This window comes from Adiantum capillus-veneris, chromosome 8 (assembly GCF_014529385.1).
Source record: "Adiantum capillus-veneris isolate H3 chromosome 8, ASM1452938v2, whole genome shotgun sequence".
Lineage (NCBI taxonomy): Eukaryota > Viridiplantae > Streptophyta > Polypodiopsida > Polypodiales > Pteridaceae > Adiantum > Adiantum capillus-veneris.
The window spans coordinates 112,124,229-112,196,317 of NC_140938.1; the positions used below are offsets into that span (position 1 = coordinate 112,124,229).

General features: G+C 41.1%; 1 protein-coding gene across 1 annotated transcript; it reads left to right on the forward strand.

Annotated features, from left to right (window-relative positions):
• The first annotated feature begins 13,109 nt into the window (after window positions 1-13,109).
• LOC147452781 (3-dehydrosphinganine reductase TSC10A-like) lies at window positions 13,110-14,935 on the forward strand. The gene is made up of 4 exons (XM_086519017.1): window positions 13,110-13,485; window positions 13,585-13,848; window positions 14,102-14,249; window positions 14,435-14,935. The coding sequence occupies exons 1-4, from the start codon at window positions 13,204-13,206 to the stop codon at window positions 14,743-14,745; spliced, it is 1,005 nt and encodes a 334-aa protein (XP_086375143.1). The 5' UTR covers window positions 13,110-13,203; the 3' UTR covers window positions 14,746-14,935.
• The last annotated feature ends 57,154 nt before the right edge of the window (window positions 14,936-72,089 follow it).

Sequence of the window (72,089 nt, forward strand, 5' to 3'; positions counted from 1 at the left end):
ACATTCGCACACTTTCAACACACACAAGCAAGCCAAAAATAGCATATTTTACCGAAAATGCCAATTATGACAAAATCATCAAACCGGTCTTGAAAATAGCAAAACACACTAAACTCAACCAATGAAGGCACAAAAGGTTTCAAAATCATGCCATCAATAGCACACAAGAGAGCTTGTCAAGAGCGCATTTTATCAAATTATTACGGAATTAATTAGAAATTAATACAAAAATTAGCAAAAGGATTATAAAAATTAGCTAAAAGTACTCGAATTTTTTAAAAGAATTCTCCATACATAGATGAATGGTGTAGCCAAATCAAAACTCAATAATCACATGTTTCAATTTGCGAATTAATTTTGCCAATAAAAATCAAAACTAGGTAATTAAACCGACAAAATTAGGTCAAATATTGACGCAATCCAAGTGTGCAAATCCCTATTTTGAGCTCAAAAATGTAGCACTGAACCATTACACACATCAAAATTTCAATCAAAAATCAAATTAATCAGGTACATTAATTAACTTTTAAGCACACAGACTAATAATTTACAATTTTTTACCAATTTTTAGGTGGGCACATACATATTAATCATGTTAAAATTGCAAATTGAACACATGAATCTCTAATTGGGTACGACCACATCACAAATTAATTATCACATTTGCAAAATGCTTATGTACGCATTGATTTCTAGAAGCACACAGAAGGGCAAAATACTGCACACATACCTAAAATTAGGCGTACGTACACTCAATTAAAATGCACACACTTGATTTTAGTGAACAAAATTGCAATTGACCATTCAAGCATGCAATTAGCAAATTAAAAATGTACATTAGCACATGAAATCATCAATTTACACACATTTGATTCTAGGAAAATTTCGGCATTATGACGACATGCATACACACAAAATCAAAAGCTCAAAATTACCAAATTGACAATGGCCAAGCATATCACACAAATGTTGAATCCAATGGCATCGTCCAATTTACCCAATGTGTAGGACGATTTCATCGAAGCTCCAAAGCCCTAATCTTGTGTTAGTGAGTCGCCCTGCAAGAGACATTTGTAGCATAGCTTTTTGGTACTAACATAATGTCAATACTTAGGGAAAGTGATTTGGATGGGGCATGGAGACTCTTTGAGATTGTCAATCTCAAGAAGTGAACTTTAACAAGCAAACACAACAACTCTACAAGCAAACCAACACTCAAACATCAGGGAAATCTGCCTATGTCCTTTCTTACAGCTCACGCCATTTCGGCACACGAACAGATTCGAAATGCAACGAAACTTTAGGAGAAGGTCTAGGACACCTAGGGGCACTATCCTAGCAAGTCTGGTTGCAATCCGACAAGGTACCAAAATCACGATCCATCATGAAAAAGGTCCTGAAAACTGCAACAGAACATGCCAGAAATGTCGTCTTATGGTCTAAGAACTATGGTCAAAACGACTAAAAACAGTGATTTAAGCACTCAAATCTGCAATTAAGGCTCACTAACACATAGTTGCAAACCACAGCAAAAATGACAATGCTTACACTAGAATAAAAGAGCAAAGATAGAGGAACACAATGCAAGTTTCGGAATTGAAATCTGATTACCCATTCATTAACTGCGATGATTACAAGTTGGAGCAGCTCGTAGCTTGAGCGTACGTTTTCAAAGCTCCCTTCTTCTTCTCTAAAGATAAGCCTTCTTTCACATTAAGGTTATTGACATTTATACCTAGGGAATTCTAAATGGCCAGTGGCCGGTTCACATGGAGCTTTACAATTGTCATGACAGAATTATAACTCAGGGAATTGACCTGCTACTCTAGAATCAGGATTTACACAGAGTATTACTACACTAGTTCAAAAAACTTATAGAGTACAAATGTGGTGTCCAGCTACGTGTCCGACCAATTGGGCGCCCGTTCGGTTTGTCCTCAAGAAGTGAACCTAACAAGCTAACATAACAACTCTACAAGCAAATCAATCAATAAATGATCAGGGAAATCTGCCTATGTCCTTTCTCACAGCTCTAGGTCATCAAGCCATGTCGGCACTCGAACGGACTCGAAATGCAACGAAACTTTAGGAGGAGGTCTAGGACACCTAGGGGCAGTATCCTACCACGTCTGGTCGCAATCCGACAAGGTACCAAAATCATGATCCATCATGAAAAAGGTCCTAAAAACTACAACAGAACATACCAAAAACGTCGCTCTATGGTCTAATAATACTTTCCTATGGTCAAAATGACTAAAAATAGTGTTTTAAGCACTCAATCTATAATTAAGGCTCACTAACACGTAGTCGCAAACCACAACAAAACTGACAATGCTTACACTTAATTGAAAGAGCAAAGAGAGAGGAACACAATGCAAGTTTTGGATTTGAAAATGGATTACCGAATCATTAGAAAAGTCGATTACAAGTTGGAGCAGTTTTGTAGCTCGAGCATACGTACAACAGAGCTCCCCTCTTCTCGAAAGTTAAGCCTTCTTTCACATTAAGGTTATTGACATTTATACCTAAGGCATTCTAAATGGCCAGTTGCCGGTTCACGTGGACCTTTACAATTTTCATGACAGAATTACAACTTAGGGAATTGACCTGCTACTTTGGAATCAAGATTTACACAGAATATTACTACACTAGCTCGGAAAACTAATAGAGTACAAATGTGGTTTCCGGCTACGTGTCCGACCAATTGGGAGCCCGTTCGGTTTGCATTCCAAAATCAACAAATTATTAGGTGATTAACACAAACCGACATTATTAGAATGCAATCCAAGCCTCTAATTAGACAAATGTCAAAGCATAAGCACATAATGTTAGTCCAATTAGAAGAAAATCAGTATGTAAGCTAGCAAAAATAGTGAAATTAGCAAGGGGTTAGTGTGAAATTAGAGTGTGTAGGCACACAATTATCAAGATTTGGTAACAAATTAGGGAAAATTGAACACATTTCCATATGTACACACATCCAAAATTCACAAAACAACAAACACACAAGTGAAATTATTGAAAACATTAGTGAGGAAACCTATCCGATTATTCCATATTTACACTAGCATAGGCCATCGCTCCCCAAAAACGGTGGGTACCATTGCAGCATAGCTTCATGACCAACAATAATTGTCAATACGGAGTGATGGGCTACCCGGCCAGGGCATGGAAACACTCACCCGATTAGTGAGCTAGACATGGAAGCACGAACGGTGACTCTATGAGGTCGCTGGCACTAATCGTGGTCCATGGTCAGCATTGTCCGCAGTACAAGGAATATAGTTTTTATCGCAACGACCACGGTTCACCTTGGTTAGCCAACTTACCTTCATCCTTGGATAGTTAGCTTACCTTCGTCCACCCAACATTGTCTTGAGTTTGGATTGGACCTATCCTCCGTTCATATGCTATCGAGCAGTGAATGATGCGACCCATCAACTTGGGTAGGAGTTTTAAATAAGAGAGAGAGAGAGAGAGAGAGAGAGAGAGAGAGAGAGAGAGAGAGAGAGAGAGAGAGAGAGAGAGAGAGAGAGAGAGAGAAGTTATAGTTGGGATCTCTCCTTTGTGGTACTTAGGTTAGATCTCGAGTCATCTCTACCACAACTCCTAAACCCATGGAGGAGACTTACAAGCCTTTGCATGCCGAAGCAATGATGAGGAGTAGTTGTCATGCCAAGGTCACCGAAAATGGAAAAGGGCCAGATATAGTCGGGGGCGGCGAGGGCCGAAGAGGTAACCCAAAAGTTTTTGGGGGTCGCCAGAATGGCATTCTGAGGATGAATAAAGAGGAGTTGAAAGGGCAAAAATTCCAGATTGAGAAAGAACTGGCAGAGATCATGAGTGCACTATCTCTAAAAAATGGACGCTGGAAAAAATTGGTACATCTACCGGGTCTCAAGATGCTTCCATGGGGGATAGGGTCCATCAAGCTTTGAAAAGAACGCTCTCACAAAGTGTGGAAGTAGAGGAAGCACTCATCATTGCAGTTCCTCTTGCTTTAATTAAGAAACATCTTGCCGAGCTTGCATTGGTCTTCGGTTTCATAGGCAGGGTGCTTGTCAGAGTGGAGCTTATCAATTGGCTCCACAGTTGCAATGTCTTAAGTTAGGGAGGCTGTGTCTCTAATGCTCAATACCTAGCAAAATTCTTCTTTTCAGTACAATTCAATGATGAGGCAGCAATGGCCAAAGTCTTAGCTAAAAGCGCATTGTTCTTGAATCGGTCATTAGTATGCGTGCTTCCTTGGGATCCATCCTTTGACTCCCCTTATGCATTCCAATACATGTGTCTAGTCTTGGTGGAATTTGCTAACCTCCCAATATGGCTAAGAAGCAATTTGAAAGATTTACTGGTAGCCCTAGGTACCCCAATTTTTGTACAATCTAACAGAGCTGTGGGAACTGCTGCCACCAATAAGGTGTGTGTCTGGTGGGATCTCAAAAAACCCCAGCCCAAGAATCTCGTAGTGAACATAAGGGCTGGTCTCAAGGTCATTCCACTGAATTTTGGCACTTTCTTTGGGGCATGTTTCAAGTGTAACAAATTTGGGCATTTTGCTAGGTCATGTCCAACTGCTCTAGAAATGACCCGGTCCAATAGAAGGTGAAAAAATCATGCTTTCAATGGGACAAATGGATACTAAAGAGGAGACTCCACCAAGGATATTAAGAAGACACATGTAGATATTGAAATTAGGGTTGCAAAAAAACACACACAGCTTGGAGAAGACGAAGGAAGCTCAAGGAACACAATAGAGATTGTATTACTTAGTGTGCAATGGAAAGATAGATAGCCCTAGAGTGATGAGTGTATATACAATGCACAGGGGGGGAAAAACCTCCTAAAGAGGGAAAAGATGCGCCGATGGTCCTAGTGTGTTCACGCACATCACTACCACATGTATATGGTAACAAATCCCCCCTAGACTGATGTGGTTGAACGAGAGCTGGCACACGAGTAAAGGGAAGTGCCATGCCCTGAGGACATGATCAGTCCACAAAGGGGAGCAAGCCCAAAGCTTTGCGGAAAGATTTGAGCTTCTCATGAGACAATACCTTTGTGAAAGAATCTGCAAGGCTGTCCTGTGTTGGCACATTTGCCAAGGTGATCTCTTCTGCTCAGAGCCTCTCCCTCACATAGTGGTAATGCACCTCAATGTGCTTTGTGCGAGCATAAAAAATTGGGTTCCTCGCAACTGCCAATGCGCTCTGACTATCAGTGTAGATAGTGTTGGTAGTGTCCTGTCCAACACCCAAATCAGTCATAAGGGATCTGAGCCATACACACTCACTCAACCATAGCTGTGAAGACTGCCCTGTACTCAGCCTCACAACTAGAAGTGGCCACAGTAGTTTGCTTCATGCTCAACCATGATATACATGAACTGCCAAGCATGAAACAAAAATCACTTGTGGACACTCGGGTGTCAAAACAACTAGCCCAATATGAGTTCGAAAAAGCATGTAAGTCTGGCTGCAATGATGCCCCCTTGGGATAATACAATCCAAGATGTAAAGTGCCACTAAGGTAGCCAAAAATCCTCTTGACAGCCTGCCAATCCTTAGGCCCTGGGCTATGCATAAATCTGCTGACCTGTGAAACTGCAAACTGAGTATTTGGCCTCGTGCTACATACATAAATGAGGCAGTCAACAGTAGTTTGGTAAAGAGTGACATCAACAAGATCACCAGCATCATGTAGACTCAACTTCAAACCTGTTTCCATGGGAGTGGCAATAGGTTTGCAATCCTCAAGCCCAAACTTACATAATAATGTCTCTATGTAACTTTTCTGACACAAGGCAATACCACCCTCACACTGCTTAAATTGTATACCCAAGTAATGATGCAATAGCCCCAAATATTTAATCTTGAAATTAAAATTCAAATCAGCCTTAAATTTAGCAATGTGTGCCTCATTGGGACCCGTGATCAACAAATCATCCACATATAGAACAACAATGAGAAGTACATCACCCTCACGCTTTACATACAATGTGCTTTCTATTGGAATGTTACAGAAGCCTCGTTTGACCAAATGAGTGTCAGCTTTCTCATACCAAGCACGAGGAGATTGCTTCAACCCATACAAAGCCTTCTTACATCTGCACACTTTGTCCTATTGTCCTTTCTTGACAAAACCACAAGGTTGTGTTACATAAACTTCCTCAAATATGTCACCATTCAAGAAAGTAGTAACAATGTCTGATTGATGTACATCCCAACCAAAATGACTCTGCGAATGCACATAGAAAATGCACAATAGTCATACGAAAAGTGGGAGCAAAAGTCTCTTCATCATCTATGCCTTTTTGTTGTGAATAACCCTTTGCAACAAGTCGAACCTTATGGTGATCAATCATACCATCCAAGAAAAGATAACTATCAAGTTGCCCCAATCTTCTGGTTTGGAGACTTCACAAAAATCAAGAAAAGATGGACTCCACCAAAGGCTTGGAGCACTTCTTACTAATTTTGGCTTGAAGATTTACTTTGGTTTGGATAGTTTTTTAAATCACAAGGTTGGGCCCTCTCAAGGAAGACTCGCCAATTCTTCAAAAGTGGCCTTAGATGCTAGAAAGACATCTTCAAAGATGGATTGGCTCTATCACCAGAGGATCTTATGCTCAAATTCAACATCTCCCAAGGATGTGCAGTTTTAGCTTATGAAAGAAGTAAACTTCTCTCAACTAGGCTGCAACAATGTTTCAAGAGCAATCATCTAACTATGTCAAAGATGTGTCTTCAAGTGTATCTCAATAACAATGGACCTAATAGGATGGCCTTAGACCTGGTGAAAAACCTTAACACAAGGTGGTGACTTCAGTGGCAAGGCAAACAATGGGAATACATATTTAAATGTCTATGGGTCTACCCTTTGGTGATTAAACACAGTTGCCTCATGTGGTTAGTGTTACCATATACATGTGGTAGTGATGTGTGTGAACACATCACTACCACACATCAGTACCACATCCTAGTGTGTGAACACACTAGGACCGCCAGGGCATTTTTTCCCTCTTTAGGAGGTTTTTTCCCCCGAGCATTGTATATACGCCCATCACTCTAGGGCTATCTATCTTTCCATTGCATACTAAGTAACACACTCTCTATTGTGTGCCTTGAGCTTCCTTCATCTTCTCCAAGCTGTGTGCGTTTCTCTACAACCCTAATTCCAACAATTGGTATCAGAGCAGGTTGCATCCTCCCGGGCTTAGTCGCCAGCTGCTCTAGCATACGCCTGCTCACTTTCTCCGATTTCAGTGAGCTTTGGCAAGTGTTTGCAGGTCGACAAAAATTTCGGGCGAGCTCGTAGAGCTCAATATGCTCATATTTTTTATTCGGGCTCATTTCAGCCTCCGTTTCCACTACAGGTAGTACTGCACAGGCTACTTCGTCATTTTGTGCAGAATTTTTATCAGTGCCGTTTTCTACATAACAGGTGCCTCATAGTCCTCTACGGTTTGTGCTATATAGCACGTGTTGTTCCCGCTCCATTTCTCCTATTTTCGAGCAGTTTTCACATCAGGTGCAACATTTACCATGGCTGACAACAACACAGATGTGTTCAAGATGTTTGCTATTGAGGACAGGTTGGATGGGGACAACTACCCTATGTGGCCTTATATGATGCAACATGTTCTTGTGTCAAAGAGCGTCTGGAAAATTGTGCAGGGCATTGATGTACGTCCTGGTTCTGAGGATGTACGCAATGTTGAGAATGTTGTAGGTCTTGCTGCAATGATTGCTGCTATTAGAGTTATTTTGCCTACGACAGAACAAGCTCATTGGGATGTAAAGGATGCGCAGGCTCATGCATTGATTGCATTGTCTGAGAAGCGCACCATTGTTCCTCACATTCGTTTAGCAAAATCTACAAAATAGGCTTGAGATATTTTAGCAGGTCTTTATGCAAGTCGCAATGAAGCTAAAATTGCTTTGCTGCGTAAAGAGCTGGAGTCAAAGATTATGCATGAGGAAGATGATATGGACACTTTCCTTGCTGGTGTCAAGGATATCAATGAGCAACGTATTTCTGCAGGTGAAGTCGTTTCAAACAGTTCCCTTGTGCAAACTGTTCTTGATGCCTTACCAGATTCCTACCAGACTTTTGCTAGTACTTGGAGACTGATGACCCAAGGAAATCCTGAAGTTGTCAAGTTTGATGCATTATGTACATTGCTGTTGCAAGAGTCACTTTCCAGAAAAAACAGAACTAGGCAGTGTGCAGTTGAACAGTCTTCTATTTCTTCTCAAAGAAAGGGTGGTAATAGCAATGCGGCCACTTCTTATGGTTCTGATGTGAGTGGCAAAAATTCTGTTCCTAATGCTTCTGCTGGCAGCAATTCGTCTGGAAATTCTGGTGATAAGGGCAAAAAGAAGATGCGTTGCCATTATTGTAAAGCTACTGATCACTTGATCAAGTCGTGTCCTAAGTTAAAGGCCAGAGAGGCTAAGAAGAAAGAGGGTGGTTCCACTGCAAATGCTGGTTCCACTACAAATGCAGCCATTGTTGAGTCTTCTGTGAAAGGAGACTATGTTGCTGATGTTGATGCAGAATGGGCTTTTAGCGCAGAGTGCACTTACAATCCTGCTATCCATGATGCATGCTTGTCAGTTGGTGCAGATTCACATGTGTGGTATTTCGACAGTGGTGCTACAAAGCACATTACCTCACATCGTGAATTGTTTACCTCTCTCGAGTCTGTCCCTCATGAGAATTCAGTCACTTGTGCCAACAATGCCTCTTATCCGGTTCAAGGAGTTGGAAAGATTGTGTTTACTGCTGCAAATGGCAGTTCCTTCACACTTGTTGATGCACTTTATGTACCTGGGATCAAGAAGAATCTCTTGTCTGTATCCACACTTGCTAGACTTGGACTTGTAGTCAAATTTGTGGATGACAGATGTATAATTCATGATCTCAGTTTTGGTGATGAAATTGTTGCATCTGGCCTTTTGTGCCGTGGGCTGTAAAAGATCACTTTGTATGACAAGTGTGGGCAAAATTTTGCAAATGTTGTTGCAGATTCAAGGGCTATTTCAGATGCAAAACTTTGGCATGCACGTTTTGGTCATCTGAATTTTGTCAATTTGCTGCGTTTGCAGAAATCTGATATGGTTGCTTCTTTGCCACCTCTTGAAGCACCTGTCAAACATGTTTGTGAAGGCTGTATTTTGGGTAAGATATAACGTTCTAAGTTTCCAAAGGATGGTTCAGTTCGGGCCACATGCAGGTTGCAGCTTGTGCATAGTGATGATTGTGGGCCCATGCAAACTCTGTCCTTGGGCAATTACCTTTACTTCGTGACTTTCATTGATGATTACTCCAGGCATGCATGGGTATTTCCCCTTAAAGCGAAGTCCGAAGTTTTTATGTGCTTCAATTAATTTCTGGCTATGGCTGAAAATTTCTCGAAATGTACTATGGGCACCCTCCATTCCAATCGAGGGGGGGAGTATATGTCTCATGAATTTAATGCATTTCTGGCTAGTTGTGGGATCAAACACCAATGTACAGTGCCGTATACACCTCAGCAAAATGGTGTTGCTGAGAGGAAAAACAGGTCATTGACGGAAATGGCACGATGTATGGTCAAGCGTCAAGCTTTGCTGCATTATTTTTGGCTTGAGGCCATCATGTGTGCCAGTTATGTACTTAACACGTGTCCTACGAAAGCTTTGCAGTCTATTGCTCCATATGAAGCATGGCATGATAGAAAGCTTTCTATTGAGCACATGTGTGTTTTTGGTTGTTTGCCATATGCTTTGGTGCCACAAACAGAGGGCAAAAAATTGGATGATAAGGCTGTCAAATGTATTTTTGTTGGTTATAGTGCTGAAAGCAAAGGTTACAGGTTATATCATCCACAAACAAAGAGTATTCTGGTTCACGGGATGTAGTGTTTGTGGAAGATTCTATTCAGCCCTTACTGTGGAAGATTCTATTCAGCCCTTGTTGTCATTTACTAGAGACAGTAATGTAAGCTCACATGACATTTATGACACTTTGTTGTCTCTTTTCAGTGGTGGAAATACGAATGTAATTTCCAATGAGGAAAATGTACAGCCTATGGGGGTTTCTGAAAATGTTACAGATTAGCCTATTACTGATGTAGATGTACATGATATACTTGATGAGGAAAGGACTGAAAATGAGCAGGCTAGAGGTATGCCAAAATGGCTGGTGCACACTTTGCGTGACAGTAAATTGGATGCACCTTTGTCTAGTCGTACTCGTTCAGGCTCTTGCCATGCATCTTATGCATGAGATTGTTATGATTTGGCTGTGTCTAGCTTACATGATAATGAGGAGCCTCTGTCTTTTGATGAAGCACATAATTCAAAAAATTGGATGGCTGCCATGCAATCAGAATATGATGCACTTATAGAAAATGACACATGGACTTTACGTGATTTGCCTCCTGGCAAAAAGGCCATTGGTACGAAGTGGGTTTACAAGTTGAAAAGCAAGCCGGATAGTGAGATCGATCACCATAACGCTCGACTTGTTGCAAAGGGTTATGCACAGCAAAAAGGCATAGATTATGAAGAGACTTTTACTCCCACTTGTCGTATGACTACTGTGCGTTTTCTATGTGCATTGGCAACTCATTTTGGTTGGGATGTACATCAATCAGACATTGTTACTGCTTTCTTGAATTGTGACATCTTTGAGGAAGTTTATGTAACGCAGCCTCGCGGTTTTGTCATAAAAGGACAAGAGGACAAAGTGTGTAGATGTAAGAAGGCTTTGGATGGGTTGAAGCAATCTCCTCGTGCTTGGTATGAGAAAGCTGACACTCATTTGGTTAAACGAGGCTTTCGTAACAGTCCAACAGAAAGCACATTGTATGTAAAGCGTGAGGGTGATGTACTTCTCATTGTGGTTCTTTACGTCGATGATTTGCTGATCACTGGACCAAATGAGAGACATATTGCTGAATTTAAGGCTGATTTGAATGCTACTTTCAAGATGAAAGATTTGGGGCTGTTGCATCATTACTTGGGTATACAGTTTAAGCAATGTGATGGTGGTATTGCCTTGTGTCAGAAAAGTTAGATATAGACATTGCTATGTAAGTTTGGACTTGAGGATTGTAAACCTATTGCCACTCCCATGGAAACAGGTTTGAAGTTGAGTCTACATGATGCTAGCGATCCTGCTGATGTCACTCTTTACCAAACTGCTATTGGCTGCCTCATTTATGTATGCAACACGAGGCCACATATTCAGTTTGCAGTCTCACAGTTCAACAGATTTATGCATAGCCCAGGGTCTAAGCATTGGTAGGCTGTCAAGAGGATTTTCCGCTACCTTAATGGCACTACATCTTGGTTTGTTTTATCCCAAGGGGGGATCATTGCCGCCAGATTTACATGCTTTTTCGGACTCAGATTGGGCTGGTTGTTTTGACACGCGAGTGTCCACAAGTGGTTTTTGTTTCATGCTTGGCAGTTCATGTATATCATGGTTGAGCAAGAAGCAACCTACTGTGGCCACTTTGAGTTGTGAGACTGAGTACAAGGCAGTCTTCACAGCTACGGTTGAGTGTGTATGGCTCAGACGCTTGATGGCTGATTTGGGTGTTGGACAGGACACTGCCAACATTATCTACACTGACAGTCAGAGCACATTGGCAGTTGCGAGGAACCCAATTTTTCATGCTCGCACAAAGCACATTGAGGTGCATTACCACTATGTCAGGGAGAGGCTCTCAGTGGGAGAGATCAGCATGGCTTATGTGCCAACACATGACAACCTTGCAGATCTTTTCACAAAGGCATTGTCTCGTGAGAAGCTTGAAGCTTTCCGCAAAGCTTTGGGCTTACTCCCCTTTGTGGACTGATCACGTCCTCAGGGCATGGCACTTCCCTTTACTCATGTGCCAGCTCTCGTTCACCGCATCACTCCAAGGGGGATTTGTTACCATATACATGTGGTAGTGATGTGTGTGAACACACTAGGACCGCCGGGGCATTTTTTCCCTCTTTAGGAGGTTTTTTCCCCTGAGCATTGTATATACGCGCATCACTCTAGGGCTATCTATCTTTCCATTGCATAGTAAGTAACACACTCTCTATTGTGTGCCTCTAGCTTCCTTCGTCTTCTCCAAGCTGTGTGTGTTTCTCTGCAACCCTAATTCCAACAGTTAGTGTTACACCAAGGGCTTTGGACAAGTTCTAAAGCCAAGAAGCTGGGGATCTCAGATGGCATGTGCGCAAGATGTAAAAGGCATGAAGAGATCGTTATCCATCTTTTTGTATCTTGTGATTCTAATTTCCTTTTCAAAGCTGAGATTCAAAAAGCAAACCATAAGGAAGGGATTATTCTCAGTTGGAGAACCAATCTTCTTGGTGTTGTGCAGTTTTATGGATATACCACTATGGACTACCCTCAAGGATGCATTTTTATGGCAAATTTGGCTGAAGAGATGTAAAGCTACTTTTGGTCCTAACCATTCTACATCCCGATTACCCTTGTCTTTTAGTTTCAGAGAAATTATGTTGGACTGAATTAATCTGGTCAAGGATGCCTCACCTATTGAGGTCAAGGCTATTTAGAAAGTTGTTAGATGACAAAGGTGGAGGCACCTGTGTTTTCCTGTATGATTCTTCTAGACTTTGCCTTGCTCAGAGATACCTTCATTTGTAGATGACCCTTTCCCTCCCGAGGGGCTTTTGTGCTTCTCCTTTTTCCATAATTCTCCTCTTTTCTAACCAGGGGGGAAAAAAAAAAACTTCTTTATGCGATGTAAGAGCGAAAATGCCAGTATTGTGTAAAATTTCAGAAATTTAGTTCGTTTCCGGGCCCTCGAACTTGTCTGGTCGTGAAGGTCACAGCCTCACAGGGCAGGACCGTCATGAAGTTTCTTCTCTACCAATGAAGCGAGCTGCGGCATAAAGATAGGTCCTACGGTTCTCTCTCTCTATCTCTCTCTCTCTCTCTCTCCCCCCCCCCCCCCAAACACACAACGCATTTTTTGTCACTTATTATTACGCTGAACACCTGCGCTGGAAGCCTGCAACTCTTGTTGGTTTTCAAAAAAAAGTTGTGTCTTCCGGGGTGCACACGATCCCTATCCGGTAGGCAAAGGCCCAGAGCGGTCACATAAACGGTAAGCGTTAAGGCACATAAAGCCAGTGTTCTAGAAGAGAGAGAGAGAGAGAGAGAGAGAGAGAGAGGGGAAGAGAGGGAGCAATGGAGTGCTGGCCCTGGCGGGTGGTCGTAGTGCTTGGGGTGCTGGCGGGGATTTGCTGGGCGGACGCCAGGAGGCGGCGGTTCAAGCACATAGCTTCTTTGCGAGGGAAGCACGTGGTGATAACGGGTGGCTCCAGCGGCATCGGGCTGTCCATCGCCCAGCAGTGCGCGGCTGAGGGCGCCTATCTGACGCTCATAGCGCGAACCCTCCCTAAGCTGGAGGACGCCCGGCGCCACATAATCGCCTCCCTCAACCTCCCCACCGACAGCATCCGCCTGAAGGTGACGCCCTCCGTAATTAAACAGCACATCCCGCCATCCAATTTGGCATCTCTTTTCTGCTATGCTCAAAGCTAAGGTCTAATGTTGTTGCTGCTACAGTCGGTGGATGTGGGCAATGCAGAGGCTGTGGCTGTGGCCATTCGTGACAGCTTCGAGTGGCGCCCCATCGATGTGTTGGTGTGCAGTGCCGGTATTCTGCAGCCTAACTTCGTGGAGGACATGAAGCCCAGCCGGCTGGAGGAGGTCACACGCACCAACATTCTGGGCGTCATGTTCCCCATTCAGTCCACCATTCCCCTCATGAAGACCCGCAGCGCCCACCACCCATCGTCCATCGTCATCGTCGGCTCCCTCTCCGCATGTGTAAGCGCAGCTTCTCTTTCCTCTTTTGAATGCTCCATAGGCGACATGCAGTATCCGCTGCGCGCCGAGTGCTTCTCCACTCCGTGACCAGCGGGACCAATCCTTTACTGCCTGCTGTCATCCACGTGAGCAAGCGCACCTGCTGCTCAAGGTTGGGCAGCCCGTGCAAAATCAGTCTCAGCTACCTGAGAAACTTCTACAATATCCTATGTGCCTATTTAATGCAAATGCTTTATTAATTGAGTTTTTGCAGGTCTTCTTATACGGCACAAACATCTACTCGCCAACCAAATGTGCTTTAAAGGGGCTTGCCGAACTATTGAAGTTTGAGTTACTACCATACAAGATCGGGGTGACCCTTTCTTGCCCTTCCTTCACACAAACGCCTATGCTTGCAGAAGGTTATAGCCCGTCCCCACACCTACCCACACATGCATACTATTTTGGCATGATAAAACATGCCCTACAAGAAAAGGGATATTGTGCACTTTGTGTGTTCTCTTTGCATTGTATTAGACTTGTTGCATTTGGAAATGTTGCCACACTTTGCATACAATGACTTACCCATAATCTCTTTGGCTAGCAGCTTTTGACGAGGCTGAAGAGTTTGTAGCAATGGGCGAGAAGATCTATCTCGTTGCTATTAAAGAGTTACCTGACGACGTCGCACGGTTCACTATTGAGGGCTTCAAGCGAAATGAGTTTTTTGTGAGCACCACATACCAAGGCGTTCTGGTGAGGACATTAGGTCGAGGTTTTGTACCCCCAGACTCTTTTCTCACCCTCTTGGTGGAAGTCCTCCTCATTGTGCCCCTTAGGATTTTGACATTCATGTGGGGAATCTACGCCAAGCATGTCTTGCTCACAAATGAAGTGCCCATCAAGAGGAAAGTCTAAACTTCCCATTCATTGAAATATGCCACATGCTTTAGCATGTGCTTCCCTTTCTGTCTAATTTTGTATTTCTACAACATTGAGAACAATGATGCTCGAATTATGGAATCATTTCTTCACTTTTGGGCAAGGACGTGGGGGAACAATGATATTGAAACAATACACTTCAATGGTACTGACATTGAAAAGAAAATGGTATGTAGAAGAATATTCTCTCTCTCTCTCTCTCTCTCATACATACATGATATGGGTTGCGTATTCTTCAAGTATGTCATCCAAAATGAGAATATTCTCTCTCTCTCTCTCTCTCTCTCTCATACATACATGATATGGGTTGTGTATTCTCTCTCTCTCTCTCTCTCTCTCTCTCTCTCACACACACACACACACACACACACACACACACATCTCCTAAAGAAAATCAGATGGGTAGCACATGCCAACTCCAAAGCCAACAATTCATTGATCTACTTTATTGTTTAATTCTTGCACACAAAATGGTGGGTTCTTTGTAAGCAAAGAGTTTAAGAGGCTTCAGGTTTCGCCCAGTGTCTTCCATGGCTTTGCCTTGAGAAAGCTTCACAAAATAGTGTACGAGATATCTTGCCTAAGAAATCAACACATTCTAGATGTTACCATCTTACATGTACTCCCCTTCAAGCAATCATGACCGTAGTATTTGGAAAGGTTTCAAGTTTACAACCATGCTAGCAAGTAGATTAGAAATAACACAAAATTCTCTCTCTCTCTCTCTCTCACACACACACACACACACACACACACACAGTTTGATAGACAAACACACCAAAACAAATATAGTGTAGAAAGAAATAATAAAACATAACATACATCTCTGAACTTATTGGTTCCCTACCTATGATACTACATTGAATGGGATTATGTGAAAAGTCGTTTGATGCAAAAAGAAGAGATGTTTTGAGTATTGTAAGAGTGTCTACACATAGGCCTTCCAAACTGGATGGCCTTCCAAATTGGAAGGCTCACCTTTTTGAAGGTTGTGCATTCCCATAGGTGATCTTCTAGCAAGTAGATAGGTGGGGTCCCATTAGAGCTGCCAAATGAGGACAAAAAGAAAACTTTTGATAGGAGGTAAAAGGATCTAGTTGACCTGCTCTATCAGGTCATTTCCAATTCAGAAGGCCTTCCAAAATGTGGAGGGTGGTTCAAGGACCCTCTATAATAGAGGTGCTTCCAAGATGTGCACCGTATTTAATGTGGTGGTGGTGAATGCCTATGTTACTGCATTTTTAAACTTTAAAGGCCCTCTAGAAACACCACTATCGGGTCTATGTGAAGGTGCTCTTAATCTTGGTAGTGCCATTGAAGATCTCTATCCATTGTTGTCACACCTTCTTCAATTCATCACACCTATTGTGACATGCTACAACAATGTAGGTGGGAAGGGCCTACCTTTGGGGAGAGAGGTGCACGCATCTTGATCCAAAAATGAAGAATGGTTGACATGAAGGAGTTGATGGTAGAGGCTCTTTGAGAAATCTTTTTGAGTCCTTTAGTTAATGAGGAATAGGATAGGTATGAATCTTGGTGGATGGTCGCTTGTAGCTGCCATTGATGCTTCATTGATGGTAATTCTTCGTGCATGCCCAATATCTTCTTTATCCCTTTTGCATTCTCTAATCTTGTGCATCATTGTGCATTTGGAAGGAAGACGAAGTTGTGTTATATCTGATGAGTCGGTAAGCATAGATTTTGCTAGCTCTGAACTTTGATGTAGATTAGATATACCCTTCGATGGCGGCCTCTCTCTCTCTCTCTCTCTCTCTCTCTCTCTCTCACACACACACACACACACACACACACACACACACACACACACACACACACACACACACACACACACAATCTCGTTGTATAGACGTGCTGCTAGTGAATAATGCATGATGCTGGTTGGACGTAGGAAATGCTACCACGTGGGGCTATCGAAATCCCTCGCCCCTTTGCAAAACTAAAGGGTTGTGAAGAGCTTTGGCCCTCTTGCTAGTCATCGGTTATTAACAATGACTACCTACAAACTCTTAAAGTATAGCCAAGCTTACATGGGCAATGCCAAATCTAACATGTTTGTCAATGTTGGCCATCTCAACACTATTTTAGTGCACCTTTCTCCCAGCTAAAGAAGCATACATGTCTTCCTTTGAGCAATAAAACATGCTAGTACATGGGAGTGCATGAGCCCCCGCAATGCAGAAATAAGGAAAGAAAGAACTTTTTATCCAAGTTGTACAATCAAGAGGATTACCATCCATCCTCAATAGAGCCAAATAAAGAAAATGCCTATACAACAGGCAGTCAAATGTCCCCCAAACTTTCCAATGCAAAGATCTTTGGGAGTCACGACCCAAAGTGTTGCAAATATAAGCATTAGTGCCAACAGTTAGGGTAGTGCTCAAAAGAAAACCATTCTGCAACGTTACAACTTGACGGCTAGCATCAGCTTCCCTCGAACACGTCTTGTGGTTGCTTCGATCAAAAATAAAAAATCATGAATTTCAAGAAAATGTTGGAGTATGGCTTGCCTTTGTTGGATGAATGCAAAGATGTGACACAAAGGAGGTAGCAAACAATTTACAATCTGATGGCTACAAAAGCTCATCTTAAGGAAGCATAAGACAAAACCAGTAAGGGAGCCCACAACCTCCATCAAGGTAGAAAGTTTGCAATTGAATTTGTCTTGCATATAAAACAATTGATGGAAGGTCAAGGGAATGCATGCATGCTTTGTTCCCCTACGTCTTTCTCCTAGTTGAAGAAGCATACATGTCTTCCTTTGAGCCATAAAACATGCCAATGATGCCACACACTTTAAAATCCATGGGAGTGCATGAGCGCTCTCAATGTAGAAATAAGGGAAGAATGATCGTTTTTATCCAAGTTGTAAACTTGTAGGGACAACTAATCATCCTCAACAGAGGCAGATAAATAAAATGCAGGTACAACAAGCACTCGAATGTCCCCCAAACATGCCAATGTGAATATCTTTATAAGTCATCACCCAAAGTGTTGAAAATATAAACATTAGTGCCAACAAAAAGTGCAGTGCTTAAAAGCTCCATAGCTATAAGATCAAAAGTAGACCATTCTACAACGTTGAAACTTGACAGCTAGCATCGGGTCCATTAGAACACATCTTCTGACTAATTCGATAAAAAACAAAAGATCATAATTTCAAGTAATTATTGGAGGATGACTTGCCTTTATTGACTGAATGAAAAGATATAATAGAAAAGAAGGTGGCAAACAATTTACACTATGGGTGTATGCATGAATAGGTGGTACACTACCTACCAAACTTTAGGGGTAGGAGCTAGGAGATAGCTCAGTTGGTAAAAGAGGATGCTCATTGCCGAGGAAAAGCAAAAATTCTGTGCGGGATTACCTGAAGAGATGACTGAGTACGTCAACTCTCAATGGTCTAGTTCTATCATCGAAGTAATCCACCATACCATGGTTGCTTCGCGCATCAATTACCAACAAGGGGCTAGACAAAATGTCAAGCCCATGGAAAACAAAGACAAGAGTGATGCAAAGGGGAAAACTAATGCCCAAAATTCTTCCCAAGGAAATTCCAACAACAACAATCGGTCCAAGGAGAAGGGAGTTTACAAAGGTAAAAACAAACTCTCTCTTGAAGAGCTTGAAGCTTTTCCCAAGGACCATAAGTGTTTCAAGTGTGGGGAGCAAGGACATGGCTATCGTTCTTGCCCCCAAAAAGAATGCTCGCAGTGAGACTCCTAGAGCTTCCACCATCGAAGCTCCAAAAGAGGATGCTTTATTGCAAAGGATCACCTCTCTCCTACGCTTGGGGAAAGGTAAGGGAGTATGATGCCTTCATCTTGTTTGACCTTGGCTCTACTCACAACTTCATATCAACGGAGTTGGCCACCAAGTTGGGCATACAAGATTTCGAGATGGGAGATACTGTAACTACCGATACAGATTTCAAGAGACAGCAAGCCTCCGTTACTCCCTTGATTGGAAAGTTGCGGCTTCATGTCCAAAGCTACGTCGACAAAGAAGACTTTTTCATCTCACGTCTCCAACATGAGGATGTTATCCTAGGGGCACCATGGTTCAACCGCATGGCTTCCAACATGAAGTTCCCTGAAAGGCAAATCTACTTCACCTATGTGGGCTTACGTGATGCAACATGTTCTTGTGTCAAAGGGTGTTTGGAATATTGTGCAGGGCATTGATGTATATGCTGGTTCTGAGGATGTAGGAGATGTTGAGGATGTTTCAGGTCTTGCTGCAATGATTGCTGTTGTTAGAGTTGTTTTGCCTACGGTAGAACAAGCTCGTTGGGATGTTAAGGATGCACACACTCATGTGTTAATTGTGTTGTGTGTGAAGCGCTCCATTACTCCTTACATTCGTTCAGTGAAATTTGCAAAATAGGCTTGGGATATTCTTGTTGGTCTTTATGCAAGCCGCAATGAGGCAAAAAATACATTGCTGCAGAAAGAGCTGGAGTCAAAGATTATGCATCAGGAAGATTATATGGACACTTTCTTTGTCAAGGATATCAATGGGCAACTTATTTCTGCAGATGAAGTCATTTCAGACAATTCCCTTGTGTAGACTGTTCTTGATGCCTTGCTAGAGTCTTACCAGACTTTTGCTAGTACTTGGAGACTTATGACCCAAGAAAATTCTGAAGTTGTCAAGTTTGATGCATTGTGCACATTGATGTTGCAAGAGTCACTTTTCAAAAAAATGAGGACTAGACAGCGTGCAGTTGACCAAGCTTTTATTGTTGCTCAAAGAAATGGTGGTAACAGCAATGTAGCCACTTCTTATGGTTCTTCTGCGAGTGGAAAATTACCTGCTCCTAATGCTTCTACTGGGAGAAATTCGTCTAGAAATTCTGGTGATAAGGGAAAAAAGAAGATGTGTTGCCATTATTGTAAAGCTAATGATCACTTGATCAAGCAGTGTCCAAAGTTGAAGAAAGAGGGTGGTTCCAATGCAAATGTTGGTTCCACTACAAATGCAGCTATTAATATGTCTTCTTTGAAAGGAGACTATGATGCTGATGTTGATGCAGAATGGGCTTTTAGTGTAGAGTGTACCTATAATCCTGTTGTCCATGATGCATGCATGTCAGTTGCTACAGATTCACATGTGTGGTATTTTGATAGTGGTGCTACAAAGCACATTACCTCACATCGTGATTTGTTCACCTCTCTTGAGCCTCTCCCTCATGGGAATTCAGTTACTTGTGCCAACAATGCCTCGTATCTGGTTCAAGGAGTTGGAAATATTGTGCTTACTGCTACAAATGGCAGTTCTTTCACACTTGTTGATGCACTTTATGTACCTGGGATCAAGAAGAATCTGTTGTTTGTATCTACACTTGGTAGGCTTGTTCTTGTAGTCAAATTTGTGGATGAAAGATGTACTATACATGATCTTAGTTTTGGTGATGAGATTGTTGCATCTAGCATTTTATGGATGGGCTGTATAAGCTCACTTTGTATGACAAGTATGGGCTGAATTTTGCAAATGTAGTTGTGGATTCTAAGGCTATTTCAGATGCAAAACTTTGGGATGCATGTTTTGGACATCTGAATTTTGCTAGTTTGCTGTGTTTGTAGAAATTTGATATGGTTGCTTCTTTGCTGCCTCTTGAAGCACCTGTCAAAAATGTTTGTGAAGGCTGTATTTTGGGTAAGATGCAGCATTCAAAGTTTCGAGAGGATGGTTCAATTAGAGCCACATGCAAGTTGCAGCTTTTTCATAGTGATGTTTGTGGGCCCATGCAAACTCCGTCCTTGGGAAACTACCTTCATTTCATGACTTGGACGTCCTAAGTTTTTATGTGCTTCAAACAATTTCTGGCTATGGCTGAAAATGTCTTGAAATATACTATGGGCACCAAAATGGTGTTGCTGAGAGGAAAAACAGGTCACTTACGGAAATGGAACGATGTATGGTCAAAAGTCAAGCTTTGCCGCATTCATTTTGGCTTGAGGCCATCATGTGTGCCACTTATGTATTAAATAGGTGTCCTACGAAAGCTTTGCAGTCTATTACTCCTTATAAAGCATGGCATGATAAAAAGCCTTCTATTGAGTACATGCGTGTTCTTGGTTGTTTGGCATATGCTTTGGTGCCACAAACACAACGCAAAAAATTGGATGATAAGGCTATCAAATGTACTTTTGTTGGTTATAGTAATGAAAGCAAAGGTTACAGGTTATACCATCCACAAACAAAGCGTATTCTAGTTTCTCAAGATGTTGTATTTGTGGAAGATCTGTTCCGTCCTTGCTGTCATGTACTAGAGACAATAATGTAAGCTCACAAGACATTTATGACACTTTGTTGCCTCTTTTTAGTGGTGGAAGTGCGAATGTAAATTCCAATGAGGAAAATGTACAACCTATGGGGGTTTCTGAAAATGTTACAGATCGACCTATTACTGATGCAGATGTACATGATGTACTTGATGAGGAAAGGGCTAAGAATGAGCAGGCTAGAGGTATGCCTAAATGTCTAATGCATACTTTACGTGATAGAAAATTGGATGCACCTTTTTCTAGTCACACTTGTTTAGGTTCTCGCCATGCATCTTATGCATGAGATTGTCATGCTTTGGTTGTGTCTAGCTTACATGATGTTGAGGAACCTCTATCTTTTGAGGAAGCAAAGAATTTAGAAAATTGGATGGCTACCATGCAATCAAAATATGATGTATTTATAGAAAATGACACATGGAATTTATGTGATTTGCTTCCTGGAAAAAAGGCCATTGGTACGAAGTGGGTTTACAACCCTAGACGCAAGGCGGATGGTGAGATTGATCACTATAAGGCTCGACTTGTTGCAAAGGGTTATGCACAACAAAAAGGCATAGACTATGAAGAGACTTTTGCTCCCACTTGTCGTATGACTACTGTGCACTTTCTATGTGCATTAGCAACTCATTTTGGTTGGGATGTACATCAGTCAGACATTGTTACTACTTTCTTGAATGGTGACAAATTTGAGGAAGTTTATGTAACGCAGTCTCACGGTTTTGTCAAGAAATGACAAGAGGATAAGGTGTGCAAATGTAACAAATCTTTGTATAGGTTGAAGCAATCTCCTCGTGCTTGGTATGAGAAGGTTGACACTCATTTGGTCTAACAAGGCTTTTGTAATAGTCCAGCAGAAAGCACATTGTATGTAAAGCGTGAGGGTGATGTACTTCTCATTGTGGTTCTTTATGTAGATGATTTGCTAATCACTCGACCAAGTGAGAGACATATTGCTGAATTTAAGGCTGATTTGAATGCTACTTTCAAGATGAAATATTTGGGGTTGTTGCATCATTACTTAGGTATACAGTTTAATCATATATATATATATATATATATATATATATATATATATATATATATATATATATATATATATATATATATATATATAAAGAGAGAGAGAGAGAGAGAGAGAGAGAGAGAGAGAGAGAGAGAGAGAGAAGCTCACAATACATACTTGTTTTGATGAGAGTCGATTGAGGATGTGGATGCAAATGGAAAGCAAAAGACCAAAGGAAGGGGACACTTAATTGCTTTTTGGAGTGTTTCTTTTGCCTAATATTTTCTCCAAGAAGATGTCAGCCCTTCATGAACTGTTGGTGGAAAGAAGAGCAAGCTTTGGGGTAGTCATCATCTTAGATGCCCTCAGGAATCTCCACCTACTCAAAGGTGTGGCTGGATACTTTCATAGTCCAAGTTCTAAATGTTCTACTGCCCCACACAATCACCACAAATCCCATTTTGCTATGTAATCCACAAAACATGCCAAGCTTGAATAGGGTCAACTATGGGGTGAGAGCATAGAATGTTGTTTATATACTTGGTGTCCCTGGACACCAAACATGATGTTATGCATGTGTTTGGAGGTCATAACAACATATAAGTGCCCACCTAGCCAAGGCGTTCGTTGGGTCAGTCGGCCAAAGTTTTGATGTGGTCACATTATTTTCCAATGTTTAATACATCAAACCCTGTAAAAGCCTAATGTCAATCGTCTATGTCAAGTCTAAGTCAAAGATGTAATTTTTCCAATGATGTATGTAAAGGTCCATGAGAAGTTGGCTGCCCGCTGGCCACTTTAGAAAGCCCTAGGTATATAATACACTAAGGTTAGTGGGAAAGGGGACATTATTTTTTGAAGATAAGGGACTTCTGCGTTATGTACAGAGAGCTACCTCTTTGCTCCAACTTGTAATCATCGCTTCTGGGGCTACGGTAATCCAAATTCAGTTTTGTTTCTTGCATTGTGTTCCTCTTACTCTGCCCTTTCATTCAAGTGTAAGCATCCAAGATTCGGTGAAGGTTTCAAACGCATCCGTTTAGGCCTTAAATTGCTGTTTTGAGTGTTTATATGCGTATTTTATGTTGTTTTGACCCTAGGAGAGGCTTTAGGTACCTAAAAACGACCCTTTAGGATCTTCCGTTTACTGTTTTTGCGTACTTTGGGACGAACGATCGCGATCGTTGTACCTCTCCAGAATGCTGTGACAGTGATAGGATATGTTCCTGATAGTCCCCTGTAGCTTCTCTTCAAGTTCCGTGCGATTCCGATATGATTTGCATGGTGAACGGGCATGATGACTGTAGAGCTGTGTAGAAGGACATAGGCAAATAACTTGGCTTTAGTGCGTTTGATTTGCTTGTAGAGTTAGTAGTTGCATCTCTTCGAGTTCACTTCATTAGGATGGACACCCTAGTGAGTTTCCATGCCTCATCCGAGTCGCTTCCCCTGTATCGATAATTTTATGTTGATGCTTGAGAGCTATGCTATGGACGTCCGTCGCGGCGACCCGCAAACATTGGCGCCGTTGCCGGGGAATGAATCTTAGGTGATGAGTGACCGAGTGCGTATTCAGAGTTTTCTTATTGTTCCAAAAGATAATTTCCATTCCATTTACATTTCAGTGAAGCATCTAGACAGGGGTTTAGTGCTTAGTGGAGTTTAGGGTCGGTGGACTAGCTAGATCTACTCTTGAGAGATATAGGGAGTTGTGAGTGAGGTTGCTTTAAGCATTTTTACTCTTCAAATTTCTTTGTATTGATTGAGTACTGATGCATCATCCGTTTTTTATCTTGTTTGTTTTGTTTGATTCATTTTCTTATGTTCTTTCATTTATGTACCTAGGAGTAGGATAAGTAAATCACATTCCAGTCAGATTTGGGGCAAAAGTTAGAGTCGAGAAACCAGAAAACCATAACTTTGCCAAAAGGGCCATAAGACTCGGAAATTAGAAAATCTGACCAAACAGAGCTGAAATTGATTCAAATCACAAAGTGGTAGCACCAAACACTGGGAAATACTTGTCAGATAGAGCCTGTAAAATTTCATCAGATTTGGCAAGGTACTACGATCGCGATCGGTGTACCTCAGTGTCAGAATTGTACAAGATTTGACATGTGCCTTCCTGATAAGATTCTAAACAAGTTTGTCTAAAGCAACCACACCCAAAAACATCAAAAATCAAGGAAATCAGGCCACTCGGGTAAAACTAGCCTGACAGACCCAGAAACTGTAAAATCTTGACTTTTGGTGATCCAAATGCAAAAAGACTTGGGGGATAGCCTTAAAACATCAAGCATGCCAAATTTGGTCTAATTTGGGCTCAGAACTACGATCGCGATCGGTGTACCTAAGTACCAGATTTTGACTAGATTTCATCTGTGGGATCCTCAGGTGTATACAAACATAAAAGTCTAAAGGACCTAGAGCCAGAAACCTCAAAATACCTGTCAAATCATCTGAATACAAATCCGAGTCAAAAACTGCTAAACTGGCATAGAAATTGACTTTCAGAAGACCAAAACATATCAAGACTGGGAATAAACCATACAGAGGGATAGCATGTACACAGGACAACCCCAGATAGCTTTCAAATCCCAAAACAAACACCAAAATCAAGTCAAATTGACAGATTCAGGAAATCAGGCACTTCAGACCAAGAAACTGTAAATTCTTGACTTTTCTGAGTCCAAATCAGAAAAGATTTGGCAGGTAGTCTTAAAATAGCCTAGTGAACAAGCTGGTGAAGTTTCATCCAATTTGGGCTCCAAAGTACGATCGCGATTGGTGTACCTCAGTGCCAGATTTTGACTAGACTTTACCCACACATACACCTAGGTTATATAAGATATCATCAGTTTTCAAAATTCAAAAAAAAAATCACCAAAATAGCCAAAAACAGCAGACAGTCAGGAAACCACTGGAGTAGACCAAGATCTGGTGAAAACATGACTTTTTCTTGTCCAAATTCAAAAAGATTTGGGGAGTAGACTGTACACCATTGTCTACAATATCCACAAGTTTCATCCAATTTGGGCTCAAAACTACGATCGCGATCGGTGTACCATATTGACATTTTGAGTTGAGACTTGGTGAGTAGGTAGCTGATAACTAGACAAACAACTTTCTCAAAAGAACCAGGGTCAAAAAACCAAAAGACAGTTATCAAATAGGGAAAACACTGATCACACTGATCCTTCAGACCAAAATTTTGAGAAAATTCAAGTTTTTGTGATCCAAATGCAAAGTGGGTTTGGGAATAGACTAATCATACCCATGTCTATCAACTCCTAAAATTTCATGCAAAAAGGAGCTGGAACTACGATCGCGATCGGTGTACCCCAGTGACATTTTGGATTGAACATTTACGAGTAGGTAGCTGACATCTAGTGCAACATATTTTCCAAAAGGAGCAAGGTCAAAAAAGCAAAAGAAAGTGGTCAAAAAAGTCCCAGTTACACAAGCAGGCCAATAACCATAAAACCACCTGGGATTTGGATTTTCATTGGTCAAAACATCTCCAAATTCAAAAATACAAAGACACTTGGTATCAAGACATCAAGGGCTAGCTACTGTGCAAAAATCTTCTAAATCTGTGACATGGGGTCAATGATCGCGATCGGTGTACCTCTACATAGTGAGGGTATTTGACTTCATAAATTTGTAGATCTACTTGAGTACATCCCAAATCTCAAGTTTGAGTGAAAAATACCTTGTAGAAGCCAAGATACAAGCCAAAGTTCCTGTGTGCTGGTCCTGAAACTGTTTTGAGTGTTGTTTCAAGTATAGTTCACCAAAAGTGCTCTAACTTTTGATATACAACTCCAAATTGAGTCAGGTATAGCTAGGAAGAAAGCTTGCGGGCAATAGTACACACCAAGGTTTTAGAGCTGAATTTTACTAGGTTTCTTAATTCCAAACTTTCAGGGTACCCAAGACCAGTTTCCAGAGACCAAAAAAGTCACAAATTCCTGACTTTTAAGAGACTTGACCAGGGCAAAAAGGGATTGTGTGCACTAAGCCAAGGTGTTCTTATCAAGGATCATCTTGGGAGTATCGAGTGAGGCTTAAACATGACGACTCATACATCATTAGGGTTTCCCACTCAACTCAGAGCTATGCCACCTACACAAACAACCAGAAATACTGCAACACCTATAACAAGAGGGTTGAGACAAGACCATGAGGCTTATCAATCATATCAAGCCAAACCTCAAGGCAGGGCTCATGGATATTTGTCAAGTGATCATGTAGCTCACTGGATACCAAACCAATCAACTAAAATGCGGGAGTTTGAAAGAGCAAAAGTGGAAATTGTTGGAGACTTAGAGGAGAAGCATCCTCTAATCAACAAACCCAACGTGAGGTTCATCAAAACCAATGAAGCCACGAGAGTTCTAACGGATTACACTTATGATGGCCTTTATAGGTTACCAATTGGGGATCAAAAAAACTTCTATAGATGTTTAAATTCCATCATTGAAGAGTTTACAGACTACAAGAACCTCTATGCCTTCACATACACAGATGACCAGGGAGCGCAAGTTCTAATGGTAGATATGTATGGACGAGAGTACAAACTTATCAGCCCAATTGAGCTAGAAAGATATACAATCTCTGCTTACTACTTTCAAGCGAGTGTAAGCGTACCAGGGTTTTTTGAGACTGATTTGCAAGAAGTGAACATTGAAACTATGGAATCAAATGGACCTCAAACATCCAAAATAGCTATTCACGGGAGTGTAGCCCCTACCTCATTGAGTGAAACCAAGAGACCACCAATTAGACTTACAAATCCATCAACATTTCCAAAACATGTCTCAAAGGGGATTCCACCAGGATTTGCTCCAAGACGAGAAGAAGGAACGAGGGATGTCTTTGTGAGAGACCCCAACACACTAAGATACATGGTTGAACCAGAACCAATGAGACCCAATGTGTCTTGAGGTTTTTGTGTTGCTTTTCCACAAGAACCGTTTGATAGGCTGCAAAAATACTTTTTGATTGGATTTGCTCAATTCTAGCAACGACGATAGAATAAAATATACGCGATCATGGAAGGCATTAATCACCGCCGTGACTCTGTTATAGAAGGGGAGGACCACAAAATTTCACCTTCTCATTTTACTATTTATTTTGGTCAAGAACCAATCAAATTTTTGCTTATCCACAATGCCCACCCCAAGTGGAGCGCCTAGGTGTTTGAACAGAGTGCCCTTACCTATATCTCATGATAGTTCTTGATTTCTCAATACTTCACATTGGGCCGGAAGCACAAGCAAATAATTGAACAATCTCAAGGATTCTTCTTAGCATTTTTGAGTTGGCTTTAAGAAAGAGCAAAGAGTCACTTGCAAACAACTTAGCAAGCAATTGTTTTCCTCCAAGAAGTGAAAGACCTTGAATTTCCCCTTTCTTTGCACTATCCTCAAGTGCGGTCACCAAAGGGTGAGAGCCCATTGCAAAAGTTAGCGAGGCAATGGGTAAGCCTTTCTTGATAGAACGATTGACTTCAAAACCTCCCACTAACTTGTTGTTGAAGAGAAGTTTAGAGTAGCTTCCTTTCCCCAAGCGTCCGAACTGTCACACACATTTTGGGTCCAAAGCCCAAAGCCTTCATGAAAGTCTCAATGTAAGACCATGGGACTCTTTTGTCGGGCTTATCTAGGTCAAATTGGAGGAGGATATATTCTTGCTTGGTAAAAGAAGCATACTCAATGCTAACCATGGCAGTGAGGATGTTATCATATATCAACTGTCCTTTGATGAATCTATGTTGGTGGGGGGTGATGATTTTGTTCAAGGTTGCAACCAATCTTAATGAAACCACCTTAGCAATGATCTTGTATGCATCTGTCATCATGGAGATAGGCCGCTAGTGCTTTAGCAGCGAGCGGGACACCAACTTGGGAATAGGTCTAATCGGTCCTCTTTTAAGGTTGGCAACCAATTCCCCCTCAAGAAGAGCCCTGTTAGCTAGCTGTGCTATTGAGATTTTGAGATCCTCCTAGAATTCTTTGAATAATTTGACAGTGAGTCCATCCCACCCAAAGGACTTTTCCTTCCCAATTGCTTGCAAAGCACTCCAACATTCATCAATAGAGATTGGTCTGTCCAATGATTTTGCTTCAATAGGGAGTATATTACATTTAATTGTACCAAGCAGATGGGATTTGGTCTCCTCGACCCTAGGAGCAGAGACTTCTGGCTGACCAATAATCTTGGGGAGATCACTATAATAAAAAATTACTATCACGTGGGTTCAACATTGGGGATTATTTTATTCTATGTTTTTTCACTTTTTTACATGCAAAATGTTGTTGAAAAATGTCCTTGGAAAACAATTTACAGATTGAATAGGAAAAGGGTCCCTTTTATTGGTGATAAATTCATAGGTAAGGGGTTTTCTAAATAGTGCTTGAACGCATGTGATATACATAGATTTTACATATAGTGACCCCTTCGAGCCAATAATTTGACTCAGATGGTCAAGCATGAGCTTGGTCACAACATTCTGGTCTCTTACTTTGCTCCCCCTCTCACCAATGACTGTTGTGATAGAATCCCTTCTTCTTTTGACTTTGAGAGATCTAAAGAAATGAGTTTGGTTGGCGCGTTCGCGTTTGAGGGCAAGCTCTTTGGCCAGCACTTGTTTCTTATTGATATCCTCTTTGGCCTCATGCCATCTTTTGTGCTCTTCCTCAAGAGATCTTCCTTCTTGTTTTCTTTTGGAGAGCTCCTCTACTTCTTCCTTCAACTTCATGTTGAGACCTCTCGAGCCTTTTTCACTTTGGGCCCTGCACATTCTATCTTGATTGGATTCTATGCACCAAGGAGGTCCATGCTCAAGGGCCATCTACTTCCACATCCTACCTTAGCTTGCAAAGAGCCATATTGTCTAGGGATATGAAAAGAGATTCCTTAAAGAGATGATCCCTTGAGAGTAGTTTCTTTTTCTTGCCCATGGATGTCCGAAACTGTGGAGATAATTGAATAGGTCATAACATGAGCAGTCAATGCTTGATTTGAGCACTGTAAAGCACATGTTGTAGCTCTTTGTAGGAACAACCAAAGTTGTGCTAAACTTGATTCCATTTCTTAGTACATATCTCAAGGTGGGTCCAAAAACAATAGAAGCAATCCCTGGAAATTCTTGTATTGCCCATATCTTCCTCGTCTAGATTCCAAGACAAGATGTAAAAACAAGCTTGGAGAGGGCATCAAGCACTACACTTTTAGCCTAGAAACTTGCATTTTGACAACGTCTTGGCCTACGGGCTTCAAACCTCATTTAACAGTCCCAAAACCCACAATTAGCATACATTTTAATCAACCTGATGTCATAATAGAATCTGACAATGTTCATAATATTGTTAGAACTTCAAAATACTTATAGATTCTCATCTTTTATCCCATGTATGCAAAGAAACACAACATTCACCCCCTCTGAACCTGCACATCCTCCGATATGTGCCAACCATCATCTGCCATCCCAAATTGGAAGCAAAAACCTTTAAACACATAACCATTGGCCCACTATAAGAATAACATCCACAATCTTCCAATCTATGGCTTCATGCGAGTATACCCTCCTCTAGGATCATAGGGAAACATAAAAACTTTCCATCAGTGGAACATAAGGATCCATTATCCCATAAACCATTATGAACACCACATGGATCATATGGCATATAAATCACCTACCCCAAACCATGCACATTTCCATCTCCTCTTGGATCAAATGGTGAATTGGACAATTCCCATAAGAGGAATACATCACAAGTTCCCTAATGATAGAGTTCCCCCCTAGATCATTAGGGTTGCAAGTAAACTGCCACAAGGCACAAAATGTTCTTGAACCATAAAACACAAAAACATATGGGTTGTAATAGTCCCTTGGAACATAGAGTAGCAACAAATCCATATTATCCCCTCCTCTAACAACATCCTCAATATTAATCAATAGATCATTATCATCCACAATAGAAATCACCCTATTTGGTACCTCAAAATCTGTAGGCATCATGTCTATGGTAGACTTAAAATCCTCTACAACCTCATCATGTATCTGGATTAGCTCATCATTATCCTCATTTTTCTTACCACATTGTTGAATTTTGGGGTGATAAGAAACTTGAAATCCCTCTAAAGCATCATCCAAAAGAGTCATATACTCCATATAATCCTTTTTATCAAAGGAAACCTGTAATTTATTTGTTGCATGGTTAAAACAAGCCTTGTTACATATATCACACATAGGATTCTTTGGTTCTAGAAGTAAAGGTTGGTACTTCTCTCCCTCCATCAAATAATTTTGAAGAGTAGATAGCAGGAAAAAAACAATAAAAAAAGTGCAACACGGATCCAACATGGCATGCAATTTATTGGATTCCCTATTTATGTACAAAGTGCGATCAAAATTGACCCTTGATAATCACCCAAAAAGGGTAAAAACCTTAGGAAAACGGTAAAATCTTGAGCATTGGTACCAAAATATGTTGAATATCCACCACTACTTGGCCCTCTAACCATTCTTGCTTGTCATATATTCTCCACCCATGGTTGGCAGCATGTACACGAGCTGACAATTCTCACACACTGGCCCTAATGGAAGCTTGGGAATCCACCCTCTTTGCACATGTGCTTGCCCAAACCCTTCCCTATTGATATGTTGTCATGTAATCTTGCACTAAAAAACATTCCTCAAGCTACACACACAACAAACCCAAAATCTCTATCTGTGTAGCCGTTCACACTTTTTCCTAGAGCTTCTTCTCCAAAACATTCACCAAACTCTATTTTGAGGCCCTTGAAAAATTTCATCCCATCCTTTTGCCTTGTCCTCTTTGGAAAAGAGAGAAAAATGTTGTAATTAGGGTTGCAGGAAAATACACAGCTTGGAGAAGATGAAGGAAGCTCAAGGCACACAATTGAGAGTGTATTACTTAGTGTGCAATGGAAAGATAAGTTAGACCTAGAGTGATGGGCGTATATACAATGCACGGGAAAAAATCCTCCTAGTGAGGGAAAAAATGCCCCGACGGTCCTAAGTGTGTTCACACACATCACTACGACATGTATATGGTAACGAATTCCCCCTAAAGTGATGTGGTGAACGAGAGCTAGCACATAGAGTAAAGGGAAGTGCTATGTCCTGAGGACATGATCAGTCCACAAAGGGAAGTAAGCCCAAAGCTTTTCAGAAAGCTTCAAACTTCTCACGAGACAATGCCTTTATGAAAAGATCTTCAAGATTGTCCTATTTTGGCACATAAGACAAGCTGATCTCTCTTGTTGAGAGCCTCTCCGTTACATAGTGGTAATGCACTTCAACGTGCTTTGTGTGAGCATGAAAAATTGGGTTCCTCGCAACTACTGATGTGCTCTGATTGTCAGTGTAGATAGTGTTGGCAGTATCCTATCCAACACCCAAATCATCCATAAGGCATATGAGCCATACACACTCAATCGTAGCTTTGAAGACTGTCTTGTACTCAGCATCACAACTGTAAGTGGCCTTAGTAGGTTGCTTCTTGCTCAACCATGATATACATGAACTGCCAAGCATGAAACCAAAACCATTTGTGGACACTTGCGTGTCAAAACAACTAGCCCAATATGAGTCCAAAAAAGCATATAAGTATGGAGGCAATGATCCCCCCTTGGGATAACACAAGCCAAGATCTGACTCAAGTAGCAAAGAATCCTCTTGACAACCTGCCAATGCTTAGACCCTGGGCTATGCATAAATCTTCTGACTTGTGAGATTGCAAATTGAATATCCGGCCTCGTGTTTCATACATAAATGAGGCATCCAACAACATTTTGGTAAAGAGTGACAACTGCAGGATCACCAGCCTCATGAAGACTCAACTTCAAACCTATATCCATGGGAATGGCAATGTGTTTGCAATCCTCAAGTCCAAAATTACATAGCAATGTCTCTATGTAAGTTTTTTGACACAAGGCAATACTACCATCATACTCCTTAAATTGTATACCCAAATAATGATGCACAGCAGCACCAAATCTTTCATCTTGAAAGTAGCATTCAAATCAGCCTGAAATTCAGCACTATGTCTCTCATTTGGTCTAGGGATCAGCAAATCATCCACATAGAGAACCACAATGAGAAGTACATCACCCTCACGCTTTACATACAATGTTCTTTCTGTTGGACTGTTACAAAAGCCTCGTTTGAACAAATGAGTGTCAGCCTTCTCATACCAAGCATGAAGAGATTGCTTCAACCCATATAAAGCTTTGTTACATTTTCACACCTTATGCTCTTGTCCTTTCTTGACAAAACTGCGAGGTTGTGTTAAATAAACCTCCTCAAATATGTCACCATTCAAGAAAGCAATAACAATGTCTGATTGATGTACATCCCAACAAAAATGAGCTGCCAATGCACATAGAAAATTCACAGTAGTCATACGACAAGTGGGACAAAAAGTATCTTCATAATCTTTGCGTTTTTGTTGTGCATAACCCTTTGCAACAAGTTGAGCCTTATAGAGATCAATCTCACCATCCGGCTTGCATTTCAACTTGTAAACCCAATGTGTACCAATGGCCATTTTTCCAGGAGGTAAATCACATAAAGTCCATGTGTCATTTTTTATAAGTGCTTCATATTTTGATTACAAGGCAGCCATCCAATTTTCTAAATTCTGTGCTTTATCAAAAGACAAAGGTTCCTCAACATCATGTAATTTAGACACAGCCAAAACATGACAATCTGATGCATAAGTTGCATGGCGAGAACCTAAACAAGTGCGACTAGACAAAGGTGCATCCAATTTACTATCACGCAAAGTATGCACTAGCCATTTAGGCATACCTCTAGCCTGCTCATTCTTAGCCCTTTCTTGATCAAGTACATCATGTACATTTTCATGAGCACTAAAATAACCTTTGAATCCACAACTACATTTGCAAAATTCTGCCCACACTTGTCATACAAAGTGAGCTTATATAGCCCACGGCATAAAACGCCAGAAGCAACAATTTCATCACCAAAACTAAGATCATGTATTGTACATCTGTCATCCACAAATTTGACTACAAGACCAAGTCAAGCAAGTGTAGATATAGACAAAAGATTCTTCTTAATCCCAGGTAAATAGAGTGCATCAACAAGTATGAAACAACTGCCATTTGCAGTACTAAGCACAATCTTTCCAACTCCCTAAACTAGATAAAAGGAATGCTGGCACAAATAAGTGAATTCTCGTAAAGGATAGACTCAAGAGAGGTGAACAAAATCAGGATGTGACGTAATGTGCTTTGTAGAACCACTATCAAAATACCATACATGTGAATCTGTAGCAACTGACATGCATGCATCATGGACCGGAGGATTATAGGTACACTCTGCACTAAAAACCCATTTTGCATCAACATCAACATCACAGTCTCCTTTCACAGAAGAATAAAAAATAGCTGCATTTGTAATGGATTTAGCATATGCAGTGGAATTGTTACCATATACATGTGGTAGTGATGTGTGTGAACACACTAGGACCGCTGGGGCATTTTTTCCCTCTTTAGGAGGTTTTTCCCCCCGAGCATTGTATATACGCCCATCACTCTAGGGAAGTAATACACTCTCTATTGTGTGCCTTGAGCTTTCTTCATCTTCTCCAAGTTGTGTGCGTTTCTCTGCAACCCTATTCCAACAATTTCTATTAGAGCAGGTTACGTCCTCCCTAGCTTAGTCGCCAGCAGCTCCAGCACACACCTGCTCACGTTCTTTGATTTTTGTGAGCTTTGGCGAGCATTCGTAGGTGGATAAAAATTTTGGGGGAGTTTGTAGAGCCTAGTTTGCTCAGATTTTTGATTCAGGCTCAACTCTGCCTCCATTTCCACTACAAGCAGGACTGCACAAGCAATTTTGTCATTTTGTGCAAAATTTTTGTCAGTGTCGTTTTTTGCATAACAGGTCCTATACAGTCTATTACAGGTTGTGTTATATAGCGCGTGCAGGTCTCACTCAGTTTCTCCTCATTTCAGGCAGTTTTCACATCAGGTGCAGACATTTACCATGGCTGACAACGACACAGATGTGTTTTAGATGTTTGCCTGCTGAGGACAAATTGGCTGGGGACAATTACTCTTATGTGGGCTTACGCCCTGGTTCTGAGGATGCAGGTGATTTTGAGGATGATGCAGGTCTTGTCGCAAGAATTGCTGCTATTACAGTTGTTTTGCCTATGGCAGAACAATCTTGTTGTGATGTAAAGGGTGCACAGGATCATGCATTGATTGCATTGTCTGCAAAGCATACCATTGTTCCTCACATTCGTTTAGCAAAATCTGCAAAACAGGTTTGGGATATTCTAGCAGGTCTTTATGCAAGCTGCAATGAGGCTAAAATTGCTTTGCTGCATAAAGAGCTGGAATCGAAGACCATGCATGAGGAAGATGATATGGACACTTTCCTTGCTGGTGTCAAGGATATCAATGAGCAACTTATTTCTGCAGGTGAATTCATTTCAGACAGTTCCCTTGTGCAGACTATTCTTGATGCCTTACCAGATTCTTACCAGACTTTTGCTATTACTTGGAGACTTATGACCCAAGGAAATCCCAAAGTTGTCAAGTTTGATGAATTGTGCACATTGCTGTTGCAAGAGTCACTTTCCAAAAAAAATAGAACTAGACAACGTGCAGTTGAATAGGCTTTTATTGCTTCTCAAAGAAAGGGTGGTAACGGCAATGCAGTTCTTATGGTTCTGCTGCGAGTGGCAAAACTTTTGTTCCTAATGCTTCTGCTACCAGCAATTTTTCTGGAAATTCTGGTGATAAGGGAAAAAAGAAGATGCATTGCCATAGAGCTAATGATTATTTGATCAAGCAGTGTCCTAAGTTCAAGGCCAAAGAGGCTAAGAAGAAAGAGGGTGGTTCCACTGCAAATGTTGGTTCCACTACAAATGCAGCCATTGTTGACTCTTCTGTAAAAGGAGATTGTAATGCTGATGTTGATGCGGAATAGGCTTTTAGTGCAAAGTGCACTTACAATCCTATTGTCCATGATGCATGCATGTCAGTTGCTGCAGATTCACATGTGTGGTATTTCAATAGTGGTGCTACAAAGCACATTACCTCACATTGTGAATTGTTCACCTCTCTCGAGTATGTCCCTAATGGGAATTCAGTCACTTGTGCCAACAATGCATCTTATCTGGTTCAGGGAGTTGAAAAGATTGTGCTTACTACTGAAAATGGTAGTTCCTTCACACTTGTTGACGCACTTTATGTACCTGGGATCAAGAAGAATCTTTTGTCTGTATCTACACTTGCTAGACTTGGACTTGTAGTCAAATTTGTGGATGATAGATGTACAGTTCATTATCTTAGTTTTGGTGATGAAATTGTTGCATCTGGGCTTTTATGTCGTGGGTTGTATAAGCTCACTTTGTATGAAAAGTGTGGACAAAATTTTGCAAATGCAGTTGCATTTTCAAGGGCTATTTCAGATGCAAAACTTTGGCATGCACATTTTGGTCATCTGAATTTTGCCAATTTGTTGCGTTGCAAAAATCTGATATGGTTGCTTCTTTTCTGCCTCTTGAAGCACCTGCCAACATGTTTGTGAAGGCTGTATTTTGGGTAAAATGCAGCGTTCTAAGTTTCCAAAGGATGGTTCAGTTAGGGCCACATGCAGGTTGCAGCTTGTGCATAGTGATGTTTGTGGGCGAATGCAAACTCCGTCCTTGGGCAATTACTTGTACTTCATGACTTTCATTGATGATTACTCCAGGGCATGCATGGGTATTTCCGCTTAAAGTGAAGTCCGAAGTTTTTACGTGCTTTAAACAATTTTTGGTTATGCCTGGAAATGTCTCGAAATGTACTATGGGCACCCTCCATTGCGATCGAGAGGGGAAGTATATGTCTCATGAATTTAATGCATTTCTGGCTAGTCATGGGATAGAACACCAATGTATAGTGACTTATACACCTCAGAAAAATGGTGTTGCTGAGAGGAAAAACAGGTCACTTACGAAAATGGCACGATGTATGGTCAAAAGTCAATCTTTTCCACATTCTTTTTGACTTGAGGCCATCATGTGTGCCACTTATGTACTTAACAGGTGTCCTATGAAAGCTTTGCAGTCTATTACTCCATATGAAGCATGGCATGATAGAAAGCCATATATTGAGCACATGCGTGCTTTTGGCTGTTTGGCTTATGGTTAAGTGCCACAAGTGCAGCACATAAAATTGGCTGATAAGGCTGTCAAATGTATTTCCGTTGGTTATAGTCCTGAAAGAAAAGGTTACAGGTTGTATCATCCGCAAACAAAGCATATTTTGGTTTCACAGGATGTAGTATTAGTGGAAGATTCTGTTCAGCCCTTGCTGTCATGTACTAGAGACAATAATGTAAGCTCACAGGACATTTATGAAACTTTGTTGCCTCTTTTCAGTGGTGAAAGTTCAAATGTAAACTCCAATGAGGCAAATGTACATCCTATGGGGGTTTCCAAAAATGTTATAGATCATCCTATTATTGATGTAGATGTACATGATGTACTTGATGAGAAAAGGGTTGAAAATGAGCAGGCTAGAGGTATGCCAAAATGGCTGGTGCACACTTTGCGTGACAGTAAATTGAATGCACCTTTGTCTATTCGTACTCGTTCAGGCTCTCGCAATGCATCTTATGCATTAGATTGTTATGCTTTGGGTGTGTCTAGCTTACATGATGTTGAGGAACCTTTGTCTTTTGATGAAGCACTTTGGATGTATTCTTGATATTTCAAATAAAGTGTGTGACAAAGGTACATCCTATATCCACCACTTGGTTAAAATAGTCAAGTGGTGGATCTTTAATGTACCCAACTTCAAGACATCACTAGAATGGCCAAGTGGTGGATCTTGGATGAACCCACGTGTCGATACTTGGTTAAAATGACCAAGTGGTGGATCTTGGATGCACCCACCTCCCAAGACTTGGTTAGAATGGGTGAGTGGTGGATGTTGTATGCATCCACCTTCATGAATTGGTGATAATGGCCAAGTGGTGGATCTCAAGCTTACCTAGCCCACACACTATGTTTATAATTGCAATGTGTTGGATGTAGGAGAAACCAACCATTGCATTGTTGAAATGTAGAGAGAGAGAGAGAGAGAGAGAGAGAGAGAGAGAGAGATCGAGACAAGAGACACACCATGTAAGCTTCCAAAGATTGATTCATATTGAGGAATATATATATATATATATATATATATATATATATATATATATATATATATATATATATAGGTGATACCAAGTTGAGGATAGTGAGCCATATATAGCTCTAACACCCCCATTCAAAAAAAGGTTTATAGCTTTGGATGGAAAAAACCCTTGGAGAGTTCAAGGGAAAAAACCAAGACCCTATACAAATGTGGAGATATGAACCAACAATAATGATGTGAAAGTGCATTTTGTATATATGTACAAATATACAAGGGACAAAGAGGTCACATTGTGCATGTGTGGAGTGTGCATAGTGTATGGTACCTATATGATTACAATGTCATATTTACAAAGATACCATAATAGCATAGAGGCTAATCTAGAAAGAGTGAGGCCGAAGCAACTCTATATTGAGGCCTTTGGTAAGAATGTTTGCAGTGATCTGGTCACTTGGACAATGTTCAATCATGACAGTGACTTTGCGTACTTCATACCGGACATAATGATAATGCACAACAATATGCTTTGACTTGCTATTTTGAACATAGTATTTTGCAAGACTAATTGCACTCTGGTTTTTTCCTTGAAGATAGAAAGAGGATAATGACCAATATCAACTAGCATTTGACAAAACAAAATCAGCTCATGAGTTGCAGGTGATGCGACAACATATTCAGACTAAGTCATAGAAATTGCAACACAACGTTGTTTCTTGATGGTCCAAGAAACAAGACAACCATTTACGAAAAAGCAATTACCACTAGTACATCACATAGATAAATGAGAGATTTCCCAATCTTCATTTGTGTAATCCAGAAGATAAAGAGATTCTATAGAGTCTAATATCAATTATCATTGATAGACCAAACCAATATTTGTAGTGTCTTTTAAGTATTTTAATACACGCTTTCTTGTAGACCAATGCTTAAGAGAAGGGAGCACAAGACGTTTTTCAAGATAATTAGAACCAAAAAAAATATTAGGGTGAGTTTTCATGCCAACAAACTAAAGACAATCAATCAAGTTATCATAAGGTTGACTTGTGATGAGCTGACCGCCACTCTCACAAGTGTTTTCATAGAACTGTGAGTTTTCTATGTGCATTGGCATCTCATTTTGGTTGGGATGTACATCAATCAGGCATTGTTACTGCTTTCTTGAATGGTGATATATTTGAGAAATTTTATGCAACATAGCCTTGCGGTTTTGTCAAGGAAGGACAAGAGGACAAAGTGTGCAGATGTAAGAAGGCTTTGTATGGGTTGAAGCAATCTCCTCATGCTTGTATGAGAAAGCTGACACTCATTTGGTCAAACAAGGCTTTTGTAACTGTCCAACAGAAATCACATTGTATGTAAAGCGTGAGGGTGATGTACTTCTCATTGTGGTTCTTTATGTAGATGATTTGTTGATCATTGGACCAAATGAGAGACATATTGTTGAATTTAAGGATGATTTGAATGCTACTTTCAAGAGGAAAGATTTGGGGATGTTGCATCATTACTTGGGTATACAGTTTAAGCAGTATGATGGTGGTATTGCCTTGTGTCAGAAAAGTTACATATAGACATTGCTATGTAAGTTTGGACTTGAGGATTGAAAACCTATTGCCACTCCCATGGAAATAGGTTTGAAATTGACTCTACATGATGCTGGTGATCCTGCAGATATCACTCTTTACCAAACTGATGTTGGATGCCTCACTTATGTATGTAACAGTCCTTTATATCCCAATGAGCTTGTTCTACCGTAGGCAAAACAACTCTAACAGTAGCAATCCTTGCAGCAAGACCTGCAACATCCTCAACATCGCTTGTATCCTCAGAACCAGGATGTACATCAATGACCTGCACAATGTTCCAAACACCCTTTGACACAAGAACATGTTGTATCATATAAGCCCACATAGGGTAATTATCCCCATCCAATCTGTCCTCGACAACAAACATCTTGAACACATCTGTGTTGTTGTCAGCCATGGTAAATGTTGCACCTGATATGAAAACTTCTTGAAAAGAGGAAAAGGAAGCGAGAACAACACGTGCTATATAGCACAAACCGTAGAAGACCGTAAGGACCTATTATGCAAAAAACAACACTGATAGAATTTGTGCACAAAATGACAAAATAGCATGTGCAATACTGCTTATAGTGGAAACGAAGGCCGAAATGAGCTCGAATCAAAAATCTGAGCAGGCTCTTTGATCTTTCTCGAAATTTTTGTTGACCTACAAACGCTCACCAAATCTCACAAAAATCAGAGAAAGTGAGTAAGCATGTGTTGGGGCTGCTGAAAACTAAGCTCGAGAGGATGTAACCTGCTCTAATACCAATTGTTGGAATTAGGGTTGTAGGAAAACACACACAGCTTGGAGAAGACAAAGGAAGCTCAAGGCACACAATTGAGAGTGTATTACTTAGTGTGCAATGGAGAGATAAGTTAGCCCTAGAGTGATGGGCGTATATATATAATGCACGGGAAAAAACCTCCTAGTGAGGGAAATAATGCCCTGGTGGTCCTAAGTGTGTTCACACACATCACTACCACATGTATAATACAACACGTAGAGTGTTCTTCTGTTGTTATCAAAAGCAAGAAAGAACAAGAGAGCTTTTTCCTTCAAACAAAGAGAGAGAGAGAGAGAGAGAGAGAGAGAGAGAGAGATCTCCATGAAAATCCCCTTTTTTCCTCCTTTTCTTCCCCTTCATAGCTTCTTCCTCAAGCTCGTCCCTAACCACCACCACCACCACCCCCCCCCCCCCCCCTCCCCTTTTCTCTTCACCTTCTTCTTTCCAAAAGAAAATGTTGTTTTTTTCTTTTTCTTCTTTTCCTTCTCCTTCTTTTATTTCTTTTCTCTTTTTCCCCATCGACGTTTCCTCCTTCCTTCCTTTTCTTTCCTTCCCTTCCTTATTTTTATCTCATGCAAGCTCTTCCTTTTTGTGTTTTCTTAGCCCATCCTCCTTCTCTAGGTAAGAGTGACCGAAAGGGGCAGCGATGGTTCCATCATTGCCATCTCTTCCTCTTTTAATTTTTAATTTTTAAATTTTAAATTTTTTTATAGCACCCCAACTCCAAAAGTCCCCCGCCCCCCCCCCCCCCCCCCCCAAAAAAAAAATCAATGGGTGGTCAATACATTTTGGTCATCCAAGCCCTTTCACTTTTTGGGTGGCCACCCTTTAACCCCCACATTTGGCATACATAATCACTAAAGCATTTTTCTAGGCACAAGATGTTTCTCCAAAAGCCCTTAATTGGCATATACATTTGATCAAAGCACTACCAAGCACGACTTACTTCTCAAAAACTCCTTAACCAACAATCTCATCGTGATTTCGTTCAACTATGTCAATGTTTTGCATAAGTCTACTACAAGCATGCTCTTCTCATTTGCACTCAAATTCTTAGGTACTTCTTCTTCCATCATATATGGCAGGCGAGGAACCGTCGCATGTTTGAAGGAAATTGATGTGGCAAACTTCATAGAGATTATACAAGAAAGCAAAGTGGTGATTGATCTATATGCTCGGACGCAAGCAAGACTTGAAAGACTGGTCTAGGGCTACCCATGCTATATTGTCAACCCGTGATAAGTAAAGCCTAGGACTACAGTTCACCTTCTTTGCTAAGATGGTGTGATGATAAGAAGTAATCTTTAGCACCTCAAGGCTCTGCAGGAGCTTGAGGTTGTTTTTGTAATTTCATGTTGTGCTTAATACAATACACTCACAAATTATGAGTTTTGGAATAGAAGGCTTTCTAACTGTGAAGAGGAGTACATTGGATGTCCAAATTCTTTTAAACTTGGCACGTGGGCTTGTGATCACACGTTGTAACAAGCTTTATGAAAAATTTGTGAAGTTGAGTCAATTTTGAGTACGAAGATACTAGCCACGTTTATTATCTACCTATCTATTTTTTCAACTTATTCACATTTTGGCTATACACACTCGTTGTCCTTAGTCAAATGAAGCTTTGAACATGGTTTTGGTGAAATTCGGTTCCTCCAAGTGTCCCTTGGATCACATTTTGGAAATGAAAAGCTTTGGTGTGTTTTTTGACCAAGTACATAAATGTATAAGTTTTTTCTTTCGTTTTTAGTAGATATATGGGCTCAATACGACATGGAAGCAATGCATAAAGATTTTTTTTTCAAAATTGGGTTGTGTTGGGCTACTAGATAATAATCACGCTTATTATCGACCCTTCAATATTTTTTCAAAATTAAAATTTTGTTGTTTTGGACTACTAGATAATAATCACGATTATTATCTACCCTTGCATATTTTTGCCAAAATTGAAATGATTTGATCACACACATGCTAACTAGGCCTAGTACATGAACTGGGCTTGAAATCGTTGACTTGCTGTAGACTTCTCCACTTTGCTCTTTGATATTCGTGGTGTTGCCCTCGACTTTGGCTATGATGACTTTGTGCCACCTCGAAGCATTTGAGCTTGTCCCATATGTCAAGCAGAATCTCCATGTTGACTTTGGGTCAGTTTGAAGTTGATGTGCTGCAATAGGTCAAAGATAATACTTTGCATACCTTCAAGCCATTCTCTAGTGCCATAAGCTCCAAATGGTGTTATTGTTTCATTCCCAGCAAGATACATTGTTTATAAAACCTATGTGGGAGCCTCTTATGAAGTCACAACTTGATTCCAACACTTGGAAAAATTTGAGCTTATTATCTATATACCCCGTTAGACCCCAATGGAATGGTCATCGAAGATTTTGGGATTGTTCTATATGCCTATGCTAAGGCTCTTTTCAAGTTTTGTCAACTTTCGTGTATTGGGTTGATTGCTACAATCATTTTTGCATTCATCCTTTCTTGAGAAGGTTCTGCTAACATAGGGTCTTTCTGAACTAACTCAATATCATACAAGCATTCAAACATATTTGTAGTAGGTTAGGAACTTAACCCTCATGTCTCATGTGAGATTGTGCACCATAGAATCTACTAGAAGTTGCAAAAAGCGCATGAAAAAAGGCCTCCAAGATGTCTCTCCAAATATGACAAATGGAAATGCCCGGGGGGTCCACCTCAAAATATGTAGGTGTAGCACGTGAGTTCCCCCTTAGGGGTTTTTTATATACCAAAGAGTGACAGAATTGCATGTACAAGAGGGGTATAAAAATGAAAAATTGACAAAAATTTATAGGTTGACGAAGGAAGAGGGGTCTTCTAATTCATAATGAAGTGTGTGTGTGTGTGTGTGTGTGTGTGTGTGTGTGTGTGTGTGTGTGTGTGTGTGTGTGTGTGTGTGTGTGTGTGTGTGTGTGTGTAGAGGGGTTTTAAAAATATATCTTGAATGAACGTGCTATATGCATTTTTGAAAGGTGGACCCCTCAAGTGGAAATGAGGCTATTTTTAGTCAACGTAGTCATAAGTCTCCAGATACTAGCAAAAGTTTGGTAAGAATCTGGCAAGGCATCAAGAACGGTCTGCACAGGGAACTTCTTAAAATGACTTCCCTTGCAAAAATAAGTTGCTCATTGATATTCTTAACATCAATAAGGAAAGTGTCCATGTCATCTTCCTCATGCATAATCTTCGGTTCCAGCTCTTTGCCCAACAATGCAATTTTTGCCTCATTGCGGCTTGCATAAAGACCACCCAGAATATCCCAAGCCTGTTTTGTAGATTTCGTTGAACGAATGTGAGGAGTAATGGAGTGCTTCAGAGACAACGCAATCAATGCATGAGCGTGCACATTCCTTACATCCCAATGAGCTTGTTCTGTCGTGGGCAAAACAACTCTAACAAAAGCAATCCTTGCAGTAATACCTACAACATCCTCAACATCTCCTACATCCTCAGAACTAGGACGTACATCAATGCCCTGCACAATATTTTAGACACCCTTTGACACAAGAACATGTTGCATCATGTAAACCCACATAGGGTAATTGTCCCCATCCAATTTGTCCTCAGCCAAAAACATCTTGAACACATCTGTGTTGTTGTCGGCCATGAAGAATGCCTGCACCTAATGAGAAAACTGCCCCAAAAGAGGAGAAACGAAGCGGGAATAACACGTGCTATATAGCACAAACCATAGAAGACTGTAAGGGACCTATTATGCAAAAAATGGCACTTTCAAAAAATTTGCACAAAATAACAAAATAGCTCGCATAGTACTGTTGCCTATAATGGAAACAAAGGCCAAAATGAGCCCAAATCAAAAATTTGAGCAATAGAAAGATAAGTTATCCGTAGAGTGATGGGTGTATATACAATGCACGAGGTAAAAAACCTTCTAGTGAGGGAGAAAATGTACTGACGATCTTAAGTGTGTTCACACACATCACTACCACATGTGTATGGTAACACATGGCACCCCAATCCACTTAAAATCACACTTGAACTGACACACTTTTTGAGAAATACACCCTCAATTGCTTATTGATAAGCACAAACACACTTATGGAAATCAATAGCCACACACCACCCTCAATGCTTCAGCCCCACACACCATAACTGCACACAAAGGCCCCCCCCCCCCCCCCCCCCCCCCTCTCTCTCTCTCTCTCTCTCTCTCTCTCTCTCTCTCTCTCTCTCTCTCTTTGCACACCACAAATTTTTGCAGGCACACGTGCACGTTGGCACCGACACATATAGAGAAAGAGGAAGAAGATAAGGGGGCAAGGAAAAAGATAACAAAAAAGGGATCTATGGAGCTTAGAACTCCTTTGAAAACTCTTGTATACACCACTATACTCTCTATACATGCTTTTTCCTTCATGCACTAGTGAAAAAACCCTCATCTCATTGAAAGGGGGGCCCTTATTGGGCATTTTTTACATTTGTGGCTGTCAGGCCCAATGCATTGGCCTTTTTTCATGCACTATGCCAAAGAGCACAATTAGTGCTTTGGAGTAGCATGACCACATATAATCTAGAGGCTGCTTTGAGAACTTGCTTTCCCAAGATGAACAAACAACTTTTCCTAGATATTATCGGTCAAGAAAGGTGTCAAATGGTGCAATTTAGGCTAGATGAAGCTCATGGGGTCCCTTCAAGCGGTGATAGTAGAAAGGAGGTATTTTTGAAGTGTTGGGAGACTTTTGGAGGCTCTATACTGAGTTCAACAATGACACCACATTGCTTGTGGATGACATGCTCTATAAGTGTCTACTCAACTTGTCAGACACATGGCTCTGTCCTCCTTCATTTGATCCAGAAGAAGTTAGTCAATCCTTAAATTACCTAGCTACTACATTGCTCTCTTGGTTACTCAGGTGGGCAAATTCACCCAGCCTGGGTGCTTATGCGAAGATGAACCAACTTGAAAATAATTTTGACACATTGTTTGCTCATGTCATACATTACTATAGAATCTAGAAACAACTAATAGGAAGCAGAGGTTGATTGTGATTGGGGAATTTAGTAGCAAATAGAATATAGAAATCTTTTGTCTACATTTTGGTATAACCTTTGATGTCTACTAATTTAACCAAAAAAATTGAAGAGTTTTCTAAACTTATGGAATGATGAGATGTTATTTTGGTTTGTTATAGCAGAATTTGTAAAGTAGGTGTAGACTAATTTTTTTTTGTGTGTGTATTATAGAAGATTTTTGTAATTTATTTAGTATGTACAAAAGACCTATATTGATTGCTACGTATTGTTCCATATGTCACGTATTACATAGCACATAATCTACACTTTATACATTGTACTTTGTGTAATATACACATGTTGCACATTACCTCTCCATACATAGTTTTTTACAAATATGGCAATGCTATGTGCTATGTACTATGTGCTATATAGCACAAAGCACACTTGTACAATGTGCTTGTTGGCAGCACATACCTGTCTACCTAGAGAGAGAGAGAGAGAGAGAGAGAGAGAGAGAGAGAGAGATGTGATCTCAAGACTTCAAACAAACACCTTAAGCTACGTGCTATATAGAACATTTCACATAGCACATAGCACAAAGTACACATGCTACACATTATACACAAAGTGTATTATAGAACTTCCACAAAAGTACTATATAGCACATAGCATATAACATATAGTATAGATGCTACACATTTACAATGGATATAGTGCAATATAGATATATCACTCATTCAAATAGAATTATGGTATGTTTCGCAGATATATTACAATCTCAGAGAAAATGAGATAGAAGAAATGAGAGAAAGTGACATAAAATATCTCAAACTCATTGAATGTTTCCAAGTGAGACAGGATACAAAAGTTTAGATAAAATGACTATCTCCAAGTTTGCTCGAGACACATTGGTTGTCTAAGGATACATTAGATGGTGCAAGCTATATGAATCATATATAGCCTATTACATACGTATCATGATGCCTCATAGAGCATTGCATTGTAAATGGTTTCATGTAGTTCTGGAGAGAGATAATATTTCTTTGATGCAGCATCTACCACAAAGGCATGTCAAACTTGATTGCACAAACAAGGTGAGAGTACAAGTGCTAATAATAACACCCTGTGACAACATAAGTGTTTTTTCCACATTTTCAATTATCTATTACAATGCTTTTTGTGAGTCACTTTCTCTTTGTACATCTCAACAAAAAGAACTCTACACCTTCTGCATTGCCAGCTTCCGCATTGACTACAAAGTTATCACCTTCAATGAGATACTCTTAGCATATCCTGGGATCCCTCAAACAATACATCATCAACTTATCGTACCTCAGTCTCTATTGGTAACTTAGAGAGTGGTTTCAGTTTCTTATGTGTCCTCTTTTCTATATATAATTTGTTGCAACAAGTCCTCCAATGGCCCTTCATGCAAGCATTACAGAAACAAGAAAGTCGCATGGTCCTTACTTGAGTAGGGGCAAGGCGAGAAAACCCTGAATTGCAATACAGTGATCAAGATCCTTTTATACTGTCACAACCCCATAGATTGGACCTATCCACATCCCCTTCTTTCACTAGCCATAATATCATGTTTATAGTAGGACCTTCTTGAATGGATTGTGCATATGATCTAGCTACAACATTGGATTGTTCTCGTAAAAAATGGCAGCTTGCCTAAGAACAACTTCTTCACTCTTAAGTTGTTCATGTGTAAGGGATCTCTCTATCATAGCGCTAGCGCCATCATGCTCCCCCTTTCCATGGCCAGAACAAAAAAAAATACATTTCATATATGTAATGCTAGTTGGTAATATCTAGCAACAAAGTAAAATGGCCTTGCAACCTTGAATTGGGAAGCTACACCATCTGACCACACCTAGTGCTTCTTGAAATTTAGCTCATGATCTTTAAGCCACTGATCACAAAGAAGAAAACAATGCTTTAGAAATAGTGTATCGTGTTTCTTATCGTCAGAGATGTAGAAATGCATATGCTTGACAATAATATCATCTTTGCTGCTACACATGTAGGTTATGTGAACCAATATCTTGCATTGATCAGTATGCCAATGAATGGAATGTATATGTTTTTCTCTTGAACAAGTAATTCTCAGTAAAGTCTACTACTATAGATGTAATGGTTTCTGAGGGAAATATTTTAAACATTCTTTGCACCAATGTGCCTACCATCTATAAGTGAAATTTTTCTTGATGAAGATTTCAATGTCGCCTTTTATCCTCTATGTCAGCTCTCTTAAAGGAACCTTCTTGAATGACACCACCTTTCTCTTACTTGGACCATGCTTTGTTTGAACTTCAATGTCCTCAAAGACTTGCAGACTTGCAGTGGGATTGTCTTTGTCATCTCCTCACATTCTTGTGGACAAAGTTGGAGCTTTTTCACACCACAGTTTTTGCACTGGCTCATCAAGCAGGTGTGCCTATGAAACATATTCTCCTCAACCTTTGTACATATGCATGATTCCCACAACTTTTTGATCCCTGAAAATGAGTGCTCAACCATAAGACATTCTGCGTTCACACCATTTGATTTGCAAACATTGCATTCATGTGTACATCAATTCCCATAAAAACCAAAATCACTTAACCTCATAGTATTAGATGCATCTTTGAAATACATCAGTAGTATCTGGTAAACTCAATAGCAAGTATTTTGATCTTTCAACTTTTGCATGAACCAAGGCTTCAAATTTTCAAAGGACCTTTGCCCAACCCTCACATGTGGGTGGCTATCTTTAAACTTCAAGAAATACTTTGTCTACTGTGTGTGTGTGTGTGTGTGTGTGTGTGTGTGAGAGAGAGAGAGAGAGAGAGAGAGAGAGATCAGTTGCTAACGCTCAAAAGTTCCAAAGTAGTGGAGTGGTGAAGGTATTTATTTTTTATTACACTTTTTGAAATAATTAACTTAAGGCTCATCCATTAGGATATTTTGGAGGTCTTTTGGAGGGCCTTTTAGAAGAGAGAGGAAAAAGCGCTCCTCCAATGAAAGAAGAGCTTATGTTACGTAGAAAAATAGATTGATATTAAGAAAAATATATAAAAGGTGTTAGTGGTCCTTGAAAACGGGCGCCTCTTCATTCAATGAGTCGAATGTATTTTCATGAGGTAGGCGACGCTCATTTAATATGGCTTTCGTCATCATTGAAATTTTTTTAAAAATCACAAAACTATCAATTGGTGTTAGAATTTGAAGCTTTTGACACCACCAATGCGTCCAAAACGTCCAAAAACCTGAAAAGACGTCTATCTACTTTTGCCTCAATCTGACACCCGGAGAGGGAGAAATCGCCAAAAAACCCCTAAAAAGGGGATTTTGGATCATGGCACGCGAGGGACCATCTGGAGAATTCTAGATGACCTTCTACGTGCCATGATCCACTTTTTTTATTTTTTGCCTCACGACACACAGAGGGCCTCCCCTGCCGGCGCCGTGAGACAAAATCTCCTTTTTAGGGGTATTTTGATAATTACTCCCTCTCTGGCTCTCAGATTGAGGCAAGTAGATAGACATTTTTTAAGTTTTTGGTCATTTTGGACGCATTGCCGGTATGAAATAGGAGATAGTCCATCTTCTTCCTTTTGACCTTGAATTTGTTGAAGATTTGCCGTTGAACTTGGAAGCTTTTCTCCTTTATCTACTTTCATTTGCACTTTTTTTGGAGTCGGCTTCTTTGAAACAGATTTTGTTGTTTCTTCAGGTATGTCAATAATGACATATTCTTGTGGTTGCTCTGCTTCCTTCATTTTCAATTTTGCCTCATGCTCCAGGATGTAGCTATCTGTTTCACTTTTTCTGCTTTCACACTCACAAACTTCATTAGCTTCCTTCAACACTTTCAACATAAAACATGAAACTAGGTCGTAGCCTTCTTCATTACAAAACTTGGTTGGAGTTAGCTCATTTACACACACATCCAAGGTTGCCAATATTTGAGTCCATCCAAATGGCTCAAATAATTGCTTTGGAAAGGGATCCAGTATGTAAGCTTCATCGTCCATTGATCTTTCTAGGATGCAATCCTCCTTCACTGAGCTTCCACACTTCGAAGCACCACACATCCAAATTTCTTGTTTGGTTTGTAGCCATGCAGGTATCTCTTTCCCATTGACTATAGTAGAGTCAATTTCTTCTAAAGGAGTTCTATTCACATCTCTATAGATATGGTCTTTTATGCTTATTTCTTCTAAAGGAGTTCTATTCACATCTCTATAGCTATGGTCTTTATGCTTATTTTTGTGGTGATCTTTTTATATCTCAAGTAGATATAGTCATAGTCCCAATCTTGAACCATCTTAAGTTGACGCATGAAAGGTCTTCCTAAAATGATATCAAAATTGTTCCCTTTTCCAAAATCTACTATTGTAAATGTATGTTCATATTCAATCCCACAAGAAGTCACAATAATTTTCTCTAGGATACCAAGAGGTTTTTCCTTGTATCCATCTGCAAGTTGCAGCTTCATTCTAGTTTTCCTAAGCGCTGGTCTACCCCATTTTTCCCAAATGTCTTTTGTGGCTATGGCGACTCCATCCCCACTATCAAGTATAGCCAATGTTTTAACTCCTTTGTGTTCCACAGGTAAGGTGGTGTTTCCTTCTTCTCCTTCGCAATATTCCCCCACCTTGTTTATTGGCACAGGTTTAGCGTTTGCACTTTCTTGTTGAGTTTTGTTTGATTGTTCATTTGAGGGTAGATCTTGAAGAGGTATCTTTAATCCTATCTTCCCCAAATTGTTACCTACTTCATCCCATACATGTGGTCTAATCTTAAGCAGTTCAGATAGAGTAATGGTGCACTGTATTGGAACTGACATCAACTCTTGCATACTCTTTGTATCCATCATTTTGGATATGGATTTCCTCTGAGATGGCACCACTCTAGTCTTCAAGTCTGCCTCATGTTCTCCTATGTATGAGGGTAAGGTCTTCAAGGACTCTGGTTTGCTTTCAATTGAAACTTTCGTCCCTGCATCTCCATTTAGAGATTGAATGTCTCCCTGTTAGACTTCATGCCCTGTATTGACCTCAGTTATGGGTGCAAATTGGAAAGTTGCACTTCCATCTTTTTCACTTCTAATTGCTTCCCACAATTCATTTGGCCACGGCTCATCTATCTCTGGGATAGGTGCCATAAATTGTGATCTTGACCTTGCATCACTAGTGGTGTTGGCCACTACTTGATCATCTAGTTGAATTTCTAGGCTGTTGGTTTCTTGTGCTGCAGTCTTTGCTTGCACATCGTTTTGTGATTCTAGCTCAATGTTTCTTTGAGTTAATGTTTCAACAACCTTTGCCTTAGGCATTTCAAATCCAACACTTTTTGGTTTTGTTTCTGGAGGTGGAATTGGTGCTTCAGGCTCCATCATTGCCCGTGCAGTTTTTACCAATTCCTTACACATTCTCAACCTCTCAGTCTCTACCTCAGCATGAGGATATTTCATCCCTCGTTGCTCTAGGGTTTGGTTGGGTTTCAATCTAGCCTCATATGCTTCCAGTGCAGCATCTAATGGCTCTAGGACTTTGTCTACCAACACAGATCCTCCGGAAGACGCCTTCCGTGGTTTCTTATCGCTCACCACCGTTTTGTTTTCCCGTTCTTGTTTTAACTGCTCCTTTGTCTCTTGTAATTCTGTTTGTAGTGTAGTTTGATTTGTAATTGTTTTTGCTTTAATTCTGTCTCTTTTGGCTTTCCAGGATTTTTTCCTAGTCCTCACTGACACACTAGTTGTTTCCCCTTGTTTGGGTTGTTGATCTATCTCCTCATTAGCTTGGTCCTCAGCATTTTCTTTTGCTTGGGCTTATCCCTAGTACAGGAGCATTATCCCTAGGGATCTTTGTATCACCAATTTCCTCGCCATAGGCTTTACATATGTCAACTAGGTATAACGCTTCTCTCGTGACTTTTTCAAAGGAAGTGCATCCTTTTAAGTGCAAATCTTTCTTGAGAGTTTCATTTTTCAAACCCTCTATGAAGAGAATTGATCATCTTTCATCCTGTGGTAACTCGCGTTCCAGACATCTCTCTATATATTGTTTGAAGTGTAGCGATGCTTCCTTCACTCTCTCATCTTCTTTTTGCTTGAATGCATAGATTTGGGACACTGTGTTATGCTTGATTCCCCTTTTAGAGAACTCCACAACAAATTCTTGCAAAAATTGTTCAACATTTGAGAAGGCATTTTTGTCCAACGGTTGGAACCAATTCAATGCTATCCCTTCCAAGGTTAAGCCAATCCCTCATACTGTGTATGAAAATAAAATACTTATTCAGCTCTTAACACTTGTTTGAACAAGGATGCATGTACGTATGGATCCCTTAACCCATCATACTTCCCTTAACACTCAAGCCAAACGAGCAATTCAAAAGCAAAGAAAAACCTATCTAGTACTTGTAAACCAACTTTTTTCTCATAGCAAAACTTCTCAAGACTCTTCACACGATGAATTTCTCTCACAATGTAAACATTGTTTCATGCATGGTTTACCTCATGGAATACCACTATTACGTCCTGAAGACCATAGAATTGACATTACCTTGGGTAGTGAACGTCCTTGTGGAGCACCATACCATGTAAACTGTAACATTTAATGGCCTAATAACTTATGTGTAGAGGAAATTAGCATGAACATAGTGGGCATTTCATTAGAGTAGATTCCTAATGAGAATTACAAGAGTGCTTGGGTGGAGAGAGCAACAAAAAGCATAACACCTAGTTAGATAGCATCGACAATACTTTCAAAAGAGAGAGCAATTAAGCTATTGACAACAGTTGAGGACCGGATTTTCATGGAGCCGGTCCCCCCTCCAAAAGGCTTTGTATTATGGTTTCTCCCATCAAGAGAGACATTGTACAATACAATTCTTTGTGTTCCTTCAAGACTAGCTAGTGCAATGAAGATGGAAACTTCATGCACTAAGCAAAACACTTAACAAACACAACTTGAATTATCCCCTTTCTCAGACCCAAGACCTCACACACCTTCGAAGATGGTGAGAGCTAGCAGGGTATGAGGGTAGATTGAGAGGAAGAAGGAGTATCTTACGAGAAAGATGTACATCTCCTCACATAATCACTCATATGTAGCATATCTTAGCTTAGTAATTAGCTTGGTAGAGGAGATGAGCATGCATTGAAGCTTGGCTCTTGGTTGGATTTGCATCCACATGCCAAGAGAGTGTTGATGTAGGCTTCTATCTCACAAGCTTGGAGTAGGTGATGAGTTCTCCATTAAAGCTTGGGAAGAGATAGTCTTCTCTTTCTTCACACATGAGCTTGTGTGAGTGTGTGTGTGTGATAATGCCTTGCAAAAATAAGCCCCCTCTCACTCTTGGGCGAGCCCTCTTGCTAAATGCTCTTCCTGAAGCCTCATTGGCCCTCCCCAAGTCAAGCCAATTACAATTAAGAAGCATAAGTGATAGCCTTCTGACATGTGTCCCCCTTTCCCCTTTTGTGAGAGATTTAGGTAATTAAATAATTAAACTAAACTCTCATTGGACCCCTTTGCCTCCTGGCCAATAGGAATCAGGCAAGCCATGGGGCTCCTGAATGCTCATTGGACCCCTTGTGAGACTGCCCAATAGTCTTCTAGGAGACTTAATTCTCATTGGTTTCTTTTATTAAATGTTTTTAAATTAATTAAACTAGATTTACTCTAGCTTAATTTTCATTGGTCCACTTCAAGGGTCATCCAATAGAAATTGGGCACACCTTGTGGGCATCTGGCCTAGGGAGCTGACATGTGTCCCTCATTCCCTTTGTGTAAAGGGAGCCTGTGTGTGTGTGTGTGTGTGTGGATTTCTCTCTCATCCCCTACCTTTAGGGCTCGCCCCCTCCCATGTAGGGATGTGCAAAGACTTTTAGGGCACACACAAAGCATCCAATTTTCCCTAGGGTTCACCTTTGGACACAACCTTTGAATTTTGGAACCTTAGCATTTTGGATGTCTTAATGGGCTGAACCTTAGGGTCTTTTTAGCCCATTGTTGCACATGGCTTGTTAACCCTCACGGCACACGGACACCCTATGATCTATAAACGTTGTATTATTTAGAGTCAGGTACCGGGCTTGTCGGACCAATAGGAAAAGGGTAAGAGTGATCGCCGATGAGAGGCGCACTCTAACTGGGACATTCAAGGGATTAGTTGGCTAAGCATGGGCGCCCAAGTGGGAATGGGGTGAGCTGATATAAAAGCCAACTAAACCTAATTTTTACTCATTCTCTCATTTGTGCAATAGAAGAGTACTCTTGCTCCATCTCCATCTCCATCTTCTTCTTCTTCACCTCCTTGTGTGTGTGTGTGTGTGTGTGTGTGTGTGTGTGTGTGTGAGAGAGAGAGAGAGAGAGAGAGAGAGAGAGAGAGAGAGAGAGAGGGAGAGTGTGTGTGCGATCGAGCATTACGAAGGCACGACGGCGGCGAAGCGGTTGAGCGCGGCACGACTGCAGCTTCTTCTTCATTGCGGCGAGGAATCCACCACGAAGGCGAGCATAGATCGGTGAGTGACACACCCTTTGCTCTCTTGAGCTTGCTAGTTTAGGCTTGTTGTGTGCTTGGAGCCATTTGTGGCTCGCACACGGTGTATTGGCAAGTCCCTTGCTTCGACAGTGCGGCAAGGAGCGCACATTTTTGGCGCCGTTGCCGGAGAAATGCCCTACACTAAGCTCGGTTAAGCACTTTACGCTTTCTTGTGGTGCAATTTCTATCATAGGAAAGGCAGGGAATGAGTGTGTGTAGTTGTGTGGAGATTTCTGTTTTTTGCATTTTCTACGTTTTCTACGTTTTTTGGTTTGCACTGCACAGCTAGCATTTCTTGCGTTTTTGCATTTTCTGCATTTTCTGGTTCTGTCAAGTTTCAATTTCTGCATTTTCTGCATTTTTTCAATTTTCTGCATTTCTTGCGTTTTTTCAATTTCTGCATTTTCTGCATTAAAAAAATAAATAATAATAATTTAAATTTTTTGAAAAAAAAATTTTTTTGAAAAAAAAAATCTGAAAAATAAAAACGTGAGTGAGGGGGAGGTTAAATTTTTCGAAAATAAAAAACGTGAGTATAAAAACGGACGGGTTGGTTTGTATAAAAGTTAGATCGGGATCGGGATCATTTCCCCAAGCCCAAGCCCAAGCCCAAGCCCAAGCCCAGGCCCAGGCCCAGGCCTCAGTCCTCAGTCCTATGATATATACTAGACTCACTCTTATATATATACCCTACCTCCTCAAGAGGGAATGAGAGCATGTGGGACAAGTCCTCCACTCTCCTCCCTTCTCTTCCCACTTGCACCCTTAGACTTGCTACTTGGAGCTTAGTTTCCCAGCTAGGAAAAGACTTTTTCGGGCTTTTCTGGAGCAAAATAGAACCAAACGGTGGACTGTAAAGCACAGCGCGTCCCTCCTAGCGATACGCTCGTTTCGAGCTATCACACGACCCATTCCACGACACGCTCTAAAAAATCTAGCAAAAAAACAAACAAAAAACACGCAAAAAACTAGTCACAAGGCCTCCTAGAGCAGCTTTTTGACACCTTAGGGTATCAAAAGCACATGCACTTACGCTCTGGGCGGGTGCTAGAACACGAGCATATTGAGGGTGTCTCTGTTCATACGGACACCCATTACGCATCCACGATAGGCTCTAGACCCTCAGCGGGGACACAAGGTAGCACCACCCAAGACCCTAAAATAGCCGCTAGTGATTCCTCCTCCGACTCAGAAATCATGGAAGCATACCCTACCCAAAACACTGAGAGAGAAGGCCATGCACCTCCCGAATCTCCACAGCCTAGTACTAGTATGTTTAGCCGTTTCATGGAAACATTAGGTAGAGCTACTCGCTCGGAACCTGATGCAAATGAAGCACACGAAGGGGGTGGGGAAGTGGACTCTCCTTTCACATCGCACGTGGACCCCACACCCCCAAAGAGTGTCCATGTGGATATCCTGCCAACTTCTTACCAAGAAGGCCCTGTTGAGCTGCCTCCTTTAGAAGTTCCCTCTAGAGTACCGTTGGTGACAAGTAAAACCACGGGGAGCAACATTGCTTCTACCTCACAAGAAACCGTTAACACGTCGACTCTAGAAGGATTGTTCATTAACGATCATTGGACATACAACCTCCACACTGAGGTGTTGACGAATCTACACTTTGGCCACGCCTACCATGTAGGATGGATAGAGATTGTACAATCCACCTCTAGTGCCACGTGCATCGAAGATCAACAGAAAATGATCTGTAATGTTATCCATGGCATTATTCAATCAGAAAGGCAAAACCGAGGGGTAAATATACTCTCAACTGGCCCCATGAGATTTTTGGATACGAGCAAGGCTCAACAGCCTACTCTATCACAAATGGAGACTCCTCTAATGAGCCCCATGGACCCATCTTACATCATTTCACCTGGGGTCTCTATGCAATCTGAGCCTCCGAGCAACAACTTTAGCTTCCCTAACTTGGCTCAACCCTCTATTAAGGAAAACACAATGCTCACTCCAGGGCTAAGCCTGACAGAGAATGTACCGATGACATCTACGGTTAGCGCAGTGCCACTATCTAGTGTCGTAGTACCTAATATGGGGCCTCGATCGTATGTGCCTCTAGCCCCTTATGCACACATGGCCCCCACACCTCCAATTGTACCACTTGTTTATGCTCCTCGAGTGCCGCTCCCTAGCCCTTATCCAAGTGGACCTATGCCCGGTTATGTTCCATATCCTACATCATCCACACATATGCCAAGACCGGTACCCGTCCCTCTCCCACATATGATTCCAAGAGTACCTCCACCGGCCCTGCCTCCTCACATAGGTGACTTGGCAGCATTTGCTCAAACCATAGGTCGATCTATCGCGGAAAATATGCGTCATGCATCTGATAGAGAGCCTAGAAGTAAGGCAGTACAAATTGCCAAACTCACGCAAAAATTCAATGGGGACGAAGATGCTAGAAAACACATTGAAGTGTTTGAACAAGTATGTGATTCCTTAGGGGAACGCAACGAACTACATAAGTGCAATGCCTTGAGCTTGACATTAAGTGGGAAGGCTGGAGATTGGTATAGAACCCTAAGGGTGGACGAGAAAACAATCTACCCTACCCTTCGAAGGTTGTTTCTAAAGGAGTACATACGAGAAGGTGTGCTTTGGGGTGTAGCATCTCAGCTATAGAAGGCCGAACGTAAGGAAGGAGATTCAGTAAGGGACTTCATTAGTCGTCTAAAGCACTTAAACTCTCACTGCCCTGTAAATGAGCGCTTCAACAATAACCAACTGCTTGATCGATTCATTCGAGGGTTGAGGAATGAAGGAATCTATAATGGACTAGTGATTAGAGGTATCACAACCTGGGAAGATGTCACTGCCAATGCAATCCAATTAGAGGACAACTTGATGATAGCAGGCATGAGGGTGTCTACTGACATGAGATCCACTAGCTCACAAGCCATTGGTATGAACCCATGACTGCAAATCCCATTGCCAATGAGCCAAAGGTATTTGAGACATTCTTGACAGACCTCACCAAGGCAATCCAAGAGTCTCTTAAGGATAATCGACCCCCTCAAAATAGTCACATGTATCCAAGAAGGGAGCAACAATGGTGTTCCATTTGCTTAGGTCCACATAGCACTAGTGAGTGCCCTACGTTTAGAGTAAAATTTAATGGAACTTGCAACGCATGTGGTAGGTATGGTCACCAAGCTAAGGATTGTTTAATGATCAAACGTATGATGGCAAATAGACCACCTGTAGCCTGGACGGATGCACCTCGAGCTCCTGTATTGATGCCTGCTCCACCTGTTGAGCAACTACCGCAACACATGGTCCCTAGATCTCAAAATGTTGTACAAGCTACACCGCTACCACCTCCTGTGCTAGGACTGCAGCCCCCGCATCCAAGAGTCGCCCCTATGAACCAAGTGGGTTGCGAGCCATCTAATGCTTATGCAGATGGCTGTGAGGAGGAAATAGACACTAGTATTGCCTACGGACTTGATACATTGGAAGAGTGTCCTATATACTACATGGAAGATTGTTGGGGGCAAGTCAAGTCGGTTTATCAAGCTGCTGCTCTCGCATCCAGAGGTCAAAATATCAACACCCAGGCTAGGAGGCCACCTCTTCAATGCTACAAGTGTGGTGGACCACATCGGGCAGCGGAGTGCCCTATTAGGTTGCAAAAGAATGCTTCACAGATGCAAATGAATCAAGGGAGCACGTCTGCAATGCCAATACTCACATGTAATCGTTGTGGCATAGATCACTTGATTGCCCAATGCCCCTATAACCCAAATGCGCCTAAAATCACACCCCTAAATTTGGTCGAAATTGCTAGTGTGACATCGCCAATACCACCCATCGCACCCGCTTATGCGATTACACGGTCCATGCTTCAAGGGCCAGGCCATATCCTCGAAGAGAGAGATACCGCGTCAGTTATCCAAGCAAAGAAAAAGAAGACACGAAGGAAGAGGTCGCAGAATACGGGAAATTCAAAGCCAAATTCCAAAACAAACATAGGAACAGGAGATGACCCCGTATATATGAATGACCTCGAGGATGATTCAGATTCAATCGAGACAATGGAGACTAGAACCAATACCACAAAGGGAAAGACCAACAAAGAAAACCGTAACATGGAACCAAATGAAAACCGAATAAGAGAAAACCATAAAGAGCCTCTGAAAACACCACAAGTGTTTCCAAATCCAATCCAAGACCCCCAAGATAAACCGCAGAGGCAAAAAGGGAAGAATCGTAAAAAGAAGATTGGGACGCACCCAAACCCAGTAGACGAGATTGAGCAAGTGAAACATCTAAGAGATTTAGTGGAGGAGACTCAAAGGAAACTAGAACCAGAACCCATGCATGTCAAAATTCATGACACAGTGTTTCCCACGCAAGTTCATCCACCCCACATGAACCATAGACCGTTAGCCATATCTAGTATCATCCAAGAAGGGAGTGAGGATGGGACATCAGAAGGTAAGCATACACCTTTCTTGTTGGAAAGGATGTTTAACGAAGGAATACCTGATCCCATTGAGGAATATGAGATTCCATCCTCACCAGTTCCTAGTCAAGGACCTACACCCTGCAAAACGCCAATGAATGTTGCCAAACTAGTGGACTTCATGTCTTCTAAGGTCCGAACCACGATCATAGCAAAGCTGTATGGAGATCCTGAGTTATTCCTTGCACTTCGAGCATTCCTTAACGGAGAGCTACGAACGGGATTACCGCAGTTTGCGCAACCAAATAGGCCTGACTTGATTATGATTGATGAGGAAAATCATGTGCAATCACTTGACTTAGATGGACACGAGTCTGTGATCGAGGTACCCATTAACGAATTAGGGCAGTATTTTGAAGGCGACGAGTCTAATGCGACCCTACCCATCACTACCAAGGGATTAACTATAAAGGGAATTCTTGATGGTGGTGCGGGAGCTAGCATCGTTACAAAAGATTGTTGGGAATCCATGGGAAAACCCCGCCTCAGTGTTACTAACATTGTGGTAAAGATGGAAAATGGTACCATAGCCAAACCTATGGGGATGCTCAAGGATCTTAAGATCAAAGTTCTAGGACACAAGGTACGACATACGTTCATTGTAATGGATTTCTCTAAACACCTTATGTCATATGAAATGATTTTAGGACGACCATTCATGAGGGAAGCACAAATGGTTCATGATTGGTCTAAAAATCATGTCTATTTGCAATTCCAAGACTCTGTCCTTAGAGTGGATTTGGTGACTGGTAAGGTACACCCCTTAGGGAGTAAAACCATTATTGATCATCGCTCTGACACCACAGTTCACTCGGCCCCACTACAATATTGTTACACTTGTAAGAAGGATACAGACATTGGCCAAGATTCTCCTTATATGGATATCCTACCTGGGATGACTGAGTCGGACAATGTGGATTGGGTCCACCTAGCAGCAACCATAGACACTTGGGGAAATAGGGGGACGACCTGGGTAACACCTGAGGGGGATGAAATGCCTGTACCCTTAAATATGCTACAAGCAATGCATATAACTTCTAACAAGACTCATCCTAATGTAACGAAGAAAACATACAAGTGGGTCCCTAAAGCTTCTTTAGTGACCATAACTAGTGCTAAAAAATAGAAGCCTTGTAAGAAACGTACCACTCGCTCCAAGAAAAGTAAGAAAATGTTGCGATGGATCCCTAAATGACTATTGGAAGCCCAAGGCTACTATCAAGGAAATGATCAAATCTGGGTGCCAAAACGTAGATTGTGCTCTTACCTATCACCTGACCCAAGTGAGCCCAATCCCATAGCTCCAAAACGAATCAATGATCGTGGAAAGAAAAAAAATCACAGACTGCTACACACCCGCTCCCGAGCTAGTTTGGGTACCAAAGAAAGAATGATTTGTTCCACCTAGCTCAGGAAGGGGGGAGTCCCATGAAGATTCTAGCTCATCATGTAATACATCCATAGAGGTAAAAGCTTCTACACAGCCTCCATCTATAGTAGTGGACCTCCTTGAAGCTACAAAAGAATCCACACCTCCCAGTGTTCAAGAATCACCTGATGAACCACTTCAAGTTCGATCCTGGGAGAGTACCTTACCACCCTTGCAACTTGACGAGGCACCTAGGGTAATAGAAAACTACTGGCAAAAATCCTCACCTATTACCAACTGGAACAATTGGTTTCAAAGGGTGACAAGCTCATTTCAAATGGTATGATCTACCCAAGGAAGGGGGGAGTGTTTGTGGACATCCATCATTCACTTGCTTCCCTCTCAACCTTTTTCCTTGACCTCTCAATCACCAATCTTAGGGAATGTACATATAAAGCTTTATACTCACAAAAAATAAAAAAATAAAGAGCAAGAGCAATAAGCAAACGAGTATGCACATTAAAAGTCAAAACATTGACTCAGACCTACACATGTCACATCTTGGTACAGTGAAACAGAAACCTATGTCATGAAACACCTTTGATCCTCATCACTTGAGTGATGGAGGGTAGGTAAGATTAGTACGATAGGAGTGTTTCTGTTTTAGAGTTGAGAGATTAGCGAAGTTCTCTTTTCCCACTAAGGTGCCTCTTGGAGGTATTCCTTTTGTTTCCTAGTGTGTACATGAGCGTGTTGCTATTGATAGGATTTGGACCTTCATGGAACCTTTCTCTTGTTCACACTTCAAATCAAGCGCGACCATCAACACAAATAGGTGTTTTATGTCCATTAGCATTGCCCTTATCTTTTTGCATCCATGTTTGTCTGCTTTGATTGTGATTGGTAGCATAATATTCAGCGCATTGGCTTAGTATCAAACATTTAATTCAATGTAATGTTTTGACATAATCACTTGTCTAGGTTTAAAAATCAAGCAGTCCGACTAAGCTAGTTTGACCAAGCTAGGTATTAGAAATCTTCTCTTAATACCATGGGGAATGCCTTCCTAATAAGCAATGGTTACTTAGGTTCTTAATCCGATTTAGGCAGCATTGTATGAAATGTACTAGGGCTTTCTAGTGGGCTTAATGACCTTTTGCTTAAGTATTATAAAGGGAGTTTACTAATGTGATGAGCCTGGGGAGGGTAACAATGTTATATGACCCCCCAAAGTTACAAAATTTAAATGCTGAAAATGAACAAACAAAAAATCAAAGTGCCACAATGTAAAATTTTAACCTGGAAGAGAAATCCCTGCTTAAATTGGTACTTCACTCACATGTATCGCCTATGGTACTAGAGCCCTAGAGGTTCCCAGTGTGGGCGCTTTTCCTTGAAAAGCAAAAAACCCAAGGCATACAAAATAAGCACACACATCATAATTGAATCAATGTGAAAAGACTTCGGGGGGTCAACGAAAAGGTAATCAGTCAGGCGATGATTTCATGAGAAATTCCTTTTATCGTAGCTTAACTACAAAGTCTTCTAGGTATAGCCTCTAGTCAGCCCTCGAACATGAATACTTGGCTCTCACGATTAAACAACTTAATTGACCACTGAAAATTAAGAAGCTTACCCATGGTATTAATATTCGATCTCTAGTGCCTTTCGACCGTCAAATTAGCGACCCCAGACTTGTTTAATTTTTTACCTTTACATCTGTTTATGCATTTGATTACATTGCAATTTAATGTTCATTGCTAACAAATTGTTTGAAATTCTTTTACCAATCAATTTGTCTACCTAAAACTGCATATGCTTTTTAATCACTTATGAGAATGCAATTACTGTGGCAATGTTGTTTGATTTTGCAGTGACTGAAGAAGGCTAAGGACATTCATCTCAAATGCTCTTCCACCTCGACGAACCATCTACATCAGGAAGGGGGGCATGTTAACCCTCACGGCACACGGACACCCTATGATCTATAAACGTTGTATTATTTAGAGTCAGGTACCGGGCTTGTCGGACCAATAGGAAAAGGGTAAGAGTGATCGCCGATGAGAGGCGCACTCTAACTGGGACATTCAAGCGATTAGTTGGCTAAGCATGGGCGCCCAAGTGGGAATGGGGTGAGCTCATATAAAAGCCAACTAGACCTAATTTTTACTCATTCTCTCATTTGTGCAATAGAAGAGTGCTCTTGCTCCATCTCCATCTCCATCTCCATCTTCTTCTTCTTCACCTCCTTGTGTGTGTGTGTGTGTGTGTGTGTGTGTGAGAGAGAGAGAGAGAGAGAGAGAGAGAGAGAGAGAGAGAGAGAGAGAGAGAGAGAGAGGTAGAGTGTGTGTGCGATCGAGCATTACGAAGGCACGACGGCGGGGAAGCGGTTGAGCGCGGCACGACTGCAGCTTCTTCTTCATCGCGGCGAGGAATCCACCACGAAGGCAAGCGTAGAGCGGTGAGTGACACACCCTTTGCTCTCTTGAGCTTGCTAGTTTAGGCATGTTGTGTGCTTGGAGCCATTTGTGGCTCGCACATGGTGTATTGACAAGTCCCTTGCTTCGACAGTGCGGCAAGGAGCGCACATGGCTCTTTTGCAGATGGCCCCCCCTTTGGATCCCTATTTTCCCTCCTTTGGATCGCTACTATGGCCGGTCTGCTAGCTTAACCAATATTCTAGCTTTTTCTCCCCTTGCCTTCCCCACATTAAATGATTAGTTTAATATGAGAAAATCATTTAGGAGAATTAGATATTGATTATTATGACATTACCTCTCTCTTGAAATCATAGTCGTCCTCGACTATGGTGTATAGAAGATAAAGCATGTTCATGATTCCTTTTCTTAGCGGGTAGAGGATCCCTATGTTACCCTACGACATCATTCCACAATGGATGACTAGTCCATTTGGCGCTTGAGAGCCTGAGGCTACCGCAAGCATGTCTACACATTAGTCCTATCAATCTTCCATAGTAGAGTGACAAGCTCTACTTGGTGTTTGGGAGACGTCGTCTCCGCAAACTTGATCTAAGCATGCATACTACTTCATTTTTGTGCACAAGTAAAGAAAAAGAGAGTCTTATAAGACAAAAATTTTGTTCATTTTTAACATTTTGTACATTTGCTTACTCTTGGGAAGCATTGTAAGCATTGACAAGGTTTAGGTTATCCTTTAATTGTATGCCTTGCATCCATCTAGCATCTTCAAAAGGATAATTCTTAAACTTAATAAGATATCGTCGGATAGTCTTTACCCCTCTTAGTACCTTGTCTTCATGTCGGAGAATGGACTCGGGCTGCAGCACCTCTTCTTGGTCCTCGATCTCCGGTGGGTCTTCAATAGTTGGTTCTTGAGGTGTCTCTCCTTTGTAAGGCTTTAATAGGCTCACATGAAAAGCATTGTGTATGAGCCAATGATTGGGCAACTTGAGTTGATAGGCCATCTCATTGATTGGCCTAAGAATCTGAAAGGGACCATAGTACCTTTTTGCTAGTTTAGCATAGTACTTTTGGTGACTCGTAGGATTCTTGCCCGTTGTGTGCCTTAATCGAGCCTTGGGAGATGTCCTACCTGTCGATGGTGCTTTCAAGGGGAAACAAGCTTCAGTCACTCCCTTAATTAGGAAATTGAGGCTCCATGTCCAAAGCTATTTGGACAAAGAGGGATGTTTTATCTCTTCTCTCAAGCATGAGGATGCAATCCTAGGGGCACAAGATTCTTGTAGGTCTCGGCTATACTCATCTGCACGATCTTCCTATGTACCTTAAGTAGTAGGGGACTTTTGGATCTTCCCTCAATTACCTCAAAAGGTGCTTTTCCTGTGGAAGTATGTACAGTATTATTGTAGACATACTCCACTAAGGGTAAGTACTTCTCCCATTGGGTCCTTTGATCTACTTCCGTTACATAGGCTTTTAGTAGATCAAGAATTTTTAGGTTAGCTATTTTACTTTGGCCATCCGTTTGCAGGCGATAGGCCGAAGAGAAGTTTAGCCTTGTCCCTAAATTCTCAAAAAGACCCTTCCAAAAATTAATGGTCATTCTAGGATCTCTATTCGATACTATGGACATTGGCAAGCCATGGTACTTGAAAATTTTTGATATGAAGAGGGTTGCCATTTGATGGGATTTGATAGTCTTTTTGATAGGTATAAAATGAGCTTGTTTGCTGAACCTGTCTACTATTGTCCATATTCTCGCATTCCTATGGATAGACTTTGGCAATCCAAAGATAAAATCCATGGATATGATCTCCCATGGTGAATTAGGGATTAGCAAAGGTTGAAGAAATCTAGGTTGCTTCCCTCTATCAAACTTCGTCTTTTGGCATACCACACATTTTGAAACATACTCTTGTATGTTTGCTTTCATGGCAGGCCAATAGAAATATGTTTCAATCCCTTTTAGGGTAGACTAAATCCCTCTATGCCCCCCATAAGGAGGAGCATGAGATTCTTACATTACTCTCACATAGTGAGTTAGTAACATATAGTCTATTGCCATAGAGAAGATAACCATCTTGTAAAGTAAATGGTTCCTCTTTCTTCCCTAGTGCAAGGGCTGAAACCACATCTATGAAATCGGGATCCAAAGGGGGACCATCTGTAGAAGAGCAATGTTCAAGAAATGGGCTTCAAAGACCTAAGGTTCACCCCATTAAGACTTCCAAAATGTTAAGGTTCCAAATTTCAAAGGGTAAGTCCAAATGGTCAATCTTAAGGAAATTGGATGCTTTGTAATTGTACACAAAGTCTTCCTAGATCCCTACATGGCATGGTGCTTGCATTAATGTTTGCTTCCACCAAATTTTTCTCTTATTTATTGTCTGGACCATTCATAATCTTAACAATGGAAGAATTATTTCCTTATGTAATGCAGCACATGGATGTTTCTTCTAGGATTTCCAAATGGCTCACAAGGTTGCAAGAGTTTGACTACACAATGCAAGTGGAGAGCTCCACAAGAGCCAGTCTAGGAGGCATTCTCACTCATCGCTACTATGAAAAGAAGCTGAAGATCAAGACAAGTGACAAAGAAATAACACGTGTGTTGAAAGTCCCTAAGATAGAGATGGATCACTCTCTTTTCTTAGATGGAGCCTATAAGAGGACAGTGGACAAAGCTGCAGCAGGCATTGTCATCTTCAACGAGAAAATGGAAAAGGTATTCTCCATTGGGCATCTCTTGGATTCCCACTCCAACAATGAGGCAGAATATGCAGCCTTAACTCTTGGGTTAGAGTGGTGTGTGACACAAGGTATTCAACGGTTAAATGTATTTGGTGATTCCATGCTTTTAATAAAACAAATACAAGGAACTTGGGCTTGTAAAAATCATAGCTTGCTAGGCCATTTTCAGCAAGTTAGGAACCTTTTAGGGAAGTTTCAAGATGTACAATTACATCATGTCCCTTGAGCAGAAAAGCAAGAAGAAGATGCTCTAGCTAGAGAGAAGCTACAAGATGTTCCAGTGGTGGGTGCTATCAAGTTGAAGCTGCCTCTCTTCCAAGGTAGTGATGCTATGCCTGACATCATGAGTTTCTTGGACATAGGAGAGTGTCCTAAGTATCTAACTAAGGTCCAAAAGCAGTGGCTTGTGTGCAAGGGAACAAAATACTGCCTTATCATGACGACCTCTACTGCAAGGGTAAAGATCAAATTCTTAGGTGTGTACCTCTCTCTAGTGAAATCACCAAAATCATTTCAAGTTTCCATGATGGTGTTTGTGGAGGGTACTTTGCACTTGACATCACCAGTAGGAAGGTTCTACAAGCCGGGTTTGTGTGGCGTAGTTTACAGAGAGATGTGCATCACTTGCGCAAAACAAGAAAAGAGTGCCAGAAGGCTGGTGATACTCCCGAAGGCTCACATATGAGCCACAGACTCCTATAATCTTATATGGACCATTTGAGAAATGGGGAATTGATTCCATTGGGCCTTTTCCAAGGAGCCAATCAGGTAGGTTGTATATCATCATGGGTGTGGACTACATGACCATGTGGGCTGAAACAGTTGCTATCACCCGGATTACAGCTAAGGAAGTGGCTAAGTTTGTATTTGAAAACATTTGTTGCCATTTTTGGCACTCCTCTTGAAATAATTTCTGACAGGGGACCAGTTTTTAGAGGAGACCTAATAGGAGAGCTGATAGAGAAGCTGGGTATCTCACGATGACACTCAACTCCCTACTACCCACAATGCAACGGTTTGATGGAAAAGGTAAATGGTATGATCTACAAGATCCTCACTAAACATGTAAACAATCACAAAAGTGATTGGGAAAAGCATCTTATGGTTGAAATTTGGGCTTATCGCACTTCATTTTGCACATCTCTTGGGTTCACACCACATACCTTCTATTGCAAAATTTTCCTTGAGGATTATTGCTTATGTGATAGACATAAATATGAGCTTTGTTTTTTGTCCCACGACAGACGTGGATGCACATAGTGTTGCTATATTCTCCTATGCATGCCCTGGGAAAAAATATTGAGAGATAGATGAAGTTAATTTTTCTGCCCACGGTGCGCGGTGATGTTGAGGGCCGCTTTTTGAATTTTGCTCCACCTCTCTCTTGGTATGCACTTGATGCATGACAATCACAAAAAAAACCTATGTATTTATTTTGTACATAACTATGGTTTTGACACATTTGGATCTCAGAATCAGGAGAAATAGGAACAAACCCTATGAAAAGAAAAAAAATCAGTGGATGCTGATTCTACCCAACAGTCACTACCTGACGGTTAGTACAGGTGAAGAGTAAAAGTCAATAGTGAAAGGGAAGAGAATCTTATGCATTATTGAGTTAGAGTCAGCAAAATATCATCAACTTCAAGCATAATTCACTTGTGGACACAAGGCTTACACATGAAGTCAAGAGGGGACCACCTGGAAGACTTCTAGAAGGGAAAAGACGGACACATATTTTTGTGGGATTTTTCTCTATTTGTTTCATTTCAAATTGGAAAATGTTTCAACAGCAAAGTTGTAAGCGTTGAGCTCATCTTTTGGCCCCTATTTTTAAATAATTTTTGGAGCTATGGTTTGGGAGGTATGGCAAAAATGGTGGAGCCTATCTGTCCACTTGGAAAGAAGCCATGGTTATCCAACTACACACACCAATTTCTTATAGGTTTCTATCCATTATTGTTGTATTTTCTCTTATTTTGTCAAGATTATCTCAAATATTATAAGGAAGCTCTTGGACTCAATCTATTGGGGAATGCCTCTAACTGAGGTTACTCTATAATAACACCTCTTGCTCATAATCTCTGTCCTAGTCACTCTCTTGGCTTATAAAAGGAGGCCTTCTCTTTTGTAAACAAGGACTACACTACACACACATACACACATACCCACACCTACACATACACACCCTTGTGCTACATGCTAGTAGCATGAACCCTAATCACATAATCACAATACCATCACCATCACCATGCACAAAATGAGAACCATATCTCCACACACTTGTAATATAAAGGATTGAAGGCACGATTTCAAGAAGAAGAATGGTGGCTACACTCATGATATTCCTTGCCATCAAATCCCATCCTTCCATTATTCTTCCTTTGGTCTTGTCCCCTTGTCATCTATTGTATTTATCTTTTGCAAGCAATCAACACACATCATATTGGTGCCATACCTTGTGTCGTTTGAGATATACTTCATTGTGAGTATGGTTTATGTTTGTTTCTTTCCATTTTGCTTATGATGAGGTGTGCGGATTCGCCACCATACACACACTCTCTCTCTCTCTCCCTCTCATATTCCTATCATCTTGCTACTTGCACCTTAAGGTGTGCAGATTTTCCACCTATGGTATGAGAAGTGAGCATATTATCTTCCTTACTACATGCAAGATTAGCAAGCCCATTCTCACTCACCATTCCTCTCATCTTGTCTCCCAACCACCCCATCCCACATTTGGGCGTGGACCTTGAAATTGTTTTCCAAGGCATGTTTGATTGTGTATATGTATGCATCGGAGCCACATATCTTGCTAGGCGGTGCCCTTATTGTGTACCTCCCATGATGAGGCGATCGTGCATAGTCTTGGTGTAGAGGCCACCAGGTCTGTTTTGCACTTTAGCCTCTCAATGTGTTTACAAACCTTCAATTGTCTTTCACACGCCATAGAGCATAGTTGAAAGAGAGAGAGAGAGAGAGTCGCACTAAATTCTGCTGACATTAATATATTTAAGGATCCAAATGCTCAAATAATTGATTCAATTGTCTATATGTGCCTAAAGTAAGGTGCTTTCACTAGCTTGAACATACTTTATTTAGTCATTTGATTAGAGAGGAGCTTCCATTATATTGTGAGTATTCAAAATATAATTTGGATTGATGTGGAATAAGGAATGCATATAGTGATTGTGTTGAAATCATAACAAATTTGTGTGCTTTTTGCTGCATAAAAAGATTGTTTCTTGTATATGGCAAGCTGTGTGGATGTTACGAGCTAATTCTTCAGCTATGGACCACTCTACAGTTGAGACACAAGAGCCTCATAAACAGAAGAACAAGGGGGTGGTCTGAAAAAGCTCAAGGATGGGAACACTAGAGTGGATAACCTCCATAACTCCCAAACCCAGTATGGACCTTTGCTAGACATTGACATGATTGTTCCGGTAATAACCAATGTAAAAGAATATGAAAGCCATCCTATTGTCTAACTAATTGTTTGTTTTACAAAATGTTTGCGGAGACTAATTATTATTGACATCAATAGATTGTTACTGATTCAAGAGCCATATTATTCAAATGTAGGATCTCTCAGCTTGCACAACTTTGGTATAGCCGGACACAGAGTCATTTTACGGCCGGGCGCCAAGGAATTTTTGCAATTTCTTTTTCCTAGGTCTTCTACGTAGCTGGAAAACCTCAACCCCCTCATAGTCATAGTTTGTAACATAGCCCAAATCGAGCGTTGGAAACTTAATTTTGTGTATTGCAAATCACAGTGTGCTATCATCGATGGCCACTACCACCCTACAAAACCAAATGTACAGCTTTATTAAAAACCTTTTTCTCAAATTCATGTCCCATTCGATGTTGACAACACTCTATTGATAGACGACACACCACATAAGGGATTACTTATCCACCGAGCACAACTCTCTCTCCACCCTCATTTGAAGGTCATGAGCATGACTTCTATGTAGAGGACATTTTCACCCCTTATCTGTAGAATTTGTATTGCAACCCATTTATTGTTTCAGAATATGTACTTACAAACACTCTCCAAAATGCTAACTATGTACATTAATACAATTCTTTGTACTTGTCAATGTGGTGCCAAGGATGTAAGTGTGTGTGTGTGTGTGTGTGTGTGTGTGTGTGTGATATATATATATATATATATATATATATATATATATATATATATATATATATATATATATATATATATATATATATATATATATATATATATATATATATGTATGTATACATATACATATGTATATATATTTATATACATATATATATATATATATATATATATATATATATATAGAGAGAGAGAGAGAGAGAGAGAGAGAGAGAGAGAGAGATTAGACATCAAACTCTGCATATGTTTTACAAAACGTAAAGAAATGACACATACTTTCAGAAAGGGAGAGAGATAGACAGATAGTTTCATCTTACAACCAAATGGTCGGAATCATCTCACATTTGAAATAAAAGATTTCAATTGAGAGAAATGTTGTAATTCAAGACATGAATATAGATTTTGATTAAAGAAGAAGCTACACCCATTGGAATTCCTCCAAGTTACATTGACACAATCTGAACTCGGCCAGCTAGCTCTCTAGAGGCAATCTCTTTTTCTGTTTGTTGCATTACTTTACATCCACCTAGTAAGAAATAGAACTTTGAGGGATCTTTGTGCGTGGTCTCATCCACTATGTTGTGTCCGAGTTTCAGAAGGTTTCATTGCTCCCTTATTGTGACCATTGTCACAAGGTTGAGCTCTTTGTCTAATATCTCCACATCTATGATAGAATTGTTCTCCAGCCAGCCGACTCTTGATCAATAGGCACAAACTAAGAGCAGTATTCAAAAAATTGAGAGCACTTGTATCAGAAGGAGATGAAAAGTGACTATGTGCCGATCATGTACTTGGCCACCAAAGTGTCCAGTGCAACCTTGCAATGTATTCCATCCACCTCTTTGTTCGCGGGTCGCCGCGACGGACGTTCATAGCATAGCTCTCAAGCATCAACAAACAATTATCGATACAGGGGAAGCGACTCGGATTAGGCATGGAAACTCATTAGGATGTCAACCCTATTGAAGTGAACTCAAAGAGATGAAACTACTACTCTACAAGCACATCAAATGCACTAAAGCCAAGTAATCTGCCTATGTCCTTCTACACAGCTCTACAATCATCACGCCTGTTTACCATGCAAATCATATCGGAATCGCACGAAACTTGAAGGGAAGCTACAAGGGACTATCAGGAACATATCCTATCACTGTCACAGTATTCTGGAGAGGTACAAAGATCGCGATCGTTCGTCCAAAATTTAGCAAAAACAGCGCGAACAGATGATCCTAATGGGTCGTTTTAGGGTCCCTAAAGCCCCTCCTAGGGTCAAAACAACATAAAACACGCATATAGACACTCAAAACAGCGATTTAAGGCCTCAAACTCGTAATTGAAAGCCTACACCGAATCTTGAATGATTACACTTGAATGGATGAGCAAGATAAGAGGAACACAATGCAATGAACAAATCTGAATTTGGATTACCGTAGCCTCAATGGCGAAGATTACAAGTTGGAGCAGGAAGGAGCTCTTAAACGTACGCTGTATTCTCAGTTTTCCATCAAAAATATCATCTTCAAACTTACCAAAAAATGAACTTTATAGTTTAGGTCTTTACAAATGGCTTGTCCGGCCAAAATCTCCTAAACTTCTAACTGGCTCTCTAATATACAATTTCTCCCAGAAGAATAATCATAAATCCTTTGACAAGTTCTCGGCTTAGAGATGCTTCCTTACAAAAGAATTTTACAAAGGTTTCTCATAAAAATATGATCCTTCTCTGGAAACGGCTGCTTGTTGCTTCGTTCGCCAAACACTCCCCCCTTCCTTATCCTTGTACGCCCTCGTGCATGTTCAGTGCTTTGGCCGTTGATGTGGCTCCAATGAAGCAAGTGTTGCTGAAAAGCTTCTTGTTCAAAGGACAGCTTCCAGGGCTTCTTGATGCTGTCTCAATGGATTTTCAGTCAACGTGTGTTGGTATGCTACGTATCGTGCCTTGAGGTCCTTTGCCATAGGATGGAAAATCCGTGAGTGAATTTCGAAGAATTCTGTGAGACGAAGGCCTCTTCGAATGTCTGCAAGTAGTGTGAGGGCAGGTACATTAGCTTGGAGTACATTGCCATCAAAATGTGTCGTGGCGGTGAATTCTGGAGATTCCAGCAGATCCCTCTGTGTCCTTCCAAGAATAGAATCCACGGATGATCGTCGCCTTCAGTGTCTTTATACACCTGGATGTAGGTGAAGATCATCCAGGCTATCTTTACTAGCATTTGACACGCCATGTCGGGGACATCCCGTAGCAAGGTGACTGTAGAATTCAGTGTGTTGATCAGGTAGGCTACTGTAGGGGGCTGCTGTGCTGTCAAGACCGGGTAATTCAGTTTTTGCGGCTCGAGCCTTTCCATGTGGTGAAATCCTTCCATGTGCGTCTTCTAGGGACTGGGCAGAAAGTAGGATCTATTTGTATATGCTGAAGAGCGTTGTGGTAGGTAGTTAGATCCTATGGCCGTTTGTCCAACCACTTCTGCCTCCACTTTGGGTGGTCGTCGAAAAGCATCTGGGCTTCTTCCACTGTTAGTGCAATGCCTTTGTAGCCCCCATCTTTGTTTCGTGGCAAGGCTTGCCGCATCTTTTCCTTCCACAGAATTGCTTCATGGCATAGCACAGGAAATGGGAGGTACTCATGGCCAAACCCTTCCACCTGCTCTTCTGGCTGTAAGTAGGCCAAGGCCGTTGACTCCATTATCTTCTTTTCATAGAGCATGTACTCCTTTGCTGGCCCCTCTGGCATGTCCTTAATGCTCTCATTGAGCTCATCTCTAATATCCAGATCTGGCTTAGCAAATTCATGCTCCTGTTGCCCTTGGTGTGATGTTTCAAGCAAATCAGGCACTTGTTGTCCGGGCAGCAGTTGCGGTTGACTCTAGGCTTTGTCTGCTCTGATTTTTTGTTGAAAAATCAGATCTTCTTTTTCCTTTAGCAGTGTGTCACCGATCTGCTTCTGAATCTGTAATTCGGCGCTTGCTTGAGCTAGTTGCTACTCCAACTCTTTTAGCTTTTGCTCATTTGCCGTCGTCTGGGCCACCATTCCTGATACGAGCAGCTGTCTTTGAAGCTTTTCTTGCTCTAGATCCGATTTCAGTGCCTCTATAGTGTTCACTGCTGTGGCATTGTCAGATGTGGAGACCAATGCTCCAACAGGTTCCTGATTCGCCATCAAGGTTGTCAGAGTGCTTTTGACAGTGTTGTATGAACTGTTAAGTCTCTGAAATCTTGCGCTCTCGTAAGCAAGCTGCTCCGTTGCTTTCTGTACTCTTGCCGTCAACTCTTGGCATTCCTTTTCTTTGGCGGTCAAATCTGTCCTGACGTCCACCAAATCTTTGATCAGAGACTGAGCCTGCTGTCGCTCAAGGTCTCTTTCCTCCGTTGTGACTTCTAGTCGTGCCCTCACGCTCTCTAACTCCTCTTGCCCAGATGCTTGCTTTTGTTGGGCCTCCTGTACCTGCCTTTCCTTTTCACTCAGCACCACGTGCTGGCACTGGAACTGTCTTTCTAATTCCTTTAGAGTTTGCTTGTAATCAAAACCAGCAATGCCTGGCAGGTTCGTGGTATCTGATTGCTTCTGTAGGACGTATAAACTTCTTTTGTGAGGTTGAAGGAGGAGGAGGTGGTTGTTTTTTGTTCGATGGAGAAGGGGGAGCAGGAGGAGATTTCGGCAAGGGAGGAGGTGGTGATTTGGGCGAGGGAGGAGGCGATGATTTAGGCGAGGGAGGAGGTGG

What these genes read in the sequence shown, in the direction of transcription:
- LOC147452781 (XM_086519017.1), top strand. Translation starts at nt 13,204, where the DNA reads ATGGAGTGCTGGCCCTGGCGGGTGGTCGTAGTGCTTGGGGTGCTGGCG. An exon ending in CCGACAGCATCCGCCTGAAG is followed by an intron (nt 13,486 to 13,584) that starts GTGACGCCCTCC and finishes TTGCTGCTACAG; the next exon opens with TCGGTGGATGTGGGCAATGC. An exon ending in TCGGCTCCCTCTCCGCATGT is followed by an intron (nt 13,849 to 14,101) that starts GTAAGCGCAGCT and finishes GAGTTTTTGCAG; the next exon opens with GTCTTCTTATACGGCACAAA.